At 51.8% G+C, this 56,663-nt stretch overlaps 2 protein-coding genes across 2 annotated transcripts; both read right to left on the bottom strand.

Moving 5' to 3' along the window:
- Positions 1-24,474: 24,474 nt before the first annotated feature.
- Positions 24,475-43,490, bottom strand: HPN (hepsin). Its single transcript, XM_049786700.1, has 13 exons — positions 43,310-43,490; positions 42,726-42,795; positions 36,325-36,426; positions 36,203-36,244; positions 28,348-28,477; positions 28,153-28,275; positions 28,027-28,067; positions 27,566-27,731; positions 27,292-27,482; positions 25,525-25,620; positions 25,287-25,429; positions 25,036-25,200; positions 24,475-24,826 (listed from the first exon to the last, which is right to left on the bottom strand). Exons 2-13 carry the CDS (start codon positions 42,739-42,741, stop codon positions 24,788-24,790), a joined length of 1,254 nt encoding a protein of 417 aa, XP_049642657.1. The 5' UTR covers positions 42,742-42,795; positions 43,310-43,490; the 3' UTR covers positions 24,475-24,787.
- Positions 43,491-44,721: 1,231 nt separating this feature from the next.
- Positions 44,722-54,742, bottom strand: SCN1B (sodium voltage-gated channel beta subunit 1). Its single transcript, XM_049786668.1, has 6 exons — positions 54,366-54,742; positions 52,832-52,998; positions 52,027-52,267; positions 46,165-46,306; positions 45,450-45,519; positions 44,722-45,346 (listed from the first exon to the last, which is right to left on the bottom strand). The coding sequence occupies exons 1-5, from the start codon at positions 54,403-54,405 to the stop codon at positions 45,453-45,455; spliced, it is 657 nt and encodes a 218-aa protein (XP_049642625.1). The 5' UTR covers positions 54,406-54,742; the 3' UTR covers positions 44,722-45,346; positions 45,450-45,452.
- Between the last annotated feature and the right edge of the window lie 1,921 nt (positions 54,743-56,663).

The following is a 56,663-nucleotide window of genomic DNA, read 5'->3' as shown; positions in this document are numbered from 1 at the left end:
GAACCATATAGGATACTGAGAATCGAACCCAGGTCAGCCAAGTGCAAGGCCCTACCCACTTTGCTTATTGCTCCCGCCCTGGCCTATTCTGGTCACCCTTTCTTTTAGAGCACACTAGACCGGGCAGGAAGGTGTTGTTCCTGTTAGAAGGATCCTGGGTTTATTTCAGCCCCAAGAGCCAGGACCAGGGCAAAGGGCCTTTTTGGGCAGCCAGCAGAGATGTCCACAGGTCTTCAGGAAGAAAGATCAAGCCAGCAAGGCAGAAAGATCTTGCCTTCTTGGAATTGACCCCACTTAGATTCCCAGCACCATGTTTGGTTTCCCAAGCACTACTGGATCTTGCCCCAAACAAAATAAAACAAAACAGAATGGAGGCATTCCCAAGAAGGGCATTGGGCTTATCATACTACTTACATAACGTTCCTGTAAAAATGATTGGCATTAAAAGTTGGGGGAGGGCAAGCGCAGCAGTAGGGTGTTTGCCTTGCATGCAGCAAGGATGAACCCAGCCAGGTTCACTTCCCTGTATTCTATATCCGAGCCTGCCAGGAGATGTGATTTCTGAGTTCAGAACCAGGAATAACCTATGAGCATCATTGGATGTGGCCCAAAAAACAAAACAAAACAAAAAAAGTTGGAGAAGTTTAGGGCAAGAGCAATAGTACAGTGGGTTGGGCACTTGTCTTGCAGGTAGTGAGCCCTATTCTATCCCAGCATCCTATATGGTCTCCTCAGAAGAAGCCAGGACTGATCCTTGAGTGCAGAGCCAGGAGGAACCATCACCAGGTGTGTGTGGGGAGGGGCAGGGAGTTGGGAAAAACTCATCAGAAATCATTTTTCTGTTTTATTTTTTATGTAATAATAATTTCTTTATTATGGTTACAAACATTTTTGTAGTTGGGCATCAGAAATTTTTAATGAAAGCCAACACAAGATAAACAACATAGCAAAAAAAAAAAAAAAAAAGGAAAAGTAAATTCAGGATGGGCTAATGAGTTCCATCAATAAAATTTAACAGAACTGGGGCCGGCGAGGTGGCGCTAGAGGTAAGGTGTCTGCCTTGCAAGCGCTAAAAGATCGAGGTTCAAACCCCCGGCGTCCCATATGGTCCCCCCAAGCCAGGGGCAATTTCTGAGCGCTTAGCCAGGAGTAACCCCTGAGCATCAAACGGGTGTGGCCTGAAAAACCAAAAAAAAAAAAAAACCAAACAAACAAACAAACAAACAAAAAAAAGAATTTAACAGAACTGGGGCCGGAGAGATAGCACAGTGATAGGGCATTTGCCTTGCATGCAACCGATTCAGGACGGACAGAGATTCGAATCCCGGCATCCCATATGGTCTCCCGAGCCTGCCAGGAGCAATTTCTGAGCACAGAGCCAGGAGTAACCCCTGAGCACCACAGGGTGTGACCCCCCCAAAGAAAAATAATTTAACAGAACTGAGGAAATGTGTCCATGGACAGAATTCACATGCAGATGCACATATCATAGACATTGAATGTAAAAGTCTGCATACTTCATGCAAAGCCTGTTCTCACATCTCGTGTGCTGCAGACAGAGCATTGCCAGAGGCCTCAGGGCACTTGGGTGAGGCAGCTATAAAAAAACAGCCCTGTGTTTCCTTTTACACACACCCCCATTTTCCTTTCCTTCCTCTTGGATGGGTTTAGAGGTCCTAGCCCTTGCTCCTCCCATGCTGGGGATCCTTCCTCACTCTGAGTGGTGGGGGACTGAGGCCACAGTGTTGCAGGACTGGCAGAATCTGTTGTATTAATTATTCAATATAAAGCCCTAGTAGTGTGGATGGTGGATGGTAAGGCCTTTCTTGGCTCAGCCCAGCGCCTGCAGCCCCTTCAGCCCATGGGTCTTAGGTTCAGGATAAAGGTGAAGAAATGATCCGAGGGCAGTCAGATAAAGTTTCAGGAGTCATCCAGCTTTATTACATAGGCCCTAATCGCCATGTGAGGCTTCTAAACTAAGCTTTATTAAACAGCCTCCATCAGCTGCCCTGAAGCACCTTTCCTCTGTCTGCTCTCTCTCCTTGATGCAACTGCCTCTTCCCTCCACCCAGGCAATTTTCATTTACCAACCACAGACCCCTTCCAGCTGTGAGAGGGTCTCACCATCCAGATGAGTTTAGCATTTGGCCTTGGGGGAGGGTAACAGGATCCAGCTCCACTGGCTGGCTGCTGTGGCAGAGGCATGAGTCTGCAGTTCTAAGAGCCTGGCAGGCAGGCCTGGGAGGCGCTGACCCAGCAGCTCTGCTGGCTGTGCCCTGGCATTCAGCTCTCCCCTCACCACCCATCTGCACCTCTGTGCAGTAAGGTAGGGCTGCCCCCCATAGCAGACAAATTCCCCTTCTTCCCACCCCCACCCCAAGGGTCTCTGTTCATCAAAGACTTTCCATGCTGTTGCTGTAGAAAAGGTGGATAAGGGATGGGGGAGATTTGGGAACCCTCAAGGTTGCTTCAACATAAACTGCACAATGGAGGGTCAGTTGGGATTCTAGGGGGCTGGAGTGATAGCACAGTGGGGAAGACATTCGCCTTGCAGGTGACTAACCCAGGTTCAATCCCCAGCATCCCATAGGGTTCCCCAAGCCTGTCAGGAGTGATTTCTGAGTGCCACCAGGAAAGAGAGAGAGAGAGAGAGAGAGAGAGAGAGAGAGAGAGAGAGAGAGAGAGAGAGTAACCCCTGAGGGCCACAGGGTGTGACCCAAAAAACAAAAATTTAAAAAATTGAGATTCTAAGGCCCACACCCCTGTGCATGTGATGAGGAGGCCAGGAAACCCCAGAGACTACTTCCAGAACTGATTCCATAGCATTCCCCACTTGCAACCAGAGCAGCCTGTGAACCCTGAGTCAGATTGAGGTTCTCTGGACTCCTCACCCTCCCCTGACTAGCTCCAGATCAAAGCCAAATGCTGTCAATGCTGTCCCTGTCACCTCTCCCTCCTCATCCCCTCCTGCCACTCAACCCTCCTCACTCCAACCTCCTCTCTTTTGCATGTTCTTTCTTTCATCCTGCCAGCATCATCACTAATCCCTTGTTTGCTCACACCTCATCTCTTTCTCCTCTGGGGTCCACTCTGCCCACATTTTGATGTGAGAAATAGGTGTCGGGGCTCCCACCTGCACTGTCAGCTGGGTTCAGCCCCTTCTAAACCAAATGCCCAGTCATTGTCCTTCAAGCCACATCTCCCAGATGGAATCCACCCACCCAAGGCCAGTCTCACCTTAACTGATCCAGCCCTAATCTCAGAGACAATTTCCCACCTGAGGTGATGCACCTTCCCACTAGAATAACGGCTCCGAGGGAGATACCTGTGCACTTCCCTTCCTGGCACATAGTAGGTGCCCAAGAAATACTCGATTGGAGGGAGGTGCAATATTGTTGGAAGTTACTACAGCCCAGACTCCCTAACAGATTAACCTACAACACCAGGATCCTTGAGTCCAGTCATGGTGTTGGGTGAAGAGACTTGGAGCCAGAAAACCCAGGTTCTTTCTTCCTGTGTGACCCAGGCAAACCAGTCTCCCTCCCAGGCCTCAGTTTCCCCATCTGTACAATGGAGCTAAGAATAGCTCTTGCTCTTCAGGCTGCCCTTTGGATTCAATGGGGTTGTTGTGCGGGATGTTGACAGCATGACTAATTCTGGAAGCTGCTCCCCTTCCTGGAAGGGGGTGGAGAGGGAAGCACCCGCCAAGCTGTGTTTTTCAGCGGCCAACAATGGGACCCTTGTGGGCAGGGCCTGAGGGCGGGCAAGTGGGGAACATCCACACAGACTCAGGACTCAGGGAGAGCGGTTGCACCACACCGGGATGCTTTAAAGATCGTGGCAACTAGAAATACTGGTTTGGGGGACCAGGAGCCCTCTATGGTGGGACTTTACTACTGTGGTCTTTCCCCGACAATCAGATGATGAGAGAGAGAGAGAGACTCTTTGGCGCTGCTCTTAAGCATAGGACCAGATAAGGCCGAGGGTAATCTCTGGGCCCAACAATTGTTTCAATGGAACCCAATCCAAGCTGAGCACAGGGATTTTGTATGAAACAAAGTGAGGGGGTAGAAAATGAATAATGGGGAATGCACCTTTTAGGCCAAGGAATAGCAGTTATTTTCCCACCACAAGAAAATTTGATAGGGGCTGGAGTGATAGCGCAGCAGGTAGGCGTCTGCCTTACACGTGGCTGACCCAGGACAGACCTGGGTTTGGTTTCCAGCATCCCATATGGTCCTCCAAGCCTGCCAGGAGTGATTTCTGAGCACAGAGCCAGGAATAATCTCTGAGTGCCGCTGGGTATGGCCCAAAATCCAAAAAAAGGAAAAGGAAAAAGAAAATTTGAAAAGTGAGCTCTCCTAAAAACACTCTCAAAGACCTCCTTTTTCCAGTAGCTTCCCTGGAGATGATTTAAGATGCTAGTGGGGCCTTCTACCAGGAGGCCCCTCTTATGTGATTTTTATTACCCGTGGGAACATTCAGTTGGGAAATGTTTGGGACTGTTGAGAAAGTCAGCACCCTAATCAACCCATTCCTGATCTCCCTCCAACAATTTTAGTTATGTAATCTAAAAGCCTTTTTCATTTTCGTAAAAATAATTTTTATTGAATTAAAGAGCTGTGATTTACCAACATGATGGTTGAGTTTTAGGCATATACTATTTCAATATTAATCCCACCACCAGTGTGAACTCCTTCCACCAATGTTCCTTTTCTCTATCTCCCAAATTTCGCAAGTCATGCTTCTTAGCCAAAAAAATAAAAAAAGAGGAAGGTGCTAAAGTGATAGCACAGCGGTAAGGTATTTAACTTGGGACGAACTCAGGTTCAATCTCCGGTATCCTATATGGTCCCCCCAAGCTTGCCAGGAGTGACTTCTGAGCACAGAGCCAGGAGTAACCCCTGTGTGCTACTGGATGTGGCTCAAAAACCAAAACAGAAAAAAATAAAATTAAATAGGAGGAAAAAACAAAGTGGGAAAACAAACATTTTCTACAAAAGACGATTTGAAATGCCTTTTTTTTTCCTTTATTTTTTTTCTGGAGAGGGGGAATTCTGGAAGCTGCTTTGTTCTGGGGATTATGAGAAGCCAGGGATTAAACCTAAAAACCTGATTTGTTAGAGTAGTTGTAATAAAGTCTCTTGTTATTTGTAACCAAAAACAATCAATCTGGAGCACAGAGGAATTCTGTGGACCCAGCATCATTGTACTTTATTGGAAATAATGTCACCTAATTTTTATTTTTGGTTTTGGGGGCCACACCTGGTGGCTCTCAGGGGTTACTCCTGGCTCTGTGCTCAGAAATAGCCCCTAGCAGGCACGGGGGACCACATGAAATGCCGGGATTCGAATCACTGTCTGTCCTAGATTGGCTATATACAAGGCAAATGCCCTACCGCTGTGCTATCTCTTCGGTCCCATGTCACCTAATGTTTACTAACTTTGAGTCCCATCACTCCTTTTAGTTTCACCCAGTTCAGTATCTCAAGAGTTCTGGGTCCCATGTGGACAATTCTGGGGCTTTCATTTCTTCCCAAGTTTTCCCTTGAAAAGCCAGGAACCCACCAGCCTCACCAAGACAGATGCCTAGATGCAGGCACTGAAAGAAGGTGCTGGTGTGTAAGTGCTGAGATGCCTGGCAGGAGGCAGAGTGAGGAGGGTTAGTCATTAGGCAGTTGTACAGTCTGGAAGTTTTTCCAGCCAGAAGACACCTAGGGAGCTAGAGAGCAGAGTGTGTGTGTGTGTGTGTGTGTGTGTGTGTGTGTGTGTGTGTGTGTGTGTGTGTGTGTGTGGACACCTAGAGGGCCCAGAATGTGTGCCCAACTGGTGACAGGGTGGGGACAGGCAGACTGGCCTGGACCAGTGTCCTGGGTCACAGACTCCTGACTCCCAGGGTGGTAGGAGAATGCGGAGCTGTGCCCGGGCCCTCTCCCAGCTGGCACACACTGGTCCCTTCCCAACCTGGCCTCTCTTCCTCTGAGCTCCCCACGCTCCCAAGTACAGAGTCCCCCCACCTTTTCGTGCCTATGAGCCTTTTGTTTTCTCCAGCCTGTTTCCTTCTTTCCTGTGACCTCCCTGGCCTTCCTCTGGGAGCCCTAATCTTGTGCCAGGGCCCCCACTTAATTGATTTTTATTGCCTGTGGGAATATCCAGCTAGGAAATACTTGTTTTGTCTCCTTGAATAAAGTGCGAACTCCTGGTGGTGGGCCAGAGCAATAGCAGAGCGAGTAGGGCATTTGTTTTGTTTTGCATGCGGTCCACCTAGGACTGACATGGGTTCGACCCCCAGCATCCCTTATGGTCCCAGAGCCTGCCAGGAGCAATTTCTAAGTGCAGAGCCAAGAGTAACCCCTAAATGACACCATATGTGGCCCAACTCCCCTATAAAAGTGCAAACTCATGCCAAGGAGCCCTCTAGAATCATGCTCTCTCTTTTCTCCATCATCCCATCCTCCCCCACACCTTCATTCTTGCTCCAGCCTCACACAAGCCCAACGGGCACCTTCCTGCTCAGCCCCAAAGCTCCTCCCTGGTAGGCCTACACACACCCCTTGACCTCTAAAGGCTTCCCTCCCACTACCTCTCCTCCTCTCTTATGTGCAACGCCTCTCTCCCCCACATCCTTCCTTGCTCCTTCCTGCTTTACTTCTCTCAGAAATGTCTCGTATCCTCTTCAGGTAGAGACTTGCCTCTGCAGAGACCAACAAGTCTTTCTCCATAGAAGGTTTTTGTCAGTTTGGCAATAAAATTAAGTCTCTTCTTGAGGAACTATTCTGTTAAGAGGAAGATAGATGATAAATATAAAGGTGGTGAGAGGAGAAAAATCATTGAAGATTTTTAGCAAATGCTTTGAAGAGAAAAAAAACAAAGGGGGGTGGTGGTGGGAGGTTGGGGCCGGAGAGATAGCACAGTGATAGGGCATTTGCCTTGCAAGCAGCCAATCCAGGACCGACCATGGTTTGAATCCCAGCATCCCATACGGTCCCCTGAGCCTGCCAGGGGCGATTTCTGAGTGCAGAGCCAGGAATAACCCCTGAGCATTGCCAGGTGTGACCCAAAACAAACAAAAAATAAAAACAAAAACAAGATACTGGGAGGTGTGGTCAGGGAGGGCTTCTCAGAGGTGGTTACTACTGCGCTGCTGAGACCTAAGAATAAATGTGTTCCCTCAGTCATGTGAGTGTCCAAAGAGGAGCATTCCTGGCCAAAGGAACAGCTGGTGCACAGACTTTAGGTGGGGGGGGCCTCCCTGAGGCATTGTGGGGAGAGGAGAGGAGAGGAGAGGAGAGGAGAGGAGAGGAGAGGAGAGGAGAGGAGAGGAGAGGAGTAATGATCAGGAGGAGATGAAGGCAGAGGGGTGAATGGGCCAGTTTTGCAGGTCACAGCGTTCTACAGAAGAAAATAGAGCCAGGGGCTGGAGCGGTGGAACAAGCGGTAGGGCATTTGCCTTGCACATGTCTAACCTAGGACAGACCATGGTTCGATCCCCCGGCATCCCATTTGGTCCCCCAAGCCAGGAGTGATTTCTGAGCACGTAGCCAGGAGTAATCCCTGAGCATCACTGGGTGTGGGCCAAAAAAAATAAAAAAGAAAATGGGCTCAGGCAGGGCTTTGAGCAGGAGCACTGTGAGAAGACGTGAGTCTTTATTTTTATTTTTGGGCCACACCCAACAATGTTCAGAAATTACTCCTGGCAGTACTTGGGAGACCATTCGGGATCCCGGATATCAAACCCTATGTTGTGTGCATGTAAGGCAAACACCCTAACCACTGTACAATCTTTCTGGCTGCCCAATGTGGGTCTTTAAAGATGGTGTGTTGGAGCTAGATTGATATAGTACAGTAAGGAGGGTGCTTGCCTTATAGGCGGCCAACCAGGGTTCAATCTTCAGCATCCCACATGGACCCATGAACACCACCAGAAGTGATCCCTGAGCACAGGACTGGGAGTAATTCCTGAGTACCTCAGGGTGTGACCCCCAAAACAAAATAATGATGAGAATAAAAATAAATGAATAGGGGCCGGGCGGTGGCGCTGGAGGTAAGGTGCCTGCCTTGCCTGCGCTAGCCTAGGACGGACCGAGGTTCGATCCCCCGGCGTCCCATATGGTCCCCCAAGAAGCCAGGAGCAACTTCTGAGCGCATAGCCAGGAGTAACCCCTGAGCGTCACAGGGTGTGGCCCAAAAACCAAAATAAATAAATAAATAAATAAATAAATAAATGAATAAAGATGATATCTTGACACTGCCTATTAATTCTGGAGCCTCCCAGCAATTTTGACTTCATGGGTACATGTTTTATTCTTGATCCAGGCCATTTCTGCTTTTATTTATTTATTTTTTGGGGGGTAGGCCACACCCTGCAGTTACTCCTGGCTCTGTGCTCAGAACTCGCTCCTGGCAGGCTCGGGGGACCATATGGGATGCTGGGGATCAAACCCAGGTCCGTCCTGGGTCAGCCACGTGCAAGGCAAATAGCCTATCACTAGGCTATCATTCCGGCCCCATATTTCTGCCTTTATTAATGGTCTTGCCCAGCTATTTTGACTCCAAATCGTCACATACAGAGAAAAAAAAGCATTTGGTCTCTGCCCGGTTTCCAGCTCACAACTCCAGAAACCTGGAATTTTCCTGGTGTCCCCCAGGGTGCTAAATAAAGGACACCCAAGAGCTTCTTTGGTCCTAATCTGTGGCTCCTGACCCTGAGCTCCGGCACACGAAGTTCATAAATCCCTCAGAAAGTCCTGGATGGAGGAAAGTCTCCTGTGGATGAGGCTCTGCTGGGCTCAGCTGCTCCACACTCAGGAGGAGCCTGGAACTTTCCACTCAGCGGCAGGCTCCAGCACAAACACACCTTGCATGCTGGGTATGTGAACCACCGCGGGGTGGGAGGACTTGCACCCCAGTTTTGTGGGGGGCCCTTACACTTCTCCACCTGGCTACTCACAGACCTGTCAGCGTCGGGAACCAGCCCTACGGGGTCTCCCCGAGGTCTCTGTGGAGCTGAACAAGCTCTCGGTTGGCAGCCAGGCAGGTAGAGTGTGGATCATGGAGATGAGAGTGTGAGGGGGCAGCCTTGAGGGACCGACTCCTCCCCTTGGCTAGAGGTAGACAGGGACAGCACTGGTAGAACTGGAGGGCACATCTTCCCGAGAATTGATGGCTGCCAGAAGTGGGAGACCACACCTCTGTATGCAGAGAACAGGAAAGAGAAAATGAAGCTTGCTCCAACCTTTATTCCTGACACTCGTATTACAGGTTGGGAAACTGGGCAAAGGCCCATGGCCACTAGGGTTGGCAATCAGTGTTAGGAGGGAATATTAGAATGTAAGTTTAGAATTCTGCTTCTTTTGGACATAAGGACTGCCATGACAGGCCCGGCCTGACGAAAGGGAAGCAAACAACTAGTTTCCTGGGCTATAAAGGGTGCAATCTGAGAAATACCAGGAGAATCAAATAGTTTAAGAAAACTAGCAATAAACGAAGAAATCTAATTGCACCCAGGGATTGATTACACTGGGGGACTGCGGGCCATAAATCTAGCTGGCGCCCAAAGGTTGGCTGGCACCTGTTGGAGTAATGGCAGTTGGACTTGACACACCTCTTGGATACCCCAATTGGCAGGTGGACTTGGACATGACCTTTGGATACCCCCACTGTAATGACTGTTGGACCTGGACATGCCCCTGGATATGCCCCTTGGGCACACCCCCTATCATGCTAGCTATAAAAAGAAAATTTTGGACTGTTGCGAGCAGGGAGGTCAGGATAGTGACCAGAACAGCTCCTGCTAGTCTTAGGGGGGCCAGATATAAAGCATCAGAGAGATGCTGCCTTCTTTGTATCTATTTCTTTCTCTTTCTTCTTTGAACTCAGGCTCTCCCAGCCACTTCTGGCTGGTGAAATTTCCATCTATTTTCCCCTCTCTCTCTGAAACACCTGAAGGGCAGCAGACCTCAGACTTCAAGAGAAATAAGAAGTTTGTATTTGGTTTCTCTTTCTCTTCTTTCTTCTCTCTGTCCTGGGTGCAGTTGCGATATGTTGGCATCCCTGGGGAGGCTCTTGGCTCCACCAGGCAGCACTGGGCCCAGCAACCTTGGGCCTCTGCAGTGTGCAGACTTACAGCCCTGGCAACCTGGGGCCTTTGCAGGCACCTGAGCTGCTTCCCCACTACTCCAGCCAACCAGTTTAAACCTGGTTGATGCAATATATACTAAGAGCCTATAGTTTTATTACTAGCTTGAAGCCTCTGTAACTCCATAGAAGAAACCTGAAAACCCACCTAGAGGTCGTCACCTGTGAGAGGTGCAGTCCCAACATGCTGGTATCTGAATAAACTTCCTTGAGTTTGCATTATTTACCCATTTCTTAGAGGAAAAGTCTAGTAGGACTTGGCCACATTGTAGTCCCTCCACACTGTCCACTAATCTGACATCTCAGTGGGCCCAATGCTAGCTTGGCCTCCCCATACTTGAGGGCACAAATAGAATACAAGTGGAAGGACCAGAGAACTAGTATAGTGGGAAGGGCACTTGCCTTGCATACAGCAACCCTGGTTCAAATCCCTGCACAAATCCCTGCACATATGGTTCCCCTGAATATTCCAGAAGTGCAGAACCAGGAGAAAACACTGAGCATTGCTGAGTGTGCACCGCCTCAACCCAAAAATTTTTAAAGTACGGGGGCTGCAGAGATAGTACAGCAGGTAGAGCCCTTGTCTTACATGTAGCTGATCAGGGTTCAATCCTCAGCTTCCCATCTGGTCCTCTGAGCCTGCCAAGAGTGAACCCCAAGTGCAGAACCAGGAGAAACTCCTAAGCACTTCTGGGTATGGCTCTAAACCAAAATATTAAAAGTACAAAAATGAAGGCTCACACCTCAGACAATGAAACCAGGGATGATCTTTGTTTTGGGTGAAGGCACATTGTAAATTGTGAATAAAGCATTAGTATTTAGGTTATCTGAACCCCAGGACCAGAGCTGTATGTGGCCTGCCCAGGGGCCCCAATCCATCCCTCTAACGTTGACAGCTGCCAGCCACATCTGGACCCAGGTGGCACCCGTGGCTTTCTGCTGCCAACCAGATGCCCCAGGTATGTTCTAGTAACTGTGACATCCCCTTATAGAAACTTGGATGTGATCTGCACAGACTCACTGTCTTCTTTCATAAAAGGTGGCATGGGTCTTGCTCAAGGGCCTGCAGGATGGGGTGACCCATAGGCAGTGTCCAGGCCACACTACAACTTCTCACAATGGGAGTCAGAATCAACATGGGACCTAAGGGCAGGTCCCTTTCCTATCTGCAGACCTAAGCAGAGATTTCTGAGTCAGGTCTTAGCATCTGTGCTGTGCACTTGTCCCTTGAAGAAGGAAAAGGCAGGGAGACAGTCCCTGCCCAGAGAGCCTCAAAGACAGCTCAAGGCTTTTAGGCTTGTGTCACTTTGACTCTTGGCAGAGATGTGTCCCTTGGCTCTGGACTTGTGTGTTACCTGAGGAGGGTTTCTGGGGTTTTGTTTGTTTGTTTGCTTATTTTGGGTTTTGTTGTTTTGGGCTACACCTAGTGACACTCTGGGGTTACTCCTGGCTCTGTGATCAGAAGTCATTCCTAGATGCCAGAGCAGTGTCACAAGCAGTAGGCTGTTTACCTTGCATGCGCTGACCTAGGACGGACCACGGTTCGATCCCCTGGCATCCCATATGGTCCCCCAAGTCAGGAGCCATTTCTGAGCACATAGTCAGGAGTAACCCCTGACCATCACCATTTGGGTGTGGCCCAACCCCCCCCCAAAAGAAATCGCTCCTAGCAGACTCAGGGGTCCATATGGGATGTTGGAGATGAAATCCTGGCCAGACGAATGCAAGGCAAACACCCTACCCACAGTGCTATCACTCTGTCCCCCTGAGAAGTGTTTCTGGAGCATGTAGAGGTCACGTAAATTTCCTGGGGTGTCAAGTGGAAATGCTCCAATTGTTTCAACTGGTTCCTCAGTTCACCACAAGTTTTCTGCCTTGGAAGCATCCAGAGCAGAGATGGGGCCAGGACCAGCCAACCACTCAAGGGTCTGAGTAATGAAGCCAGGTGAGAAGAAACGGCTTAACGTGAGAGTGTCCACCAGTTCAGGCTCCATCTCGACTCAACAAAGGCAGGCAGAGGACAGAGACTGAGCTCATGTTCCTCGATGCCTGAGAGAAACTCACAGGGATATAAGAGAGCCCTGGAGGCCAGACCGGATTTTGCCCTGTGAGAGCACTTGGCACCTCGGAAGTAGCTATTTTGTTTGCTTAGTCCAGTTTTTTTTTGGGGGGGGGTCACACCCGGCATTGCTCAGGGGTTCCTCCTGGCTGTCTGCTCAGAAATAGCTCCTGGCAGGCACGGGGGACCCTATGGGACACCGGGATTCGAACCAACCACCTTTGGTCCTGGATCGGCCGCTTGCAAGGCAAACGCCGCTGTGCTATCTCTCCTGCTTAGTCCAGTTTTGTGACACCAGACTGCCCACCCCAGCATCAAGGCCCAAAGTACCAGCAGTCCAAAATGCTCAGGTATCCATGAAGAATGCTCTCAAAACAGTGCTCTGCTCAGAATGGGAGCTCAGCAACTAATGTCCGCTCGTGTTCTCATACAGAATCAATAACTGAACATGCCAATGTTATTACTATGCCCTAAACACTCAGCTCAGGAGCACAGAAAGTGTCCCAAATACTGAGATGATAACATGTTAGGGTCTTCATCACCTCCACACACTGCACATGGCAACTTCCCCAAATATATTACCCATTTGGATATTTATTATGCAATGATTAGTAGCATTCATCAGTCATGTTTGCATTGTTTTGATTTGATTTTAAGTACAACACTACTTACAACGTAATATTACACAACTACATTATATTTACTGTTATTATTAAAAGACTTAACCTTGGCCTGGACTCAAAACAAATCTGCACAGGGTCCAAAAAGATAGTATAGTGGGTAGGGAGCTTGTCTTGAACTTGGCCAACCCAGGTTCATTCCCCAGCATCCCAGATAGTTTCCTGAACACCAAAAGGAGTGATCCCTGAGTGCAGAGCTAGGAGTAACCCCTGAGTAGTACCAAGTATGACCCAAACTTACCACTTTCATAAATGCCCAATATTTTTTATTATTTATAGTAGTGGTACATGACCAGACATATAGTTAGAACTCAGATATTCGCCATTAAAATGAAAATAAAATATACTAGAGAGATATTACAGTAGGTCAGATGCTTGCCTTGCACATAAGTCAATCTTAGCTGGAACCCCAGGACTATATATGGTTTCTTTGGTGAGCACAGAGCCAGGAGTAACTCCTGAACTGCCAGATCTAAACCAAAATGAAATTAATCAATTGACTAAATGAAAACAACAATAGAGCATTCTTATCCAGAGGCATGATCTTATTGAACAATATTGATTATTGTTATTATCTATATAACCAGAATGTTCAGGTGGGCCCATGTAGGCACTCAATAAATAATGGTTAATAAAATTAGACCTAATATCACTGCTATAAATAACTAACAACAAGAATAATAATATTAACAACAAGAATAATAATATTGGGGCCCGGAGAGATAGCACAGTGGCGTTTGCCTTGCAAGCAGCCGATCCAGGACCAAAGGTGGTTGGTTCAAATCCCGGTGTCCCATATGGTCCCTCGTGCCTGCCAGGAGCTATTTCTGAGCAGACAGCCAGGAGTAACCCCTGAGCACCGCCGGGTGTGACCCAAAAACCAAAAAAAAAAAAAAAAAAAAAAAAAGAATAATAATATTGGGCCTGAGCGATAGTATAGCAGGTAGGGCTTTGCACAAGGCCTTGCACAAGGCCAACCAAGAACAGACCCCAGTTCGATTCCAGGCATCCTTTATGATCCCCAGAGCCTGACTGACTGCAGATTTCTGAACATGGATCCAGAAATAACTCCTGAGCACCACCGAAGTGGCCCCCCACAAAAAAAAGAAACAAATCTAAACAAAAACAAAAGAAGACTGTTAAATACAGGAGCTTGGAGTAGAGGCTTTGGGATATTTGCAGATTTCTGATCCCCAGCACCCTCCAAGGGGAGCCTCATCCCAGCCTCAACCCCTCACCCACCCAAAGACATGGGACACCTGGCAGCACTGGCATCTGGAAGGGGCTGCTGCTTCATTCCTGGGCTCAGACCTAGTTTTTCCAATGATTCCTTCTTGTCCTTGTTCTGTCTCATCCAGCGACACTGTGTTTTGACCACATTCAAATAGCCTCGAAGAGACTATTTCAGACCCAATGTTCTTGGGTTTCTGGGGCGGTGCTGGAGGACCCAAGAAGTCCCTCTGGGAATGGGGTTTCCCCATACAGAACTTGTCCCCCAACCCTTTAGGCCACCTTCAGTCCTAAATGGAGCAGAATTCGGAGCCGAAGGTTATTCCAGATGTTGCCTCTAGGAGTCGCCCTTCCCAGCTCCTCTTTCCTCTTCAGCCCTCGAGCGCCACCTAGCTTCTGTATGTTAGATTCGCAGTTGGGGATCTGCTGGTTTTATGGTGTTGGAATCCTCTGAGAGGCTCTATGGGGGTTTTTGGTGTTTTCTGGTCAGACCTGGAAGAATATGCTCGGATTTGTAATGTCCCAGAACTAGGAACCAGCGAAGAATGGGGTGAAAGGAAGAAGGCAAAATATTTGTGTGGATACTCAGATCGGAATGAACTGGGGTTTCCAGGTTTTCAGAAAATTTATTGTTGATCTTTGTCAACATATCATAATTTGTTTTGTCTTGTTTCTCTTTTAGGCCACATGCAGAAGTGCTCAGGCATTACTCTTGGCTCTGCCCTCAGGAATAGCTCCTGAAGAGTTTGGGGGACCATATGGGATGCTAGCAATAGAACCTGGGTGGGCCATGTACCAGGCAAAGGTCCTACCCACTGTGCTATTACTCCAGTGCCCTTGTTTTGTTCTGATTAGGAATATGCCAAATTATTTATAGGTTCCCTGGGGTGCCTGGATTTTCTTTACAAAAAAAATTACAAAATTGTTAAGTGTAGACTGGTGAGGTCGAATCCCAGACACCAACTATGAGCCACTTTGGGGAGGGGGTGTGAATAATTCACTTTATTTTAGGCGGGAATGGGATATTTATAATGTGTCTATAAATAGCCAATCAAGTTAGGGGAAAGTAGGGTGTGAGCTCTGTGCCAGCCAATAAGGTTAGGGAAAATCAGAGTGTGTACTCAATGTGTTTAGCTACAGTTAAGTAATCTATGAAGATTGTTATTTAGTAGGTAATCTAAAAGTCAGTAAGGACAAGGAAGGTGACCAAAGAGATGGAGAATATATTTTGCATGCTCGAGCCCAAATTCCAGCCTCTGACACCACCTGGTATGCCCCTCCCTCATAAAAAGATAACTGAGCATTTATATATGGGGTATTTCAGGTACTTTAGAGCTACCACTAATGCTCAGGGTTGCTTCTGGTAGTGTTCAGGGGACCGTGGGGAGCTGGGACTTAAGCATCCTGCAAAACATCTGCTCCAGCCCATGGACTGTTGGGTAGCATGAAGTATTCCTTTATTAATGGTATTTGTTATCCTCAGCATCTTTTCCTTTAAGAGGTGCCAGACAGGCTGGCCACAGCTTTCCTCCATGAGATGGTCTTCTGGGTGCAGGAGATCCCATAGTACTCTTTTCTCTCTTTTTGTTTAGGTTTGAAAATTTCTATAATAAAGGGTTGAAATAAAAAAGGATGAAATCATATGACTATCACAAGTTTTCTGACATACACAAAAAAAGAAAGTTGTGGGGTCAAGTCTCAACTGTGTCCTTTCTTCGCCATCCATCATCAAGTGGTCTAGGAGTCTCAGTTTTTCCAACCACAAAATGGGAATGTAAACAGTGTTATCTCTCATCAAAGAGAGATGATGTAATGGACTAGGAGAGCACTGAGCAGCAACTGGCACGGTGTGGCACTTAATGAGTATGAACCATTGTGGGCCTGAATATCTTGGCTTTTATTTTTTATGTGTTTTTTGGCCACACCCAGTGACACACAGAGGTTAATCTTAGCTATGTGCTCAGAAATTGCTCCTGGCTTGGAGGATCATATGGGATGCCTGAAGATTGAACCGCAGTCTGTCCTAGGTCAGCATGTGCAAGGCAAACACCCTAGTACTGCTGTGCCACCGCTCAGACCCCAATATCTTGATATTTCTTGAAAATGGATATTGGGTGTGTGGTGTGTGAGAGAGAGAGAGAGAGAGAGAGAGAGAGAGAGAGAGAGAGAGAGAGAGAGAGAGAGAGAGCAAGGATTACGGAGATTGCCAGCATGTACCTGGCCCCAGTTCAATCCCCTACTCCATGTTCTCAAAACATGGTTGGTGCAGTTCTGGAGCCCTGGAGCACCACTGGGTGTGACTGAGAGGCTGCCAAGCACCACCAGCTATCCTGAGTACTACAGGGCCTCAAAGCACTGCAACCTCAGGGGATTGAGCTACTGGCTTGGTTCATGGAGAGTTGCCCAGAAGGGCTCCCTGAGTCTCTCTGAGGCCTAAACAGAAAGAAAGAAAGAAAGAAAGAAAGAAAGAAAGAAAGAAAGAAAGGAAGGAAGGAAGGAAGGAAGGAAGGAAGGAAGGAAGGAAGGAAGGAAGGAAGGAAGGAAGGAAGGAAGGAAGGAAGGAAGGAAGGAAGGAAGGAAGGAAGGAAGGAAGGAAGGAAGAATTAGAAAGGAAGGAAGAAAGAAAGAAAAAAGAAAGGAAGGAAGTAAGAGAAAGGAAGAAAGAAAGAAAGGAAGGAAGGAAGGAAGGAAGAAAGAAAGAAAGAAAAAGAAAGAACAAAAGAAAGAAAGAAAAAGAAAGAACAAAAGAAAGAAAGAAAGAAAAAGAAAGAACAAAAGAAAGAAAGAAAAAGAAAGAAAGAAAGAAAGAAAGAAAGAAAGAAAGAAAGAAAGAAAGAAGAAAGAAAAAGAAAGAACAAAAGAAAGAAAGAAAGAAAGAAAGAAAGAAAGAAAGAAAGAAAGAAAGAAAGAAAGAAAGAAAGAAAGAAAGAAAGAAAGAAAGAAAGAAAGAAAGAAAGAAAGAAAGAAAGAAAGCCAGGCTAAAGCTGGGCATCTTGGGTCAAGCTCTGGGCTCGGAAAGGACAGCCAGTGCACTTGGCAGGGAGCAGGGGACAGCACAAGGAGGCAGTCCTCCGGTGGCAGCAAATCCATGGCAGCTGAAGAATGCAGACACCAGGCCATTCGGCATGCACCCATCTCTCCCTGAGGACAGGGGAAAGTGACGTGGTGGGAACACTTGGCATCACAGAGCCCATTTCTGCCCATCACAAATGGGACAGAATCCAGAGCCGCAGGTGATGTTTGCCTTGCTCAATCCTGACTCAAAGGAGGAATCCTACCAGTGTCCAAGTGGTTCTCCCCCCACCCAAGGATGGGGGCATATCTTTGCAGGGCCAAGCAGTGGATGAGACCACTGACTCCTGCAAAGCACATCTCCTGACACATCTCAAGACACATGCAGCCAGATATGGATGGACTCAGGTGGATTTTATCATGGCAGGGGGTAAGGAGTGTCTGGGGGTCCTGACAATACAGTGCCCTTGACAGGCTGCCTATGGTCACTGCAGGCTGGACAGGTGACGCCACAGCTTTTTTGTTGGTTTGTTTTTGTTTTTGGACTCCACCCAGCTGCACTCAGGGGTTACTCCTGGCTCTGAGCTCAGAAATTACTCCTGGCAGGCTCATGGAACCATATGGAATGTCAGGGATTGAACCTGGGTCTGCCTCATGCAAGCCAAATGCCCTACTTATTGTGTTATCTCTCCAGCCCCAAGCCTTTATCTTTTATGTTTGGGTAATAGTCTCAGAGGCAAAACTGCAGTTGCAGCTGAAGTTGCTGCAGAACCCACATGTCTGGTGGCTCTCATCGGAGCTGGGTGCTGGCGAGGCCCACTGAGGCCAGAGTCAGATTGCAGCTTGTAGACTAACTACCAACTGGCTCAGTGGGCAAGCTCATGAAGAGAAGTCCTGGCTGATATCCAAACAGAATAAAGCCAGGAACAGGAGAAGCAGCCCACGAGGGTTTAGAGTTGTTTGGCTCCTGGCAGGGACTCAAATTCATGTAATATTTTGAAGGGCTAGAGAGATAAGATATTGTCTTGCACGCAGCTTACCTGAATTTGATCCCCGGCATTTCATACAGTCTCCCAGGCATTTCCAAGATTGATCCCTGAGCACTGTCAAACCCAAATATATTATATATATATAAACCCAAATATATATATGTGACACACATATATATGATAGGTGAAGATGACAATAGCAAACATTTCCTGTTTATCTTGCCTAGCATTTCTTTCCCCTCACATCTCTATCCTCCCATTTTAAGGAATTTGAAGTGAATTTTTCCCTGATTTCCCTCACATGGCCCTGGGCCAGCTATTCAGCTGAACTCTGACTGTTTTAGAGATAGTCATGTGATACAAGGTGAGCCAATGAGAGACAGCCTGGGACCTCACTGGTGAAGTTTCTCTTTCTTAAATGGCATTTGCTAAGTTGGCAGTGTCCTCACTATATGGGAGACCACTGGGCAAGAACAGAGATCCCAGAATGGGGGATAGATTTTTGGACACCTTGTTTTGGCATCTGGATGTAGCTATACCTGAAGGCAGAGATTTTTCACTTCAACCAAAAGCTGCCAGATTTTCCATAATAAAATAGACTCATCCAGACAGCAGAAAAGAGGGTAGATTGGGACATGAGTACATGATCATACCAATGTACACTTTTCCTAACCTAATACTAACAACCCCAAGATAACCTCTGCAAGATCCCCAAGAAGAAGATAGCCTCAGCCCCCACCAGGCAGTCAACTTATCTAGGTGGGCCTGGAGCAACTCCTTCTGTACTCCTTGCCTCATTCAATGGAATTCTAAATATTCATGTTCACAAAAACAAATATTTATTTTCTTAAACTGGATTGAGACATGTTTCTGCTCTTGTAAGCTGATGTGTTCTGATAGGTCTAGGACGGAACCAGAATATCAGGTGTGAGCAGAACATTAAGGTAAAAATGTGAACACAAAAGGGAAAACATGTTCTCTTGGGACTGTGGGTTTTGATGAGAGACTAGAGTTCCTGGGGGCCCATGTTCATGGTTCATGGGGCCACCTGGAAGGGTCCTGGAATCTGTTGAGCCTGAGAACATACTGCCCTCCACTGAGTGTCTAAAAAGCAGGTGTTAGGGAAGAGTGAATGGCAGCCCAAGATGAGTGTCAGGCTCCCACACTTCTATCCTGCTTTGGGAGGAGAAATGCAAGCATGGGAAGAGAGGTGCATTGTGGTAGGAGGGATGCAGGCATAGAAGGAGAGATGCATTGTGGGAGGTGGGATGCAGGCATGGGAGGGAGGATGCATTGTGGAAGAGGGATACATTGTGGAAGAAGAGATGTATTATGGGAAGAGTGATGCATTGTGGGAAGAGAGATGCAGGCATGGGAGGGTGGTGCATGGTGGGAGGAGGTGTGCTCTATGTGGGGTACACTGTGGAAGGGTACACAGTAGGTGGAAGGCTTGCAGAGCAGAATTGCTCTGCTACTTCCAGTCCTAAAATCCTGCCCAGACCAGTGCCACTGGGCTGGATAAGGATAGTCAGTGCCACTGGGCCCCATGTCAATGGCTGACCCTTGGTCTGGAGCAGCTGGCTGGAACCTGAGGCTGTGCTCATAGGGCTGTGGGGAGGAGCCGAGCAGTACTTGGGTCATTCTTCCTTATCATAGGCAGCCCCAGTGAGCACAGCACTAGACCCCACCCAGGCATTGCCTGGGTCTTCTTTGTGCTTTTGCTATGTGTCGGGTCCCCTTCCAGGGGCTGGTGATGCAGTTGTGACCAGGACTTCACACTTAGAGTGGAGGTTTCCAATGTGGGCCAAGGCAAGGTTCTGTCCTCAAATTGAGAACTCCGGGTGTGATTTTCCAAGAAAAGCCACAGCTGGTCTTTGTGGAGGTTCCTGGTATACATACAAGTGCCCTGGGGTGAACCTTTCTGGACAAGAGCTAGGGACTAGACTGTGACAGTTTGGTCTCTGAGGCCATTAACCATGGGGGTTAACCGGATTTCCAGTATGTGGGGAGGAAACAGAACTGGAGCTCTGAGAACTGGTGCAATACACAGAGTATACCCAGTGATTCCCAATGCCACTGCCCCCAAACACCCTAGCAAAGGCAGTCGTTGGCCTCCTGCACCCCAATACATGCCCACAAGGAGGGGCTAGCAAGAGGCATCACTAAAGACTATTCGAAGTTACATCTGGTAGGAAAGGCAGAGCAGCTGTTGAGGGGCCCAGGCATCAGGTCCACACAGGCCCCTAGTGACCTTCAACTTCCGGTACTGTAAACCCCAGATTCCCAAGGAAAGACAGAGGGCAAGGCTGGAAGTGAAAAATCAACCTGTAAGTGGTGTTGTTGGGCTTAGAGGCTGGACCTATCCTGGTTCTCACACCTAGGGGACGGGAAGTTGCGGGACCATGTTGACATGTGGGCGGGGCCTCTCGCAGGCAACAGTCTGGTCTTCACTCCCTGCAGCATGCATGACTAGTGGAGCCTCCACAGAGACAAGGGTGAGCTTGGAAGGACAGTAGAGGACCACTAAGGAGTGGGACCAGACAGGGGACTACCACAGGGGTAACTGAGCACTGTGGTGCCCAACAGCCTGACAGGTAGAGGTCATGCACCATCAGGCAGTGGACTCTCCATCTTCAAAGTGAGGGTCCCCAAGGCACTGTGCTGGCTCTCCCAAACCCAACACAGACATATGCAACAGGGCCGCTCTGTCCTTGAAGTTTTGCTATAAAGCCACGATGACAGTTCTCAGGTTGAGCTCAGGGCATCTCACTTTGCTGTAAAAGAAAGCAAACCGCTGTTGAGTCCGGAGAGATAGCACAGCGGTAAGGCATTTGCCTTGCATGTGGAAGGATGGTGGTTCGAATCCTGGCATCCCTATGGTCCCTTGAGCCTGCCAGGAGTGATTTCTTTTTTTTTTTTTTTTTGTGGTTTTTGGGTCACACCCGGCAGTGCTCAGGGGTTATTCCTGGCTCCATGCTCAGAAATTGCTCCTGGCAGGCACGGGGGACCATATGGGATGCCGGGATTCGAACTGATGACCTCCTGCATGAAAGGCAAACGCCTTACCTCCATGCTATCTCTCCGGCCCCAAGGAGCAATTTCTGAACATAAAGCCAGGAGTAACCCCTGAGTGCTGCTGGGTGTGACCCCCCCCAAAAAAAAAAACCCAAAAAATAAAAAAGAAAGAAAAAGAAAAAAGCAAACCGCTGTAGATTAAATTGGGCTTACCTGCAAGTTCTAAATCTTTGCCTTCTCTTTGAACACCCCAGTTGATATTTCTTTGTTTTTGTTAGTTTGGGGTCACACCCAGAAGTGCTCAGGGGCTTCTCCTGGTTCTAGGCTCAAAAATTGCCTCAGCAGACTCGGGGAACCACTGGGATGCCGGAATTCGAACCACCCTCCTTCTGTATGCAAAGCAAACGCCCTACCTCCATGCTATCTCTATGGCCCCTGATATTTCTGAGTAGGAGACGAATGGTCCTCACAGTCCCATCTGTCTCCCTGCCTGTAGCATTACTAGTGTGAAAGGTTTGTGTGTGTATGTGTGTGTTATGTGTGTGTGTTTGTGTGTGTGTGCATTTCTCTTCCAAATGTCTCCCCCCAAGGCTTCTCTGTCTTACAATGTGACAGTTCCAGTGTTAACACACTCTGTGAGTGCAGAGTTTGTGCCCCTGCCTGGGGTGCAAGGACTGAATAAGACCTGACAGAGGAAATGCTTCAGTGCAAGGTGACAGCTTGGCAGCAGCAAGAGTTTTGCTGGTCAGTCTTTCTGATACCCCATTTCCCAGTCGGTCTCCGAAGCAACCTGGTGAGTGGTGTTAGGGTTCCTCTGATACCTACATGGCTTCTTGGGGGCAGGTGGCAGGGTTGGTAGAGGTAGGAGGACAAACTGAGGACTCCTGGCCAACAGAGGAAACTCTGAATCTCCTCCAAGATGATGATGAATGATGCTGGCAGAATCCAGAGCGACCCCTGGTGGTCCAAATTTGCTTTATTTAGTTTAGTTTAGTTTAGTTTAGTTTAGTTTAGTTTAGTTTAGTTTAGTTTAGTTTAGTTTAGTTTTTGGGCCACACCCGGTGGTGCTCAGGGGTTACTCCTGGCTGTCTGCTCAGAAATAGCTCCTGGCAGGCACAGGGGACCATATGGGACAACAGGATTCGAATCAACCACCTTTGTTCCTGGATCGGCTGCTTGCAAGGCAAACGCCGCTGTGCTATCTCTCCGGGCCCTGGCTTTATTTTTTTTAAGTTTAATTAATTAATTAATTAATTTTGGTTTTGGAACCACACCCAGTGGTTCTCAGGGGTTACTCCTGGCTCTCTGCTCAGAAATCACTACTGGCAGGCTCAGGGAACCTTATGGGATGCCAAGAATCGAACACGGGTCAGTTCCGGTCAGTCACATGCAAGGCAAACTCCCTACCACTGTGCTATCGATCTGCCCAACCCAAATTTGCTTTAAAAACTGGTACTTCCCTCACCTGAGCCCCTGAGAATGAGATTGCATTCCCTCAGATCTTCTAGGGCAGATATTTTTTGGGGGGTGGGGGATTAGGTCACATGTAGCAGTGCTCAGATGTCACTTCTGGCAGGCTCTGGGGGACCATATGAGATGCTGGGGATCAAACCCACATCCGTCCCGGGTCAGCCATGTGCAAGACAAACACTCTACTGCTGTGCTATCTCTCTGGCTCCTGAGTCCTGCCTTTTTTGTTTTGTTTTGTTTTGGTTTTGGGCCACACCCAGTGATGTTCAGGGGTTTCTTCTGGCTACGCGCTGAAAAATCTCTCCTGGCTTGGGGGACCATATGGGATGCTGGGGGGTCAAACCTGGGTCAGTTCGAGTCAGACACATGCAAGGCAAATGCCTTATCATTGTGCCACTGTTCTGGCCCGTGAGTCCTGCCTTCTTAAGTCTTCCCTTTCCCTGGCCTCCCCACCCCATCATGCTCCTTTCTACTAACTAGACCATATCCCATTCTGCTGGGGCAAGTTGTGAGCCCTCAGACCTCCCCGCTTATGTTTGTCATCCTCTCTGGTTCTCACACTTCCTAAAACAGTTTTCAGCTGACAATCACAGACAAATTTATAGCTGCATCCTGTAACCCGATACAGGCACAACAAAACAATGTGCGTAACTGGAGCTTCAAATTACATCTCAACTATGGACAGGATGACACAGCCACAGGCAGAAGTGGTTTGGAAGTTTCTGTGGATAAAGCAATAAGGGACAGCCCCTAACCTTGCAAGGACTTGGTGTCCTGGGAGTGAGATTTGGCTATTTTTCAAAGCGAAAGGGAGTCTGAATGTTATTCAGTGGCTTTGTGTTATTCCCATGTCTAATTTTGTCTGGGGAAATTTCTTGTGGCTTGTGGAAGACATATTATACTTTTTTATCATGTTAAGTCTTGGGAAATAGACCTCCCAGTAATTCTCCCAGCAGAGCAACGGGTTTTCAGCAACAGGTGGACAAGTGTGGTCAGGAAATAAGTTTAATTTCTATTTAAGGGTAACAGCGCCCCCTGGTGGTCACTGATTTGCACTACTGCAGATCATTCAGGAAGTGGGTGCGTGCAGGGAAATAAGGGTCCCACCACAGCTCTGATGCTGAAAGAGAATGGAGCCGTGCCTCCATCCACAGGGCCCTGCTTCCTGCTTCCTGTGTTTTCCCAAAGTGTGTTTTTGTTTTGAATCACTGACCACGGAGTCCCATTATTTTTCGAAAGCAACATCCCTTTTCCCTTTGGCAAGTCTCCCAAATTCAAAGTCCTGTAATTCCTGATCAAATCCCCCTTCTACCATGGGTTGCACCACGAGTTACTGGCTTTTGAAGTCTTTTTGTTGGTTTTGTTTTAGGGTCACACCCAGCCATACTCACTGCTCTTGGCACAGTGATTGGGGCACATGTGAATTTGGGAATTGAACTACAGTCTAAAGACCCTGAGCACAAGTCCTTTGAGTTATATATGATGACTTAATGCAGGAAGAGCACATGGCCCAAATATTTCCATGCTCTTGTTTTTCCACTGTTGTGTTTTCTTTCTGCTGGGGTTGCTATATTGCACAGGAAACATGGTACAGAAGCAGAGTGTTGGGAGTGGGGTGAGCAGATCTGTGTCTGTCTAGAGAAGCTGACAGAGAAGAAAGCATATCTGACAGTGGAATGAAACTCAAGCCTGATGAAAATGATTTGAGCAGCTGGATCCAACAAGACCTGAAACCCTTACAAGTCAACCAATAAAGTCTTTTCTCTTTGAGCTGTTGGAAATTGGTTGACTATGCACCCTGCCTGATTTTAAACTCTTCTCAGTCCTATAACCCCACCCATGGTCTAACAGCTGCTTATGTTCACCCGCTCCGAGGCCACGCTAATCAAAACCACCTTTATTATTTAAAGAACATCCTGTCATCAGGGGCACCCAGGGGAGGCTCCAAGATGGCAGAACAATATTTACATAGAGATAGGGGTCAGGAGGGTGACGCTTGGGTGGTCCCAGGGCCCAGTGTGCCCGCCACTGTGGAAGAGAGGCTCCTGGAGGAAAGGAGGGTGTCCTTGTGCTCATGGACTGGACCCAAGAAGGAAAATGTTCCATCCCAGGCACTAAGTGGTCCGCACCTTGTGGGGTGAGGCACTTTGGTCGAGCTGGCCCCGGAAATACATGCAGCAAGGAGACACCACAGGTCAGAGCTGTGTTACGATGCCACTGGCTTCGGAGTGAGTCTGGGGAAAGAGAACTGGGGGCTTCTGAGGTCTGAGGGGCTTCCCCAAAATCCCCCACTCGCCTTCTGTCCCTCTTAGCCCTTTGCAATACTCCTCAGAGAGCAGAATCTCTTCTGTACTAGAGCAGAGATCCCAGGGATGGGGGGCCCTGCCCCCTCCCAGAGCAGTGCTGACTCTCCAGCCCACCCGTCTGCACCTCACTTTCACACCTTTATGGCCTGGAAGATCCACTCCCGGAAGTCACTGACTTTGGTGTAGACACCCGGTTTCTGGGCCAGGGCACAGCCTGTGCCCCAGCTCACGATGCCACAAAGCCGCCAGCGTGGTGCCCGAGAGATGCTGTCCTCACACACAAAGGGGCCCCCGCTGTCACCCTAGGTGGGAGCACAGACTGTCTGGAGGCTTCTCTGGCCCCGAAATGGGGCACCCGGCCTCCCCTTGGTAGTCCCCACTTCCTCACCTGGCAGGCGTCGATGCCACCCTCTGCGTAGCCAGCACAGAACATCTTGGGCTTAATTTGATTCCCGTAGAAGTCGGGGCTGTTGCAGACATCGTTGCTAATGATGGGGACACGTGCCTCCTGGAGCACCCCAGCCTGTTGGCCTGGGAGTGTTTGGGGAGAGCGGGCTGGCACTGGGGTGCATGGACACTCCCCTCCCAGTCTCCCCTGCCCAGTGGAGGACACAGACAGGACTCACCATAGTACTGTGTGTTCCCCCAGCCTGTCACAGTACAGACCTTGCCGTCCACCAAGGCCTGGCCGGCAGCGGGAAGGCACACGGGTTGGATGTATTCTGTGAATGACAGCACAGGGTCCAGAGGGTGGTGCCTGCCATATAACCCTGGCCCTGCTCTTCTCTGCCACAGTCACACACCCACTGAGCAGACCCTAGCAGCATACCCTGCACGTTCATAATAGGGTGACAAGCCATTGGTGTGACAGTCTGAGAGAGTCGGGTAGGGGCAGACTCTGAACCCAAATTTGTCCAGTTCTCAATTCCTAACCCTGAACTTATAGGGTGCCTCCCCACCCACCCCCCAGAGGGTGCCTTTGTAGATAATAGGGAGAAAGGGGCACATCTGGCCAGGAATGTGGAGAGGGAATGGGACACAGGTCTTACAGGTCTAAGAGGGATTATGGAAAGGAGAAGGAGGAAAATGAAAGGAGCAAGGGGAAGAGAAGGAAAGGGAAGAGAAAAAAAGGAGGAAAGGGAGTAGGGGGAAGAGGAAGAGGAGGGTGCTAGAGCGATTGCACAGTGGGGGGGGGTGTTTGCTTTGCACAGGGCCCACCTGAGTTTGAGTTCAGCATCCCATATGGTCCCCCAAGCACCCCCTCCCCCAATGATTCCTGAGTGCAAAGTCTGGAGAAATCCCTGAATGTGGATGGGTGTGGCCCTTTAACTAAAAATAAATAAATACATAAAATGAATGAATTCATTTTAAAAACCAAAAACATTAACACTATTGGTTTTCATTTGTTTGTTTGTTTTTGTTTTTGGGGTCATACCCAGCGGTGCTCAGGGGTTACTCCTGGATCTGTGCTCAGAAGTCACTCCTGGCAGGCTAGGGGGACCATATAGGATGCCGGGATTTGAACCAGGGTTTGTTCTGTGTTGGCCGCATACAATGCAAACGCCTTACCGCTGTGCTATCTCTCTGACCCACATTAACATTATTGTAAACATGTGACCTAAGCTATAAAAAATAAATTAAAATAAAAAGAAAGAGGAGGAAAGGAAGGAGGGGGAAGAGGAAGAAGGGAAGGAAGAAGGGAGGAAAAGGGGAAAAGGGGGGAGGAAAAGAAGTGGGTAAGAAGAAAAGGATAAAAAGGAGGAGGGGGAGAGAAAGAAGAGGAGGGGAAGAGGGAGAGGGGAAAGGAGAAGAGGAAGAGGGGGAGGAGGCCCCTCTCTGAGCCACCTGATACCCCATGGAAATCCTCTGGCTAACACACAGGTGGGCCCATCAAGTGAGCAGGAATCTGGCCATGTCCTCAGCCTGAGGCAAGGCCCAACCCATAACTGCTGACCTGGGGCTTCCTGCAGAACCCCCAAGCACTGAGGGGCAAAGGAGGCCTTCACAAAAGGGGTCTCAGGGAAAGGTGAGGGAATGTGTTCTATGGTTATACACTGCAGTCACAGACCAGCTGAGCAGTGCTCCCAGAGCTGAGCTCCCAACCAGGCTCCAGGAAAGACGTGGCAAGAGCTATGTCATGGCTGCCAAGAGTACAAAGCCATGTGAGCCTGCTGGTCTGGGCATGGGCCCTGGCTCCACAGTGCTTCTTCTGGGCCAGCTCCTACATGGTTCCAGATCCCCCCAGACTCCACTCTCCCTCTAATGAAACCCACTCAGGGTCCCTCATCTCCCAGACCCTGCACCCCTCTCCCAGGTGCACCCCTCCCAGACTGCAGCTTGTTCTCTTGCACCAGAGTAGGTTGGTCTCTGTGAGGGATCTCTGTGAGAGCTACCTGTGAGGGGCAGAGTCCTGGAAAGGTGCACCAGGGCGATGTCATTGCTGTTCTCCTCACTGTTGGGGTCCCGGAAGGGAAGGTAGCCCCCGTGATAGATGACAGCCTGCACCCCCAGCTGCAAGCCCTGAGGTGACGCCTGGGCCACGGCACCCGCAAACACTCGCCAGCGGGACAGCACCCGGTTTCTCCTGCCAGGAAATAGAAGGGGCGTCTGCCGACACAGCTCAGCCCTACCCTCCTCACCCCCACTGGGCCAGGCCAGGTCACTTACTCAGGGAAGCAGTGGGCCGCCGTCAGCACCCAGTCCCCCGAGAGCAGGGAGCCCCCGCACATGTGGGAGCCATCGTAGCGGAGACTGACTTGCCAGGGCCAGCGGCCTAGACTGGTGTCCCGGCCCCCCACGATCCGGTCCACCGGCAGCTTCCGACGTCCGCAGTCTGGGGAGCCAGGAGGGCAGTGAGGGGCAGGGGAGAGGTAGAACCCTGAGCTGAGGGGGCTGGAGGGAGCAAAGAGTGCCCTTGGGGTTCCTGACCCCATCCCAGATTCCAAGGGAGTCAGAGGAGACACAGCCCATTCAAGGGACATGAGGAGACGTGGTAGGGATAAAACACAGGGAACAGACTGGGCTGAGATAACTCAGGACATAGCCACATCTTTGGAGGGGGGGGGCTCTGAGATCTTCATCCAGCCTGGGGTGACCCAAGGGAGAGGGCCTGACTTTTGGGGCCTCACCTTGGCACACGGCAGCCAGGAAGCGTCCCCTGGGGCAGTCACTGTTAGGGAAATGGGCAGTGGGATGAGAGACAGCTGGGGGCGGGCACAGGCGGACCGGCACCCCCTGCCCACCGCCCTCCTCACCACACGGAGATGACCTCGAGCAGTCTCTGGGCGTGGGGCAGCTGGCCCTCGTCCACGCAGAAGAAGCCCGACGTGCTATTGGCACCCGCAGTCCGCACGTCCAGCTCCGAATGGTCCAGCGCCCTGCGGGGCAGGGATCAGGCCTGCTCTTCCCAGTCTGACCACCCACACAGAGCCCTCGGGGGTCCCCAGTACCTGAGGAAGCCCATCTCCTCGCAGCTGAGTCCCGCCACTCTGTTGTTGGAGCGCGAAGAGCACAGAAGCCTCCAGGTCCCCTCAGTGCTGTCAAACACTGTGAGCCGGCCATCTACGGGGTTGAGCTGCACTGCAGGAGGAAGGGTTAAAGATCCCCACAGCCATGAGGCGGGAGAGATAGCATGGAGGTAGGGTGTTTGCCTTGCATGCACAAGGACAATGGTTCAAATCCTGGCATCCCATTATCATCCCCCGAGCCTGCCAGGAGCGATTTCTGAGCATAGAGCCAGGAGTAACCCCTGAGCTCAGCTGGGTGTGGTCCAAAAACCAAAAATGAATGAATGAATGAATGAATGAATGAATGAATAAATAAATAAATAAATAAATAAAAGGTCACCACAGCCTGGACACATGCCCCATCTGGAGCCTGGCTAGCCCACGACTCCTGTCCCGAGCTGGTGCCCACGATACTGGGACTAGACTTGGGCATAGGGGCTAAGGACAAAGTCTCAGTGGACCTGCAGAGATTTGCCCTCTCTGGATCCTACCCACCCTTGGCCACTTGTTTGCCAGAAAATTGGGTGTGCATGGGGGGTATTGTTTGACTTGGAGTGGGGAGTGTCTGGGCCATACTGGGAAACTGATGGCATGGGAGATGGTACCCAGGACTTTACAAGAAAGATGAAGGCATCACCTCCACCCTGAATAAGCTTTTTGTCTGCTCCCAAATTCAGGGAGCTAATCTCATCCCATTTGGTTTAATTAGTTTCTTATTATTTTTCCTCCCTGCAGTCTGAAGACCCTTGACATGAGGTCTCTGACATACTTTAATACATGTTGTAGTTTTTGTTTTTGTTTAGTGAAGGTAAGACTTGCTATCTAGTTAGCTCTGCTGCAGGTCTCATCCAAGCCTTAATACCAAAATGCAGTTGGGCTGGAGAGATAGCACAATGATAAGGCCTTGCATATAAACGACCCGGGATGGACCTGGGTTCAATTCCTGGTATCCCATATGGTTCCCGGAGCCTGCCGGGAGCTATTTCTGAGTGTAGAGTTAGGAGTAACCCCTGACCGTTGCCAGGTGTGGCCCCAAATCCAAAAAGAAAAAGAAAAAAAAATACCAAAATGCGGACCTGAAGCAATAATACAGCAGTAGGGGTAGGGCATTTGCCTTGCACATGGCTGACCTGAGATAGACCTGGGTTTGATTCCTGGCATCCCATATGGTCCCTTGAGCTTGCCAGGAGCGATTTTTTGTCTGTTTGTTTTTTAGGCTACATCTGGCAGCTCTCAGGAGTTACTCCTGGCTATGTGCTCAGAAATCGCTCCTGGCTTGAGGGACCATATGGGATGCTGGGGATCAAACTCAGGTCCATCCTGGGTTAAGCTGCATGCAAAGCAAACGCACTACCACTGTGCTATTGCTCTAGCCTCCCAGGAGCAATTTCTGAGCATAGAGCCAGGAGTAACTCCTGAGTGCCACTGGATGTGACCCAAAAGCCAAACAAACTAAAATGCATGAAATTCTCCCTGCAGAGGATGTGGTATTCATTCATTCATTCATTCATTCATTCACTCATTCAACAAACAACTAAACATACCCATATCAGGACACAGATGACGGATACGATCCTGGTTTGACTGTCCCTTCCTCATATCAGATGCGTCAGTGGGACAGCAGGGGCAGCAATGACGGCACTAAGACCTTTATCTTATCTAGCAAACCTCTTTATTATAAATGACTCAAGAAGTAGGGGTCCACAGGGCCAAGTCAGGATCGATCCCTGGCATCCTATATAGCCACCAGAGCGCTGCCAGGAGTGATGTCTGAGCATGGAGACAGGAGTAAGCCAGGAGTTTTAAAACAAAACAAGAGCTAAAACTCCAGGCTATGCTGGTGCTGCTGACACCTGGGCAGAGGAGACTGTTCACAGCTGCAGCCCAGTGGGGCACCTGTGTTCAGGGCTGTCTCACATCTTGTGGGCACCAGGCATAGCCCAACAGAAACGACCCTGACAAAACCTCCCTGTGGAGCTCCAGGGTCCAAGGAGCAGATAGAGGAAAGCAGAACAGGGGTGTCATGCAGGGAGATGGGATACTGGCAGAGTGTGTGTGTGTGTGTGTGTGTGTGTGTGTGTGTGTGTGTGTGTGTGTGTGTGTGTGTGTGCAGGGAACTTCTCAGAGGATGAGAACATGCTGGAAAGGTGAGAGGAGAGGGGGGCCCTTCACTAGGAGGCCTCAGAGCTGTTGCTGGTCTGACTCAGGGTTTCACACGTTCTCCACTGCATAGATGGAGCAGAATGTGGAAGAGGCCAGGAGCAGGGATGTGGGGAGGCCTGCCAGTTCTAGGAGTAAGGGTGCAGGCCGGAAGGGATAAAAGATATTTGGGTGGTCAAGAGGGTAGAGGCAGGCTAGATATGGGGGTCCTGAAGGTGTGGAAGGTGTGGGGACAGGCCGGAAATGGGGGTGCGGAGGGGTGGGTTCTGAGTGGGGTCTGGCTGTGAGTAGGAGGGACACTAAGATCTGTGTGGCCCAGAGGAGGGTGGGGGGCAAGTCCAAGAGAAGTCCTGTGGCCCTCTTAATACTATTCCCATGAGCCTCTGGCACAGCTGGAGTTCATTCTGACAGATCTTTCTAGAAACATATCCCAGTGTAAATTCCTCTTCCTGAGGGAGGAGTCTGCTGAGACAGCAGCCAGAGCTGAACTGGAGACTACGAGGTGTGTGTGTGTGTTGGGGGGGTCTCCCTATTCTACTCCCCACCCAGGTCACAAAAATAAGCCCATCTCCCAGCTGTGGAAGCTGAAGGCTTCAGGTAGGGAAGAGGAAAGGGGGGCAGAGGGGAAAGAAAGGAGATCTTGACTAATAGGGAAACTGAGTCTCAGGGAGGAGACCTTAGAGCAGCCTCTCCACCTGCAAGCTCCCTGCTCCTTCTATGTCTCCCTCACCCCAACACCAGGAGTGAGAGTGGGGGCTGAATCAGTTTCTGCTTGTGGTGAGGCAGGGACCCAGGCACCATCTCTGGGTGAATCTCCTTTTCCCTCCACTCCCAGCCATCAGGTCCTTGGTCAAGCCCTGGGGGTTTCAGTCACCAGCTGGCATGAGGGATGAATCAGATTCAGAAATCGCTTCTTTGGGGCCAGAGAGATAGTGTGGAGGTAGGGTGTATGCCTTGCATACAGAAGGAGGGTGGTTCGAATCCTGGCATCCCATATGGTCCCCTGAGCCTGCCGGAGTGATTTCTCAGCGTAGAGCCAGGAATAACCCCTGAACGCTGCCAGGTGTGACCCAAAAACAAAAACAAAAACCAAAAAAAGAAAAAAAAAAGAAATGGCTTTTGGGTCTGGAGCAATAGTACAGTAGGTAGGGCGTTTGCTTTGCACTCCGCTGACCCAGGTTTGATCCCCAGCATCCTATATGGTTCCCGAAGCACTGTCAGGAGTAATTTCTGAGTACAGGAGTAACCCCTGAGTGCCACCAGGTGTGGCCCCAAAACAACAACAACAACAACAACAACAACAACAACAAAGAAATGGCTCCTAAGTGATCCCAATTGTGATTCCAGAAAGCTGAGGTTTCCAGAGAAATAAGCCCTCTCTGGGTTTTCGGAGGAGGTTCAGCAGGGATGCTCTGGTTATTTTTAAAGCCAGTCTGTGCCACTCTTTCGCACTTTAAAACTTTTTTCATCTTGGTCTTATTTTAAGCAATGCAAAATGTCTGTTCTGGGTCACCGGCTTTGCTTACCAGACTGTCAGATATATTTAGAAGTGTAAGCTCCTAAAAAACTGAAGTAGAGATAACGTTTTTTGTTTTATAATACATGAATTGTTTTATTTTCCTCTTCGGGTGGGGGGAGCCTCCCCACCCCACAATCCACAAAGTAACGCCCATTGGGTGCGGGGCCACGCCCAGGGATACTCTTAACCAATCAGGCTTGCAGCTCAGTGGCAGGGCCTGAAGAGACAGCTGCTTCTGCCTGCTTGCAGTGTTGGGGGACCCTCAGAACTACATCTAGAAATGCTGAGTGGACGTGAGATGCTAGGAAACAAACCATGCTGTTATGCACAGGCATGCAACCTTATCCTTGAACTACCTTGAAACCAAATATTGATTTGGTTTGTTTTTTGTTATATTTTAATTTGGGGGACACACCCAGCTGTGCTCAGGGCTTACTCGAGTCTGTACTGTCTGTACTCAATGATCATTCTTGGAGGACCTTGGGGGATTGAGCCCAAGTCAGCTGCATGCAAGGCAAGTGCCTTATCCACTGTGCTATCTCTCCAGTCCCATCAGTATATTTGGGGGGTGAGGGGATGCTACACCTAGTGGTGCTCAGAGGTTACTCCTGGCTCTGTGCTCAGAGATCACTTCTAGCAGGTTTGGGGAACCATTTGGGGTTCAAGGGATCAAACCTGGGTTGGATGCATCCAAGACAAGTGTTCTACCAGCTATACTATCACTCCTGTACCTTCCCTAGTATTGTTTGTTTTTTGGCCACACTCAGCTATGCTCAGGGGTTACTCCTGGCTCTGTGCTCAGAAATCACTCCTGGAAGGCTCAGCAGATCATATGGGATGTTGAGAATCAACATCATCCTGGCCTGGCTGCATACAAGTCAAAGGCCCTACCACCGCACTACAGCTCAGGGCTCTAGTATTTTTTTTTTTTTTTTTGGTGGTGAGGGTCACACCCGGCAGCACTCAGGGGTTACTCCTGGCTCTATGCTCAGAAATCGCCCCTGGTAGGCACAGGGGACCATGTGGGACACCGGGATTCGAACCACCGTCCTTCTGCATGAAAGGCAAACGCCTTACCTCCATGCTATTTCTTCAGCCCCGTATTATTATTTTTTTTTGTTTTTTTGGGTTTTTTTTGGGGGGGGGGCACATCTGGCTGTGCTCAGGGGTTACTCCTGGCTATCTGCTCAGAAATAGCTCCTGGCAGGCACGGGGGACCATATGGGACGCCGGGATTCGAACCAACCACCTTAGGTCCTGGATCGGCTGCTTCCAAGGCAAATGCCCGCTGTGCTATCTCTCTGGCCCCCCGTATTATTTTTTTTAAACCCAAGTATTTTTACAGGGCAGGGCGGTGTTGACTCACTCCGGATCTGAATTGTGGGGGAGTTTGTTTCCAGTGGGAGGGGGACTCTCAATCTGTTATTTCATTTTGGCTTTTTGTTTTCCTGCTCAAGCACTTGACAAATATTTCCTGAGCATCTACTATAAGCCTGGCAGTAACCTGTAAAGGGAAGTGTTTGCCCTCAGGGAACTCCCTAGGAGTCTAGAATTAACTATCAGGACCACAGAGGAGAGAGAGGAGAGGGCTGGGTGGGGAGCAGGGAGTCTGGGGTACAGGAAGGTCTTGTCAGCAAAGCCAGGGCCTGAAGCAAGAGGACAAAAGTCAATTGTTGCTGAATTGGCAAAGGGCCCTCTCACCTCCTTTTGGCACCCCAAGTGAGCAAGCAAGACATTCCAGAACCCCAGCTCAGAACAGAGAACCTGCTGGAAAACATGAGGTGGGAATGATGGGTGAGCAAAGAAGGACCCTTGAGTGTGTTCTGCAGGCTGGAGCCTAGAAAGTACCAGTGTGAGAGTTGTAAAGATGGAACCAAACTACCACCTGGAGTTTTCAGAGCTGAAGCCTGGGGTCTTCAGCCCAAGGCATAGAGGGGCTCTGGCTGGGGTGACCCAGTATTTGCCCTGTCTGGCAAGTCAGTTTGTTATTAGGGCCTCCCTTTGCACTTCTGTAGCCAGGGGTCTCATATGCCACAGACACCCAGCAATTCGCTTGGCTACTCCCTGAGATAAAGGGGGGTCCTAGATCCAGCCAAGGGTTGGAGCCAGGTTACCTGGGTTTAGACCCCAGGCCTGCTGCTGACTAGCTCTGGGGCTGGGGGCAAGTCATGAGCTCTTTCTGTACTTGTTTTCCAGAAAGAAAGGATTTTAGTGGGGCTGGAGCAATAGTACAGCAGGCAGGATGCTTGACTTGCATGTGGCTAATGCCTGGCATCCCAGATAGTCCTCCAAGCACTAGGAGTAACAGATGTGGCTCCCAAACAAACAAACAAACAAACAAACAAAAACTAAAGAAAGGATCTTATTGATAGCTACAAAGAATAATCTGAAAATGTTTGGTGCTGGAGATGATTCCACTGAACCCCGAGTTCCCCAAAAAGTAAGAATCCCATCCCTCTAAGCCATCTCTCCCAACCCCAAGCACCTGAATTTCTTAAGGCAGCCAAGTCCTTTCCAGAATAAGCAGCAGCTCAGAGGATACAGTTACTCAACTCGCCCTTTCTTCTGTACCTGGGCCACTAGGGCCACTAGGAAGCCCCAGGAGGTGGCCCGGGGACAGAGCCAAGCATTCATTCTGAACTGCTTCCCTGCCCGGTCTCCAGGCTAGGCTTTCTGCCTATCTGCAGATGCTTCTCTCCCAAGTAATTCTGAGAGTGGTCTGGACCCCTCACTGCCCCCACTGAGCACCCTCTCTGGTCCTCACTTTCCACATCTGTACAATGGGTTGGGAAACCCAGGAAGACACGGTTTGGGGTTTGTTTTTCGTTTTGTTTTGTTTTTAGAGGAGAAATGTTGGGTTGCACCAAGCAGCTTTATGCTCCAAGTTGTAATCCCTTTCTGTGTAATCAGGAAACGCTGCTGGGGAATCCAGCACCCTAACCCCTGTACTGTATCTCCAGGACAGAGTTTTATTTGTTATTTTTGAGCCACAGCCATCCTGTGGTGCTCAGGCTGATTCCTGGCTCTACAATTTGGGATCACTTCTGGTATTGCTCATATGGGATCATATGGGATCGAACCAAGTCAACCCCTATCTGCTTGTACTATTGCTCCAGCCTCCTCAAGACACAGTGTTTTGATTTTGGTTTGCTTTTTGAGACATACCTAATGGTGCTCAGGGGTTACGCTAGGTTCTGAGCTCAGGGGTTATTCCTGGCAATGCTCAAGGACCATATGAGATGCTGGGGATCGAACCCAGCTCAATCAGGTGCAAAGCAAGTGCTCTCCTTACCTGCTCTATTATCACTTTAGCCCCCCCCCCCAAGATACAGTTTGGAGGTAACTGGGGCCTCTATAAACTGGCGCAAACCATGAGCATTGTTCTGAGCCTCAGTTTCCCCATCTATAAAACAATAACAAACCCTAATTTTTTATTTTAATGAAAAGAACTTAGGATGCTTCTGAATCTAATCTCTCTCCTCTTGTGAAGGTTCACAGTGCTTCTCCAAAAGGAGACCATGGCACCCTCTTTCCTGCAGCTCCCCCATCTGGCTCCTCAGTGTGCTGCTCTGGCACTGATCACACTTCCCGATTACTCCGTCTCTGACCTACTTACTGTTTTGTACATGCATCAAGACTCCCCGATGAAAGACCTAGATGACTGCCAGCCCCCTTGACTGTCAGGGCTGTCAGCTTGTCCAGTCCTTTGCTCCTTGCCCCCAGCACTGGGCACCTGTGTTTAATCCTGGGCACACACACACACACACACACACACACACACACACACACACACACAAATGAAGGTGTACCATGCCCTGATTCGCATGTACTCAACTCTCAAATTTGTGGGTACTGAGCCCTCAAGTATGAAACATTCCTGCCTGTCTCCAAGGCCTCAGAGTGCTTGGCTGGTCCTTCTGGTCTGATTAGGCCGCACTGCTGTAACAATACTTAGAAATGGTGGTTTTGGGGTTCATGGATCACCTTCAGCTATGGCATGAAAGACATGCTAAGTGGGCACAGCCCCCACATCTCTTTCAGCTCACAGCACAGCCTCCTGGGACCCCAACTTCAGGCTCACTCCCACACCCCCTCAGGTGTGCCAGCCTTGACACTTACCTGGGTAGAGCAGCTCCTGGTCCGTCTTGAGGAGCACGGTCACTGCAGAAAAGGTAGAGGTAAGGGTAGGCCTCAGGGAGGGGTACAAGGGGCGGGCAGGGGTACGCAGGGGCCTCGCTCACCAATGGCCCACGCCGCGGCCCCAATGCCTGTCAGGAGCATCAGGGTCCCCACAGCAAAGGCTGCCAGCTTGGGTCCGGAGCAGCAAGGGGTGTTCTGGCCACCTGCAACAGACACCATGCTGGGGCACAGCCGGGCTGGGCTGGACTCCAGCCTTCCTCCTGGGCACTGGGCCAGCTGGGCCCTGCTCCCTGGGCTAAGGGGATGCAGGGGTAAGGAGCTGCTGGTTCCTGGTTCCTGCCATGGCCCCCTGCGGTGTGGACAGCAGGTGTCCTGAGCCCTGAGGGCTGCAGCTGGGAAGGGGTGAGGCCAGGCCAATTGCCAGTCAGACTCAGAGCTCCACTTCTCACTCTTAGGGAACCTTATCTCTCAAGTACCCTGAATCTCACCCTCTTCTGGGAAACCCCTTTTTCTCTCAGACCTCTCACTCCTGCCAACTTTACTACAGCATCCTGGAGTCTTGTAGGGAGGGGCCTTGGTCCTTGACCTTTGCATCTTCTGACAGCTCTTTCCACTGCTGGGCATTTCCAAGCTGCCTCTTCTCTTCCCTTTATTCTTTCAGACCCTCTGTTCTCAGGCGCCCCCACCCCAAATTAGACCTCTCCCACAGGCCCCAGTTCCAAGATCAAGTTGGCCTCTAGAGGATGAAAAACCTAATTTGGAAGCCTGGAGGCCTGTCCTATGGTACAGAGGGGAGGGTGTTTACCTTGCACCCAGCCAACCTGGGTTCAATCCCCAGCATCCTACAGGGCCCCCTGAACATCATCAAGAATAATTCCTGATTGCAGAGCCAGGAGTAACGCCTGAGCACTGCCAGTTGTGCCCTCAACACTCCCCCTCAAACAACAACAACAAAATAATAGTTTCAGCCAAGCTGATAGGAGGCTGAGCACTGCTTTGTGGGGACTCATCTCTTCTCCCTGTCCCCTCATCCCTGCAGTCTTGGGACTGAGTCTTGGGGGTAACCACTGGGCTACACTGTCTCTCTTTTGCTGGGGCAAATGGCAGGTTTGGGGTCAGCGGCTCTGGACTCTGTTCCAACCCCATAGCTCTGGCACACCAAGTCAAATCCCTCTCATCTCTCACAGGTGAAGTGGAACTTCATCTGTCCGTACAGAGCATTGGAGACTATGCTAAGATCTGGGGGCTCAGCTCCAAAGCAGGCAGATGCAATTCTGGTCTGGGGAGCTTTCGCTCTTGTGTGTTTGTGTTATGTTGTGTGCGTTAATGATGTGTATATGTGTGTATGCATGCATGAGTGAATGTAAGGGGGAGGGCCAAGGAGACATGACCTAGATCATTTCCAGACACTGTACAAGTCTCTGAAGAAAACACTACAGGGGTGTGGGGGGCCTGCAAGCCTCGAAGGCAGCTCTTGAGCTAAGAGCTGAGACCCAAGGCTGCAGCAGACCTGCAAGGACTCCAAGAACTCTGTGGGTATGGAGCAGGGCACTGGTGAAGGCCTGAAATTGAGACATCTCTGGTGGGGCTGGCTTGCGGGGGTGGGTGGGGAGGGAGACTGGGGGATCAGGGGTCCTTGGGAGGAGTGGTGCCCCCTTGCAAGGGGTTGTGAGGTACAAAGCAGAAAGCTAATGAGAGCCTTGAGCTGGTCCTGGTGTTTGCCCAACTGCCCTTGGCATCTGCTGGGCCCAGAGCCTCTGCCTAGCTCTCCCATTCATGTGGGGGTACTTGGCAGTGCAGGGAACCACAGAGCCTCATCCTAGGTTGGGTCCCAGGGTGTCAACACTGGTTCCAGTGAGAGGTCTGCCTCCCCACCATGAGGTGTGGGTAGCCCCACCACTTGGTTCCCAACCTCGTCTGCAGGGGACACTCAGACTAAGGGGCTACCTCTGTGGCCTTTTGCTTCAGGCAACCCTAAATCTAGTGTTTGAGGCAGACAGGAAGTGGCCTTACTCTGGCCATTCAGGGTGGGGTATCCTCCCCACAAGTTCTTGTGAGGACATAGTCTCAGGCTCTGCACTCCCAACTTTGCCCCACAAGGCCACCAGCCTTATTTACTGGCTGTGTCGCTGCTATCACTCAGTCTTCCCAAGTGAAGATTCCTCCATGAACTGAGGGCCCCACAGGACCCCATTTCCCTTCCTTTCGACAATCATTGTTAGTGGCTTATTGGGTTGTAACTAAAGATTTTTGTGTGTGTCATTTGTTAAGAGTCAATTTAGTGAGTAGGGCACTTACTTTGCACACAGTTGACCCAGGTTCAATCCCCAGCACCCCAAATGGTCCCTTAAACTCGGCCAGGAGTGATCCATGAGTGCAGAACCAGGAATAAGCCCTGAGTTTTGCCGAGTGTGCCTTCCTCCAAAATAGATTCAGTTCTAGAGTGTTGTTCAACATATGAGCACCATATGAATATGAATGTTTCTCTTGAAACTCCCACTCGAGTCTTCTTGCCCCCCACAAACACACATGGGGAGCTGATCAAGTGTTGATTTATAACCTGGTTTTACCCAAAATAAAGATCTTCCCTGGCTTCTTTGTATTTGTTGGTTTTACCCTATTTACCCTCTTGTTCTTTCTACATATCAAAAGTCTACTTGGGTGGGACTGGCTCAAGTTAGGCTTTTTGTCTTGGCTCCCCAGCCCAGAGGATGAAGAGGTGTGGGGATGGGTGGTGGTAGTGGTCTTGATGCATTTTTTGTTTTGTTTTGTTTTTGTTTTTTGGGCCACACCCGTTTGACGCTCAGGGGTTACTCCAGGCTATGCGCTCAGAAATTGCTCCTGGCTTGGGGGGAACCATATGGAATGCCGGGGAATTGAACCACGGTCTGTCCTACGCTAGCACTTGCAAGGCAGTCACCTTACCTCTAGTGCCACCCTCCCGGCCCCATGGTCTTGATGCTTAATAATGGTTTAGCCTTGCATGCAGGAGGCCCAGGATAGACCTGAGTTCAATCCCTGGCATCCCATATGGTCCCTTAAACCTATTAGGAGCGATTTCTGAGCTGTGAGCCAAGAGTAGTATTCTAGACATGATACTTCACTTTATGGGTTTTTTTGTTTTGTTTTGGGAGGCCACACCTGGTGATGCTCAGGGGTTACTCCTAGCTATGTGTTCAGAAATCGCTCCTGGCTTGGGGAACCATATGGGATTAAACCACAGTCTGTCCTAGAATAGACACCTTACCGCTTGTGCCACCGTTCCAGCCTTGGTTTTGTTTTGTTTTAAGGTCACACTTGGTGGTGCTCAGGGGTTACTCCTGGCTCTGTACTCAGGAATCACTCCTGGCAGGTTGGGTGCAGGGAACATATGAGATTCTGGGGATTGAACCTGGGTTGGCCACATGTGAGGCAAATGCCCTACCCACATTTTTAAGTTTCAATTTCCTCACTACTTGCCCCATAGGACCATTCAGCAGAGTGAAGACAGGGAGGGCCCTGGGACTAGGAGAGAGATCCAAACTGGCATCTCTGTTCCGGTATCTGCTCCCTTTGCTCAGAGCAATTACCCACTTTTCATGCTCAATTCTGTCCTGATTCCTTTCAAGTCTCAGAACAGGACCCCACAGGCAGGGCTGCTTACACCTTCTCTGGATGCCTCCTCCCATTCCCCGCTCAGGCCTCCTGCTCCCAGCCTCAGTTTCTCCACTTGGACTCCTCCTTTTGTCCCAGATCAGGGATTACCTGTTCCCTTCTGGAAGACGCTCTCTATTCTGGCTTCTTCTTTTTTGTTTTTGTTTTTTGGGTCACACCTGGCAGCGCTCAAGGGTTACTCCTAGCTCCACGCTCAGAAATCACTCCTGGCAGGCTCGGGGGACCATATGGGATGCTGGGATTCGAACAACCATCCTTCTGCATGCAAGGCAAACACCTTACCTCCATGCTATCTCTCTAGCCCCTCTATTCTAGCTTCTAACACTAGGATCTGACCCCATATAGGGATCAGTCACATAACTAAATGTGGGGTTGTGAAAACTTTGGCAATAATAAAAGGTTTATGAAGTCATCTCGTCTCAGCATTAATTCAGAATCAGCCCTGTTGTGAAGCTGAGGGTTTCTGGCCACACTTGCCCATGTTCCATTTTTTTTGTTTGTTTGGGTTTTTTTGTTTGTTTGTTTTTGTTTTTGGGTCACACCCGGCAGTGCTCAGGGGTTACTCCTGGCTGTCTGCTCAGAGATAGCTCCTGGCAGGCACGGGGGACCATATGGGATACCAGGATTCAAACCAGCCACCTTTGGTCCTGGATCGGCTGCTTGCAAGGCAAACACCGCTGTGCTATCTCTCCGGGCCCCCATGTTCCATTTTTTGGGTAAAAGGGATTCTGAGAAGAGAAAGTTTAAGTTTTGATTTGCCACCCAAGCTCCCAAATTAGTCTGAGTTTCCACTAATTGCAGGCCCATCTCAGGACTGTCTGCAGGAGTCTCCTCAGCTTTCAGAGTTTTCCTGTCTCCCTTTTCTTTAGCAAATGCCCCATCCTACTGGACTGGTCCAGCCTCCGCATGTAGAACATCAACTCCAATTTCTTCTTATTTTGGAATAGAGAAGAGTTTGACTGTGCCTGGCAGTGCTCAGGGATCACTCCTGGCGAGATTCAGGAGACCACATAAGGTGCCGGAGATCAGCCCAGGTTGTCTGTGTGCAAGCCAAATGCCCTACCCACTGTACTGTCGCTCCTTGTTACCTAGAACCCTCTGTGACTCCTGGTGTGCCCAGAACAGTCCAAGGTCCTCAGTCTCTCTAGAATAGAAACATAACTTAAAGATTTAGGGGCTGCACAAATGTTTCCCCCAAATCTCCCAGCAATCATATGGGTCATTAAGGTGCCTGACAGAGCTGGGAAAATAGCAAAGCAAACCCCAGACACAGGTTAGACACAGGTTGGCCAAAGAAACCGTCACTAGCACTGCCTTGTGGATAGACCCAGCATTGCCAGAGCAACAGCCTAGCCTTCACCAAAATCAGACTCGAACTGCCCCTCTGCGGATCTGCCCCTTTTCCTACAACCCTTTAGAAACACAGAATGAGGAGCCGGAGCGATGGTGCAAGCGGTAGGATGTTTGCCTTGCACGTACTAACCTAGGATGGACCTTGGTTCGATCCCCTGGTATCCCATATGGTCCCTCAAGCCAGGAGCGATTTCTGAGCGCATAGCCAGGAGTAACCCCTGAGTGTCACCAGTGTGACCCAATAGAATGAAACAAAACAAAACAAAAAAAAATCCATGCAACACATACTCGGTGGCACCAGAGGTCCCAGCCTCATGTCCTGTCAGGGTTGTACCTGATACTGAGTGGCGACTCATACATCCATACATCAAGGCTTCCAACTTCAATCTCCAGGGCACACTGAGAACCTGGTCAGATATTTGGGCACCCTTCTGCTTAGGCTATCTAGACCTGTATTGTATCTGTCTGCCTTGCTGGTACCGCTGCTTCCAGGTCCCTTTCAGAAAGCTCCAGGGAGTAAAAGGAGTTCTGGGCTATGTTTGGGGTCTGCTCTGTTCAAGGAATAGCCCCCAGACCAACGATCCACACTGACCAATTCTACCTCCTAAACTGAACCTTACCCCACCCCATGAGAGGGGCACTCATAGATCAGGAGGCAAGCAAGGCCCAAAGGGTTAAACTGCCCACAAACCCCAAAGCTGCAAAATGCTTCCTCCTGGACCCAACCCAGCCCAACTGGCTCCAGGAAGAAGGGGAGTTGGCCCCGGAGTGGCCAGGAAGGGCCGTCCCCAGAGCAAGGTCCCTCCAGGGGCCCCACTGCAGGAGACTGAGGGAGCCGGTGCCAGTCAACCTGCGGTCTGTCCTCTCTCCATCCATCCGGCCAAGTCCAAAGTTCTCCCTCTGCTCTTTTGCCCACACAGCCAGAGGTGGAAGATATGTCTGGCATTGAGGGGGGAGGCGGAAGGGCGTCTCGGGTTCTTGGGTCCAAGTTGGCAGAGGTCTGCCATGTCTTCTTCGACCCTGTTTACCAGGCATGCTGGGGCCTCATATGGGTGCCGAAAGTGCCACAACACCACGCCTCTGGCTCCTATTTGCATCCGAGCCTGACCCAAGGGTTCGCCAGAGGAAGAGCACCCTAACCCTAGCCCCCCAGCACACAAGTAACCACGGCACAAGGAAAAGCCACCGAAGTGTCCAAACCCAGGGGCTGGGTCCTGAGTCAGAACAGTGAGTATGCCCATGTCTCATCCAACAAAGGACAGGGCATTGAGGGGAAACTGAGGCAAAAATCAAGAAGGTGAGATGGGATAGCAGGAAGGTAGTTGGGCACAGCTCCCCAGAAAATTGAAGTTAATAGCTAATCAGATGGAGGAGACCTCAGCAGGAGGCGGGGAAGGTTCCCCCCGCCTGGGGTCTCAGAGAGGGGTGTTCTGAAGAGGACAAAGGGGCAGACACTGGTGGAACCAAAGTCGGGGCTCAGGCAAGGGGGACTCACCCTCCTTCTCCGCCATGTCACGGCCTCTTGTTAATGATTCCCCCGCTGACCTCCTGGGCCGGGGCAGGACCTGTGGGGAGGTGAACGGAGGCAGGGCCGGGCCGAGCCAGTCCAGCCTGGTGCCCCGCTCCCAGGCGCCCATCCAGGTGGGCGGCAGGGACTGGGTCCCGGCCAGAACAAGCCGTGGTCACAGACGCAGATCGGGCTAGGTTCAAGGATGGGGTCAGCGTCTGACCGGTGGCTGGGGAAACACCAGGATGCCAGGCTGGGAGACCCATGCTCGGGCCAGAGTGACCAGGACCCTGTGTATCTGCATCCTTGGGCTTGGACAAGCAAGGAATCAGCCTTGGTTCCTGACTTCCAGAAAAAGTAAAGTCTGGGGGCCAGAACCCCTCAGTAGGAGTGAGGAAGGAAGGGCCTTGGAGCCCAGGGCCCAATCGGAGTATGGAGAAGGGGGTTCCCAAGCTCCCAGTCCTAGCTGACAATTTGAGTGCTTGGAACCTTCTTTTGGGAAGTGGAAATAAGGGTGGTGCAAGGCGAGGGGACCCAAGTCGTGGGACGGAAACTGAGGACCCTGTCCTTACCCTGGGGTCCAGCGGGTGCCGGCAGGTGGAGAGATGGTGCCGGCAGGTGGAGAGATGGTGCGGGTGGGTGGAGAGATGGTGCGGGCTGCGGTCAGTCTCCCGGCATGGGCAGGAGCATGGCGGCCCAGCAGCAGGGTGCCGAGGAGGCTTGAGGCAGCAGCAGAAGCAACAGCGACAGCAGCAGCAGCAGCAGCAGCAGAGCAGTAAGGGGCCTGCCTACTAGGCCGGGGCCTCACCTGAGGAGGAGGGGGCCGGCCGGGGGCGGGCTAGGGGCGGAGAGGGGTGGAGAGGGGCCGGGCCAGGGGATTGGCAGCGCCCAGGCCACCTGGCTCATGGGGCCGGACTCCAGGGGCCGGTCCTGCCCAAGACCTGCCTACTGAGACGGTGCCCCAGGGGCCCAGGTGAGCTGAAAGCTAGAAGCCTGGAAGCCGGCTGGGCCTGACTGCCAGATTTGGGGCAACCCGGCAGGTTGGGACGGGGACTTTGAAGGACTCAGGGAAGGATCAGATGGAGGGACTAGGCTGTCCTGCCACCTCATGGGCAACCCATCCTCACCCTTCCCTAGCCACCAGGACCCTACAGTTCCCCCTGCCCGTCGCCACTTCCTTACCCCCTGTCCAGTTTTGGAAGCGGGCAGCCATGCCCTTGCTCCCACAGGAGTCCCAGATTCTGCACCCCTCCAACCCCCTGCCCTTCCCCCGCCGCTTTCCACTAAGTCACGGGGGCTGGTTTGCTTTGGCAGCTTCTCAGCTGCCTGCAACAGTGACCTCTGGAGCCAGGAAAAGTCCTAGGAGGGGGATGGGGGCTGGGCCCCAGAAAGAGCAGACTAGAGCCCCGAAACCCAGGCCAAGTGTCAGGAAGTGTCCTGAAAGCAGATACACACACTGTCCCGCCAGAAGCCAAGAGCCAGCCACCGGTTCACCCTGCCAGACCCCGGGCCACAGACACAGCTTGCAGGGTCAGCGTCCACATGGCTGGCACAGTCGCTGCTGTCCTTCAGGCCTCCCCCCACCTCTCCCTCTGTCATGGTGCAGCCTAGGTGTCATCAGGCGTTTCCCACCCAGTGCCACTTCTTCAGACTCTGCACTGAGAATTCTGCTGCCCCCCCCTTCTATTCTCCTGCCTCCCCTAGACCCCTCTGCCTTCACATTCATCAGGCACCTGGCTCCATGTGGGGCAGAGCCCAGACACCTCCTCCCATATCCAGCTGCCTCTTGGTGAGAGAGAGCCCCTAAATAGGGAGGCTCTTGGATTAGAGGTGAGGGAGGTCGAAGGTAACTGGGCAGAGGAAGGGGGAAGGAGAGAGAGAGAGACAGAGAGAGAGAGAGAGAGAGAGAGAGAGAGAGAGAGAGAGAGAGAGAGAGAGAGAGAGAGAGAGAGAGAGAGAGAGAGAGAGAGAGAGAGACTGGGAATCAAGTCAGAGAATCTTTATTTCATGAACAAAACTACGTGTGTCAAGAGAGACGAGGCTGAACAGGCCCTTTCTGAGGGGCCACAGAGGCTGGTGAGAGGGGGGTGGGCTGGGGCGAAAGTACATCACAGGGTCGGGGACCCCAGGTCCAGCCAGAGGAAGCAGGAGGGGAAATGCTGCTGGGAGGGTGGAGTGGGTCCCAGGACTCCCTGCCCCTAACTGTTCTGGGGCCCATCCAGCCCCTCTGCTGAAGGGGAAAGAGGGGCTGGGCCCCCCAAATGTGCATCTGAAGCAGCCAATATGTGCAAATCAGCAAGAAGGAGGGGTGCGGAGCCGCTGCCCCCACATCCCCGCCCCCTCCCCAGACAGGCAGCAGAAGCAGGGGTGGGGGCAGCGGAAGTATTGCTTTACCCATCATGCATGGCGGTGGTGGGCAACAGGCCGAAGGAAGGAGGCCGGATCGGGGGTGTGAGCCAAGCCCCCCTGCCCCCCACCCTGGCGGCTCCATTGGCAGGTCTCTGAGGCTTGTGGGGGCCCAGGAGTAGCCGAGCCCCCCACTGGGGGCAGGCTGTGCCCAGATGCTCCCCCATTTAGGGCTGGCTCTTCCTAGAGGCGGAACACAGGGCCTAAATGCAGGAGAGATGGGTTTGTGGGGTTATAGAGGTTGAGGGATGGAACCACCGGCCCCCCCACACTGAACCCCCACCCTCAACTCAGGGCCCTGCTCACCAGCTATTCGGCCACCTGGATGCCCGTACAGTTCTCTTTGCTTTCCGAGGTGATGGCCAGGTACTCGGAGCTGTGGGGGAAGCGGTAGCTGCTCAGGCTCGGCAGATGGGGTGAGGAAGGGATTGGGGGTGTCAGATATCGGGGCCTGAATGCTTGCACCTCTGGGCGAAGGAGGTGCTGAGCCTGAATTCTGGGTGCAGTGAGATGGGATTAGGAAGTCCGAGAGGAGGGTGCTGGGACCAGAGAGCAAAAGCTTCCTTTGGGGAGAATGAGAACCAGGACAGGGTGACTAGGACTAAGTCATTTGGGGGGACCAGGATAGATGGGAGGATTAGGACAGACAGGGAGACTAGGACAGATGAGGGGACCAAGACAGAGATAGATGAGGGAACCAGGACAGAAGAGAGACCAGGACACATGGGGGACTTGGACAGATGGGAGTCCTGGATAGATGAGGAGACCAGGACAGATGAGGGGACCTGGACAAATGGGGGAACCTGGACAGAGGACCATGACAGACAGGGGGTGACCAGGACAGATAAGGAGACCAGGATAGATGGAGGACCAGGACAGATGAGGGGACCTAGATAGATAGAGGGACCAGGACAGCCTGGGGAGGGGGACTGGACAGATGGGGAACCAGGACCAATGGGGGCCCCTGGGGTGGCCCTGCCGCCCTCAGCTCTGGTTCCCTGGCTGGGCCCAGCCCACTCACGCATTCTCCTGCGCGGCAGCCTCGGTGGCAGCGGCAATTTTCTTGTAGCAGTAAACCATCTCCGCCACCAGCCATATGGTCAATACGACGATGAGCACGTACATCATGATCTCAGACACAATGGACGCCATGTCTCTGTTGGCTGTAAGGGCCACATGGGGACAGTACTGTATGACCCCAGGTGAAGGCTCGCCCTCACAGGGCCTGAGAGGAATGACCCCACTTCTTCCCAAAACGTGGCCAGCCCTGGGACTGTTTCTTTTTCCCTTGGCAAGGGGAACTGGCTCCCCTGCAGTGGTAGGGCACAGAGCGCTCACTCTCGGCAATGCTCGGCCACCTGGCCAGCAGGTCAGTGCCAGGGCCCAAAGATGAGGTGCTATTGGGCCCCTATGGTGCCAGGGACCATCAAGGTCACCCTGACAATGAAACCCAGGGCTACACCTGCAATGATCAGGAGGTGGTGCTGGGTGGGACCCAGTCAAGCACCCACCTCACTCCTTTTTTCTCCCCCATATCCTTTTATTGTTTTGGGGCCACACCCAGCCATGCTCAGGGGGCCATATGGAGTGCTGGGAATTGAACCTGGGTTGGCTGCATGCAAAGCTAGTGTGCTATCACTCTGGCTCAAGTCCTGTGATTCTGCATCGAAGCATTTTAGGTCCCCCCGCCAGCTCCCATCTATGGGTAACTAGGGGGTACATCTTTCTCCCTCTTGGGGCTGCTGCTGCCTGAGAGCTAGGCCTCTAGTCTGGAACATTCCCACTTATAGCCCAGCTCTGCCTTGCACCACTGCCTGCTCTTGGCAAGTGAATCAGCCTCCGAGGGCCTCAGTTTCCACGTTTGTAAAACCTAAGGACTGGGGCCCAGAGAGATGATACAGCATGGAAGTCTCTTGTCCTGCACGTAGCCAACCTGTGTTCGATCCCCGACACTCCCTTGAGCCAGGAGTGATCCCCTTAGCACAGAGTTAGGAGTGAGTCCTGAGTACTGCTGGGTGAGGCCCCCAAACCAGAAAGAAGAGGAGAGAAAATACAACATAGCCAATATGGCCCCGAGAAATGGTGACAACTGCACAAGACACAAAGTCCTGAGGCAGCAGTGCAGCCAACAAGATGGCGCCGGTAGGCGCATGTGGTAGATCCTGAGAGAGCTGAGCACAGGAGCTACGAGCAAGAGCTCTGCAACCAACACTGCCAGGATTCAAGTTCCAGTTCTGCCTCAGAGCTCAGTGGCCCCGCCCTTGGAGGAAGGCACGAGAGCTTCAAGTTCTCTTTGCTTAAAGAAGGCAGATTTCCAACCAAAGCCCAGAGTAAAGAAATAAATTTAAAAAACTGAGTAATGGCCAGGGGACATGGAGCAGCCCCCAAGCACCCCCAAGCTGGATGTGGCCAAAACCATAAACCCCAAAGAAAAACAAACAAACAATCAAAAAAAAAAAAAAAAAAAAAGAATGTGTATTTCCAGGGGAATACAGTGATTCTTTTTCCGGAAAGGGGCTTTAGGCAAAATAAATTGATGAAAGTCTTATTTTAAAGCCTTAATCCAATAAAGGATTATTACAACCTTAATCCAAATAGTTCTGTCTCTGTAAATGGGGTGAGGGCACAGTCCCCTCAGGGATGGGGGGACGGAAAGGAGCAGACCTGGCACCATGCAGTACTCAGGAACTCAGTTCCAGCTGCCCTGCTACAACCTTCCTAGACCAGGCGCGGCCAATACAAATACCTCACACATCTCACACATCACTCATTCGTCTCTCCCAGAACCTCAGATATGCAACAGCAGCAGCTCATGGCCTGAAATCTTGCAAGCAGATGGCCTCATGCTCACAGCAACCCCAAAGGAGGAGAAGAAGGGGGAGGAGAAGGTGAAGGAGGAGGAAGAGGGTGAAGGCCTTCCTGGCCTGCTGAGGTCAGGGAGCATGAGATGCTGAGTAGGACTGGGGGTGGGGGAGGTGGTTAAGCTCATGCCATTGAAATCTGATTCCATCCCATTGATCCTGGAACTAAGTCTCCAAGCACTTTTAGGTTCCTGGAATTGCCCTTCTCCCAATCACATTAAAACCAATGGACCTTGGGACCACCAAGATAGTACAGTGGGTAGGGCATTTACCTTGCACGTGGCCGACCTAGGTTCAAACCCCAACACCACATGATTCCCTGAGCAGTGGAGGAAGTGAGCCCTGAGCACCGTCTGGTATGGCCTCAAAGGAAAAACATAAGAAAAACAAAAGGAGCATAGATCTAGAGCCATTTCCTGGAGGCCCAGGGAAGGAGCAAGAGGGAAGGAGCAAGAGAGAAGGAGCTAGCTCAGAAAGGCACTGCCAGGATTGGATTCAGAGCCAGGATCCCTTGGTCCCAAGTGGAGCCACTGTAGCTGCTCCGGAAACTTCCACAGCCACAGGAAGCCTCCCCAGAAGACACCCTCTTGGAGAGATCCTGCAAGCCCCACTTCTCAGAGAAGAAGGGAGGCAGTGGGGTCATACCAAGGTTCAAGGTGATAAAAGCAAAATTAAAACAAAAGAAGACATGTCCTCACTGGGCAGACCCTGAGTTCTTTTTAAATGCCCCCATTTTTTTTTTTGTTTGTTTGTTTATTGGGCCACACCTGGTGGCACTCAGGGTTTACTCCTAGTTCTGCACTCAAAAATCATTCTTGGCAGGCTCAGGGGACCATATGGGTTACCAGGGATCGAACCCGGGTCAGTCACACGCAAGGCAAATGCCCTATCCGCTGTGCTATCCCTCCAGCCTGCCCCCAATCTTCTAAGAGCTTCACCATCCTGCTCACTTGAGCAGTCCCCAGTCTGGAAGTCCCTATTTGTGACTCTGCCCAAGCCCCACTCCCTTCAAGTCACCCTCCCCTCAGACTAGGCACATCCAATAGAAACAGCCCCTGGGGGCTCCCAGGCTTTCCATGATCTCCATACCCCAATCCATCCAAATCATTCCAGAACCAGCCCCCACAACTCCTCCTTTGAAAATGACTCAGCTTGTCCATTAGGGTTCATTACCAGGAGGCGATATTGGCTGATGGGTGCTGTTGGAGAGGGAAGGATAATACAAAAATAATTTGGCAAGAGTGGCAATACCAACAAGCTGGTGATGTCATGAAGAATGAAAGAAGTGCTGTGGGCTGTGGGCTGAAGAGCCATGATAAAAATACTCCAGTATGGGGGCTGGGGATATGACTCAAGTGGTAGAGTATGTGCCTTGCATGTGCAAGGTCCTGGGTTTGATCCCCAGCATTACAAGGCTCCCCAGAGCCACCAGGTATGTCCCCACACTAAGAGAAAAGAAAAAGCCTACTCGAGCCTCACGGCTGTTGCTGACTACAGTCTAAGGAATAAGATAGAAAATAATGCTAAGGAGAGATCACATTTTCAAATACTTGGTAGGATGGTGGATAATGAGAAAAAGCCAAAACCAAGCGGAGGGATTGGGGCCCCGGAGAGACTGATGGGGGGGGGGGGGGCTGTTGTTGAACGGTGCAAGCATGCAGGAGACCCTATCATAAACAGTAATGCCAATCAAGGCACCTCCAGAAGAAAGGATGAAGAAGATCGCCAGGCCCAGCCACAACCAGAAAGCAAGAGAGAGGCAGACTGAGTTAGAAATTTGCAAAGTGGGGCCGGGCGGTGGCGCTAGAGGTAAGGTGCCTGCCTTGCCTGCGCTAGCCTGGACGGACCACGGTTCGATCCCCCGGTGTCCCATATGGTCCCCCAAGCCAGGAGCAACTTCTGAGCGCATAGCCAGGAGTAACCCCTGAGCGTCAACGGGTGTGGCCCAAAAACCAAAAAAAAAAAAAAAAAAAAAAAGAAATTTGCAAAGTACTGTGGATTCTGCTGAAAACCTTGGCTAAGATGAGGGGCTGGGAAGGTGGCGCTAGAGGTAAGGTGTCTGCCTTGCAAGCGCTAGCATAGGACGGACCGAGGTTCAATCCTCTGGCGTCCCATATGGTCCCCCAAGCCAGGGGTGATTTCTGAGCACATAGCCAGGAGTAACCCCTGAGCGTCAAACGGTGTGGCCCAAAAACCAAAAAAAAAAAAAAAGAAAGGAAAAAATAAAGAAAACCTTGACTAAGATGTTATGCAGAGCAGTGATGCAATCAGTAGGGTGTCTGCCTTGCCCATGCTAGCCTAAGAAGGACTGCGGTTCGATCCTCCAGCGTCCCATATGGTCACCCAAGCCAGGAGCGATTTCTGAGCACAGAGCCAGGAGGAACCCCTGAGCGTCACCGGGAGTGGCCCAAAAACCAAAGAGAGAGACAGAGAGAGAGAGACAGAGAGAGACTGGGTGCTGAGGTCCAAGCTCAAAGTTTTGAGGGAAATCTGGGTTCAATCCCTGGCACCTCATGGTCCCCCAACGCCCCATTGGTGAAGAATGACCCAAGACAGCAGAGTGGAAGTGACCTCCTTCTGCCCATCCAGCAGTGGCTCAGATACCAAAAACAACTGTAAGATCCCAGGCTCACTGAGTTCCAGCTGACCAATGACCAGAGGGAAAGAGCCAGAATTTCTCTGTGAGAGGACAGATAAGGACCCCAATATCTTGGGGCCAGAGAGATAGCATGGAGGTAGGGTGTTTGCCTTGCATACAGAAGAACTGTGGTTCAAATCCTGGCATCCCATATGGTCCCCCAAGTCTGCCAGAAGCAATTTCTGAGTGTAGTGCCAGGAGTAACCCCTGAGCATTGCTGGGTGTGACCCAAAAGCCAAAAAAAAAAAAGGGACTCCAATATCAGTGACCCCTGTGACATCCTCTCCAGCCCAGGGTAATATCCCACCAGCCTGGTGACAACATCAAAGAGACCCAGTTGTGCTTTGCACTGGCGTCACCTTGACAGCAAAGGCACAAATTCTAAAGATAAACAAGTCCGGGGCTGGCTGGCAGTGGAGCTGGAGGAATCCTGTGAGAACAAAGCCACAGGCCTGTGGCCTTGACTGGGTTCAAATCCCAGGCCCGTCTCTGTGGCACAGGTCACAGAGTCAGCTCTCTTTGAGCCACGACCTTCCCTCTTGCACAGGAATGGTATGAACCCCTGGCTCAGGGGTGGCCGGAAAGAACCAGTGAGGACCCAGTTACATGTAGGAGCCCCCTCAATCCTTCTGCGTGGGCAGCGTGACTGTGTGTTGTGCTTCCCACAGAGCTACTTGCCACAGCTCTGCTGGCCCAAGGTCACGGGCTGCAAGGTTCTGGAAAATTCCAATTTACACCCATCAGCAGACGATTCAACAAAGGAGCCCAAAGGAACTGAGGCCAAAGGATGAAACGAATCAAAAGCGCTTTCGATTCTGGCTGCTCAGCGTGGCCCCAGCCAGCAGCATCAGCCTTGCCCCAGAATATGTAAGAAAGAACTCGGGGGGGGGGGGGGGGGGGAGAGGGGGAAGCGGTGGCACAAGTGGTAAGGCATCTGTCTTGCAGGTGCTAACGTAGGATGGACCACGATTTGATTCCCCCTCCCGGCGTTCCATAGGGTCCCCCTAGACAGGAGCAATTTCTGAGTGCATAGCCAGGAGTAACCCCTGAGCGTCACAGGGTAAGGCCCAAAAAAGCAAAATAAATAAATAAATAAATAAGAACTCAGGGGGGCTCCACTGCTGTGGCAAGGCTCTGGAATCCGTGGCACAGCACAGTGGGGAGTGGGCAGCTCTGGGCCCCAGGATGGCAGGTCCTAGTCCGGTGGCAAAGCTGGACTTGCACTCACTAGAGAAAATGAGGCCAGAACCAGAGCTGGGGGAGAGGTGGGGCGCCCTCTGCTGACGCAGGTGACGGCTGCTGGGGAGTGGAGCCAGCCTGTGCCCTCCATCTGCCATCTGTCCCTCCATCTGGCCACCAGGGGCTCAGCGGCAACCTCGCTCACCTTTGTCCACCACCTCCAGGTGGATCTTCTTGACGACGCTGGTATTGTGCTCATAGTTCTCGAAGAAGAGCAGGCGGTACACATGGCACTCGTAGTCGCCTGAGTGATTGTAGGTGACGTTGGTGATAAAGATGGACAGGTCCTGCAGGTCCTTGGTGCCCCGGCTGCCATTCCACACCACGCGGCCCTCGAAGCGCTCGTCCTCCTCCAGCTGCAGCACCTCGTTCTCATAACGCAGGATCTGGGGGCGGCCAGCCGGGCTCACTGCCTGCACCCCTCTCTCCCTGACACCCCTTCCCTGCTATCCCCCGAGACACGGGTGGGTGCAGGCATGGGGTCTGGAAACTGGACCTCAAGGCAGGGAGGACAAGAGAGGGGTATATATGGGATCCACAGAATTATCCACACCCCAACTCTTGCCCCTAGACCTCTGAACACACAGACACAGACAGACAGACACACACACACACACACACACACACACACACACCCCTTTCCATTCCTTACAATTCTTCTGAGCCCAGATGCATGCCTGAGATAGAGACCCCAGTTTTCCTAGAGGTTACCCCCCCCCATGGCATTCCAAGGTTCAGGTGTCAGAGCCAGACCCTTGTTCCATGCAATATCCTAGCACATCCAGTGCTGCCACTTAAACAAGCCTATGAGTGAGAGACCCCTGACTCTCCAATCTTTACCGAGAGGGACCACCAGACTTGGAGACGCAGTGACCTGGTGCCCTGCTGCCCAGTGGCAGAGCCAGAAGCTAAACCTAGACCCCATGAACACCCCAGCCGTGCCCTCTCACCTTGACGAACTCCTCGGTGCCCTTCTGACGGAAGGTCCACTCCGTGAAGGTCTCGGCGGTGGTCTCGCTGCGCCGTTTGCAGGAGATGCAGAGGATTTTGAAGGTCATCCCGTACACGGCCTCGGTCTCCGAGTCCACCTCCACACAGCCTCCCCAGGCTGCTGACACTGAGGGGGACGGTGGGCTCAGGGCAGGTAGAACGACCTATCAAGCTGGGTGGCACTGGCCCCACTGTTGGGAGAGTCTCTGAGCCCTCTGTGTCCCCTGGATGATGTTGGCCTCCAAAGCACACAGCAGACACACGGCCTGGCCTGCCCTGTGCACATTATGGCCTTGTGCCTCAGTTTCACTCTGGCAAACCCCAAGGAAGCCAGAGTCTTCATTGCTGGCAGCTTGGGGGGGCCATGGAAACCCCATCAATGGAGTTGGTTAACTTGGGCTGGGGGAGATCACTTAGTCCAGCCCTGATGTGGCTGGAAGGTCAGGGAAGTTAGAGGGGACAAGAGTTTGTTCCCAGACCCCGTGGACAGAGGTGAGGAAGGCAAGGCCTCAGAGGGAGGGTGGCCTCCTGTCGCCCATCTGACCAGGTTCCAGCCCTACTCCTGCATCTCCCAACTCTCCTACCGCCATGCCACTCCTGCTGAGCCTTTGCTGGCACCCCACTTTGTCGCCCCCCCCCCCCAAAAAAAAAACCTTCCCAGATTTCTAGCGAATGCTCCATTCTGCCTGCTCCAGTTCTGGCTTTGGATCACTTCTATGGATCCCCCGGGGCTTCTGGGCTTTCTCCACTATCTCCAGAGCCTCTGACTGCGCCTCTTCCTTATTTCTCCTGGGGTGTCCCTTCTCCGCTCCTTCTCCCCACGCACGAACACCCTTCCCCAGAGCTTTCCCCCAAAAACCAGGTCTTTCTCCCTCAAGTTTCTCTCTTCTCTACACTGCTCGGAGGAGTCTTAACTCCCCATTCCGCTCTCCGCCTAGGTACCCCCTCATTCCCCGACTTCCCATCTATCTCCCCGGTGGCCTAGCTGAACCCACGGGAGCGGTGTGGCGTGTCCTGGCTCGCTCTTTCCATCCCTTCGGTCTCCATCCCTCCCTCCCTCCCTCCTTTCCTCTCTCCCTTCCTCCCTCCCAGCTCTCCGGTCTCCGATGCCCTAGTCTCCGGGCACCGCCTCCCCACCACCACCAGCACCACCACCCCCTTGGGCGGCTGTGGGTGTCACATTGCAGCCTGCGGGGTTCAGGAGGAGGGGGGAGAGCAGCTGACTCCGTGTGTCCTCGCCCCCGGCCAACCCGCCCAGCTCAGCCAAGCTAGCCAGCCAGCCGGGCTGCGCTGCCCACCCGCGCCCCGCGCCCCGTTCCGTGCGCGCAACTTGGGAAGAAGCGGGCTGACTCCTCCGGGCCGGGCCGGGCCGGGTCGAGTCGGGGCCGGGCCTGGGGGGTGCTCCGGGGCCTTGACAGCACCCCTCGCCCCTCCGATCGCGATCGGTCACCCCCCTATCCACTCACCCAGCCGCACACTCACTCACTCACTCACCCAGTGCCGCGCCGACCACCCAGGCCAGCAGCGCGCCCATGGCTGCGTGCGGGCCGCCTGCGGGTTTGGAGAGCCGGGCGCGCGGCGGAGCGGCGGAGAGGAGAGAATGTCCCCGGGAGCGCGCGGGCGCAGCAGCAGCAGCTGCGGCTCCGGGGCCGCCAGGGGGGAGGGGGGGCCCGGCCCCCCCGCTCCGGTTACCGCCGGGGGCGGCCCAGCCCCGGGGCCCCGCGTCCGGGCATCCCCACCGCCGCCGCCGCTGCTCGGGATGCTGCGCCGGAGCGCGCCTCCGGGCGCATGGACTCCGGGAGCGCGATCCCCCCACCCCCGGCCCGCTCGCTTGGGCTCGGCTTGGGGTGCGGGCCACGGTCTCCTTCCTGCGCACTGCAGCGGCGGCGACGGTGACAGCGGCGGCGGGGCCCGGCGAGGAGGAGGAGGAGGAGGAGGCACGGAGGGGGCGGGATGAATCACCGCGGTGGGGAGGGCGCGGCCGCACCGCACCGCCTTTGCCGCAGTGGGGCTCCCCCACCCCGGCTTGGGGTGGCTCCGGGGCACCGGGTGTCTCTGACCCCACCAGAGCTTGGGGGGACCCCACCCTTACCCCAGCATGAGAGTCGAAGGAAGGTCACACACACACACACACACACACACACACACACACACACACACACACACACACACACACACACACACAGAGTCACAAGAGGACTTGGAGGATTTCGAGGTGGATTTAGGACTTGATATGATGAATGGAGGTCACCCCTCCTGGGAAGGAGCCTGGGGGGAACTTGGCTGGGATCTCTAAAGTGACCTAGCCTTCCGACCCTAGAAGCTGGAAGCCAGAGTTTGGGGATGGGGGGAATGGACACCCACCGCCCACGTAGGTGTGGGATGTGGGGGGCACTCAGGAGGACTAGGCAGATGATTTGGGAGCCCCTCTCCAGCAGGAGGTGCTCTGGGGTGCCCCCTCCTCTGTGCCTTCTCAACTCTAGCTCTCCTGGGGGGGGGTCCCCACTGTTCGCCACAGCCAAGTTGCTTCTTGCCTCCTCCCACTCACTCTACCTGGACCCACCTTTCATCTGCAACTTTAATGTCACCTTCTTTGGGTGACATTTTTCTAGGGCGGGAAGGCTGGGGCAGGGGTGTGGATACCACTCAGTCCTGTCCTTTAGTTGGTCCCTTTACTTGCCCACACCTGACTTTTCTCCTTTTCCTTTCTACTTTCTTACTGCCTGAGCCCCCAGAAGGTATCCTGTTCCCCCATGACCCTGGGCACACCAGGCACTGAGCTTGGCCACCAATGACGAAATCCCTGTACCAGGGCCTCTCCATGGGCTGATCCGGGCACCTCCCTAAACTTTCACAGCCACTTCTACTCGATCTGTTTCAGAGAAGGGGAAACTGAGGCACAGCATTCCAGGGCCAGAGAGTGGGAATGTGAGATCTGGCTAGGACTAGGGAGGGAGCATGACATGGCTGGGGACTTGCTGGTCCAGTGCCAGGACCCCTCCACCCCCACCCTTAGGCTCTGTGAGAGGAGCCAGGATGTGAGCAGGTCCGGGGCAGAGGGACAGGAAGCAGGGAGGACACCAGACACCCCTGTGGCCTGTCCTCTGTGCTGTCCAAGTGCCCTGCAGAAAATGACCTCTTCTGCCGTTCCCAGGGATGACGTAGAGGTGGCAGGAGAGAACCACATGGCCCAGCACATGCCTACGTGTACTATCTTCTTTCCCTGAGTAAGCATCATCACTGCGCCCATTTTAGATATGGAAAACTGAGGTTGAGAGCACCACTTGCACGCACAGGTAGCTTGAGGACAGGAGAGCTGGACCTGCCCTCCCAGTGTCCTTCCTGCCTCTGCCCAAAGCTGCATCAGGGTTAGGACTTGGGATCCTGCCCCACTCGGGAGCCAGCTCTGGGTTCAGTAGAGAGGACCAGCAAGCTCTTCTGGAACTCAGGAAGTCACCTTGACAGAGGCCACAAGGGGTCAGAACTTTGCATCTAAGAGCACAGACACAAGGGCCAGGCCTGCTTCCCTGCTGGGAATCCTCAAGTGACAGCCTGGAGTCACAGAGGGACAGGATGACCCTCTACGACCTTAGGATCTTCACAGAGGCTGGTAATCACTCAGAACATATGACCCAGGCCGGAGAGATAGCATGGAGGTAGGGTGTTTGCCTTGCATGCAGAAGGATGGTGGTCAAAATCTCGGCATCCCATTTGGTTCCCTGAGCCTGCCAGGAACGATTTCTGAGTGTAGAGCCAGGAGGAACCTGACTCTGTCGCTGTCGGGTGTGACCC

The sequence above is a fragment of the Suncus etruscus genome, chromosome 14 (genome assembly GCF_024139225.1).
Source record: "Suncus etruscus isolate mSunEtr1 chromosome 14, mSunEtr1.pri.cur, whole genome shotgun sequence".
Taxonomy (NCBI): Eukaryota; Metazoa; Chordata; class Mammalia; order Eulipotyphla; family Soricidae; genus Suncus; species Suncus etruscus.
Note: the sequence above shows the minus strand (reverse complement) of the source record. Positions and strands in the feature narration are given on the sequence as shown.

Excerpts from the sequence above, each read along its gene's own strand:
- HPN (XM_049786700.1), bottom strand. Across the intron at positions 36,245-36,324 it reads GGCCGCGGCGTGGGCCATTG|TGACCGTGCTCCTCAAGACG; the intron begins GTGAGCGAGGCC and ends CCTTTTCTGCAG. Across the intron at positions 28,276-28,347 it reads GAGGAGATGGGCTTCCTCAG|GGCGCTGGACCATTCGGAGC; the intron begins GTACTGGGGACC and ends CCTGCCCCGCAG.
- SCN1B (XM_049786668.1), bottom strand. The coding sequence starts at position 54,405 with ATGGGCGCGCTGCTGGCCTGGGTGGTCGGCGCGGCACTGG. Across the intron at positions 52,999-54,365 it reads GGTGGTCGGCGCGGCACTGG|TGTCAGCAGCCTGGGGAGGC; the intron begins GTGAGTGAGTGA and ends CGTCCCCCTCAG. Across the intron at positions 52,268-52,831 it reads GCACCGAGGAGTTCGTCAAG|ATCCTGCGTTATGAGAACGA; the intron begins GTGAGAGGGCAC and ends GGCCGCCCCCAG.